The sequence below is a fragment of the Leptonychotes weddellii genome, chromosome 6, assembly GCF_054177405.1.
Source record: "Leptonychotes weddellii isolate Sample4059 chromosome 6, ASM5417740v2, whole genome shotgun sequence".
Classification (NCBI taxonomy): Eukaryota; Metazoa; Chordata; class Mammalia; order Carnivora; family Phocidae; genus Leptonychotes; species Leptonychotes weddellii.
Window position 1 is genome coordinate 39893199 of NC_138374.1, and position 65454 is coordinate 39958652.

General features: G+C 52.0%; 4 protein-coding genes across 6 annotated transcripts; 2 read left to right on the plus strand and 2 right to left on the minus strand.

Annotated features, from left to right (window-relative positions):
- Positions 1–3716: 3716 nt before the first annotated feature.
- RGR (retinal G protein coupled receptor) lies at positions 3717–15331 on the minus strand. 3 transcript variants are annotated; one of them, XM_006742967.3, is made up of 7 exons: positions 15212–15331; positions 12564–12720; positions 11292–11413; positions 8484–8637; positions 6954–7071; positions 4797–4910; positions 3717–4357 (listed from the first exon to the last, which is right to left on the minus strand). In XM_006742967.3, the coding sequence occupies exons 1-7, from the start codon at positions 15288–15290 to the stop codon at positions 4226–4228; spliced, it is 876 nt and encodes a 291-aa protein (XP_006743030.2). In that variant the 5' UTR covers positions 15291–15331; the 3' UTR covers positions 3717–4225. The 3 variants fall into 3 exon arrangements, with proteins under 3 accessions (XP_006743030.2, XP_006743029.2, XP_030894582.2); XM_006742966.3 differs by having other exon boundaries at positions 11292–11425; XM_031038722.2 differs by lacking the exon at positions 4797–4910.
- Positions 15332–18156: 2825 nt separating this feature from the next.
- Positions 18157–26138, plus strand: LRIT1 (leucine rich repeat, Ig-like and transmembrane domains 1). The gene is made up of 4 exons (XM_006742968.3): positions 18157–18278; positions 20467–20933; positions 23595–23900; positions 24983–26138. Exons 1-4 carry the CDS (start codon positions 18157–18159, stop codon positions 25954–25956), a joined length of 1869 nt encoding a protein of 622 aa, XP_006743031.2. The 3' UTR covers positions 25957–26138.
- A 6044-nt stretch (positions 26139–32182) lies between these two features.
- LRIT2 (leucine rich repeat, Ig-like and transmembrane domains 2) lies at positions 32183–36288 on the plus strand. Its single transcript, XM_006742970.2, has 3 exons — positions 32183–32292; positions 32793–33574; positions 35528–36288. The coding sequence occupies exons 1-3, from the start codon at positions 32183–32185 to the stop codon at positions 36286–36288; spliced, it is 1653 nt and encodes a 550-aa protein (XP_006743033.2).
- A 2814-nt stretch (positions 36289–39102) lies between these two features.
- On the minus strand, positions 39103–60547 carry CDHR1 (cadherin related family member 1). Its single transcript, XM_081823984.1, has 17 exons — positions 60465–60547; positions 59751–59846; positions 58615–58760; positions 57552–57602; positions 56696–56785; positions 55424–55510; positions 54129–54245; positions 53001–53144; positions 51166–51244; positions 49662–49762; positions 46896–47099; positions 46240–46392; positions 44551–44715; positions 43989–44056; positions 43266–43494; positions 42149–42406; positions 39103–41506 (listed from the first exon to the last, which is right to left on the minus strand). The coding sequence occupies exons 1-17, from the start codon at positions 60517–60519 to the stop codon at positions 40970–40972; spliced, it is 2580 nt and encodes an 859-aa protein (XP_081680110.1). The 5' UTR covers positions 60520–60547; the 3' UTR covers positions 39103–40969.
- Between the last annotated feature and the right edge of the window lie 4907 nt (positions 60548–65454).

The window sequence follows — 65454 nt, forward strand, 5'->3', positions numbered from 1 at the left end:
TTCTCTATGTGGAAAATTTTCAAAAATCCCCTTACTTTTTAAGCAAAAATATAGACATAGTTTAGGCCATAGTTAATTTATATTTCCTTTTTTTGCTAATCAATCAGGCACACAGTCCCTCCCCTCCCCAGAAAAATTGTTCCAGTGGGGATTTTTTTTGGGGGAGGGGGAGGCCAGGGATTGTCCATTCCTATACCTCAGAGATAACTTGCTATTTTGTTTGTGACTTTAATTCAAGTCCATTTGTCAATAGGCAGAGCCGTCTTTCCCAGCAGGAAGATGGGGAGGGGCGGGGGCTTTATTCTACTGTACTTATATTTCCTTACAAAAATAAACTCTGAAATAAATGGATCTGAGAACGGTAGGTGATTTAGAAGGCAAATTTTGTGCCTTTTAAATTGGGTTTCATGCAGTTCCCGGTTCTGCAGAAGTGAGACTGGGTGGGTACTCTGGGTGCTGGTGAGCAGGAGGCAACAGCAGGGCCCTCCATCTGTTTTAAACAATGAGCTTTCGGGTAACATTGTATTAGTCTGCTAAGGCTGCTGTAACAAAATACCCCTGGCTGGGTGGCTTAAACAACAGACATTTATTGTCTCAGTTCTGGAGGTAGAAGTCCAAGATCAAGGTGCCATCAGGGTTCGTGTCTGGTGAGAGCTCTCCCCCTGGCTTGCAGACATCTGTGTCCTCACATGGCCTTTCCCTGATGCCCAAGGGAGAGAGAGAGAGAGAGAGAGCTCTCTGGTATCTCTTCTTACAAAAAGATTAGTCCTATTAGGTCAGGGCCCCACCCTTATGACCTCATTTCATCTTGATCATTCCTGTAAAGACTCTATGTCCAAATATAGTCACGTTGGGGGTTAGGGCTTCAACATATGAATTTTAGGAGGGGACAAAAACATACAATCCATAACATACATCTTGTTTGAAAAAGAGTTAGACTTTTGATAGAGTCTGAAAACCTCGTGCCCTTGTCGGAGCCCATTCAGATTGAATAGAAAGGATGGGCTCGAGAGTGCGTGGGATTCACCCAGGGCCCCCCAGTGAGAGAATGGCAGGGCTGGAGCCTCAGCACCATACGTGAGGGCATGCACGGGGCTCCCCTCCCCCGTAGGTTACATTTTTAAAATAATGGAGACACACAGGTTACCAAGTCAAGCCACAGCCACTTAAAGGAAAATGCAGAATGGGGCTGACATGCTCTGCACATTGAAAGTCAGTGGGGGGACAATTCTGTTGAAACCCGTGACTAAACCGAGCATACCGTGGAGCTCAGAGGGCATGTTTAATTTACCTAGAATGAGGGAAAAGAGTTTAGTTTTGATTTAGAGACTTGTGGAGACTCTGAAGGAAACTTCTGGGTAATGTCGATAATGCTGATGACTATGTGACTCCACTTGCGTGGACACAGCTGGGACCCTAGTCTCTACTTTTGAACCTTCTTAGGCAGATTAGCACAGTTTTTACTCACAAAAGCCAGAAAGAGGTAAGGAGGCGTGGACCTTTTCTGAGGTGACTGGAAAGGATCTCGGACCCGTCTCACCCCATCTGCCCAGTGTCCGACGGGGACAGAGCATCTTTGCCACCAGGTGGTCCAAGCAGGAGCTCAGGGAGAGCATGATGGCAACAGTGATGGATGGTGTGGGCTGGGGGACCGACTGGCATGTCCCCCCAGGCCCGTTGTGTCTGTGTGGGGGGAGCAGGGCATTGTCCCTACTAGCGGCACTGGGGGCCCCCTCCGCACGTGGAGGAAAGGGGCCTGGGGCAGATTGCTCAACAGGAGCCTGAAGGGGCAGCAGAGTGAGGAGGGAGGGGAGGGACGCTCACCAGAATCAACGGACAGAAGGGGCCAGGAAACAAACACGTCAAGGAGACAGAAGTAACTGCTTTCTTCATACGTTTTCCTGACTGTTCAAGTTCCTGACGTATTCTCCAGTGAGCATGGAGAAGATCAGCAGGCAGTTTGAGGGCTGTGTATGGGCCTGGGTGGGGGCCGGGCAGAGCAGGGGAGTTGCAGAAGGTTCCAGAGCTTTGGGGGCAGTGCTCTAAGTTTTTTCAGGTGTCGACTGTCTTCCAGGCACCGGCTCTGACTCCTCTCCCAGCCCGGTGCCTGTGCTAAGGGCTTGCAGGGAGGTGGGCATCCGAAAAGACCCAGCCACCTCCTTTGTCCCTCTGGCCTGGGAGGTGAGCTGCTCTGTGGAAGTGCAGGGTAGGGTTTTGGCGGCAAGGAAGGCAGAGGAGAGGCTCTGCACACAGTGTCCACAAGGACTCCAGATCCTGAAAGTGCTTTGGGACATGGGCAGAAAAGCTCGAAGGTGGCAAGGCTCCCTAAACTCATTCCATGAGTGAGAGTCGGGGGTGTGGGTATACTTGGGGCTTCTCATGGGGCTTTGGTCATTCCCCATGGGGCGCTGCTCCAGCCCCTGCCATCTCCTGCCAACCCAGTCCAGGCTGGAGATGCTCCGAGCCCAACTTCTCCCCTCTACACAGGCTTGGGGTGCAGGGCTAGAGCTATAGGTGTCCTTGACCATGCCTGGCCAACCTGCATCCCCCCCACCTCTCTGAGTCTGGGGGGTCACCTCTCTTCTCTTCTCACTGTGCTCCCTTGTTCCACCTTATGGGGTTAGTGTCTTTAATGGTGGAGAGAAGGGCAGATCCCCAGTAAAGACAATTTAAGGACTCCTGGACTGTGGGGGCAGGGTCAGTATCTCTGGGCTCTGGACACTGTCACCTTTGTGGCCACCCATTCAGCCTGTATGGGAGCCCAGCTCAGGCCCCAGGACTTCCCCAGTCAGTTCCCACTGCAGGCCTAAGACCAGGAACCCAACTGGTCACTGGAGTGAGGCTCAGTGGCATCTTGTCTCTACAGCACCCAGCTCAGGGCGTGGTCTAGAAAACGTGCTGTGGGAAGGCTGCTTCCTTCTCCCTTCCACTTGGTTTTGCCCAATGACTGAGCCAGCCTCTGTTGAATGCAGACTTCTTGTGAGTCACGTTTATGTGACCTGATTTTCTGCATCTGCAAAGCTGAGAGGCAGGTCCTGGTACACAGGGACCCCAGATGCTGTTCTCATGACCATCCTATCCCCACCCTCTGGGGACCTGTTTCCTCCCTGCTCCGCATCTGGGGCTTGAGCTTTCATCTTTCCTGCATCCGAGGTCCCTGGGGCAGCCAGCTCTCCATCATCAGACCTTCTGCAGAGCCCATCACCTCCCTGCCCACCACCTTCATTTCCCTCTAGGGTGACAGGTCCCCCCAGGTCTGTGCACCTGCCACACCTTGTCCCTGAAATGCTGACTCTGCTGGAGGTGCAGATGTCCATCCAGGGATGGGGACCCCATCACTGTCACAAACCCAGATGCCAGGCTCTGCAGGGAATATACAAGCTACAGCTGATGGAAGGGGAATGGAAGGGGACAAGCGCCGGGCAAAGGACAGAGCTGCTCTGAGTTCTGCAGACTGTTGCCAGGGAGCCTCCTCCAGGCTGGTGGGGCCTCATCTTCAGACATCTGGACTTTTAAATACATTATCTTGATTTTTAATGCTGGTAACTCAGCAGCACGCAGCTAGCTGTCTCTGACCGGCGGGTGCTGGTGGCTGTCAGTGAGCACTTAATGCACCAGGTGATGTTCTGGTCCCTTCTGCACGGTGAAGTCACCATGCCCGTCACCACATCTCACAAGCTGGGAACCAGAGGCACACACAGACTCAGTCGCTTGCACCAGATCTCAGTTTAATAAGTGGCATTGGAACGCTGACAGCCTGGATGGCCCTCCCACAAGAAACCGGGGGCTTTCACGCCTTTCTGTGTAAGACTCAGAGCCCTGACAGCTGTTTTAATGAGGTTCCGTGTGTGTGGTGGGTACACATTATCTTGCTTAAACCTCACAGCAGCCCCGTGGAGACCTTACGTTATGGGTCAGGAAGCTCAGTTCAGAGGGAGTGACTTTGCCAAGGTCTCTCAGCCTCTGTTTGGAGGGCTGTGATGGAAACTCGTATCTGTCTGGCGCCAAAGTCCCAGGTCCTCCCACGCAGCCTGGGTGCTTTCTGAATCCCCCGTGTCTGACTGAGGCCCAGGCCCAACAGGGCCATCCCGAGGCAGGCAGGGAGCGAGTGTCTGGAGCTTGGCTTCTGAGGCTGCTGGGCAGGACTCCGGGGCAGTCTCCTAGCACGGGGCTCAGTCCAGGGTGTCAGAGGTGGACCTGGGTCTGAGCAGCCCCCCGGAGAACCTCACTGGGCTCGGTCCAGCTCGCTTCTCTGTGGTGAGAGGCACTGCCAAATTCCCCTGTGGACCACCTCCCTGCCCAGGGCATAGTTGATGGCATTGATCGTGGGCACTGTTTTGGCAATGAGGGCAGGCACCTGTTGGGACAGAAAAGTTCAGGGAAGAAGCCTCGCAGCCTCGGCTCCTCTCCCTGTCCCACTTGGTGACCCCAGTCCCACCCCCCACCCCCCACCCCGCAGCCACCAGTCGTCTGTCCCGGGCTGGATTCTGCAACTCCCAAGGCCTCCTTGACCAGTTGGCAGATGACGCATGGAAGCACACCCCGTCCTGAGCACCAGTCTTAGCCTTGGTCCCAGACTGTGGCTGTCCCTGTCCTCTCACGTGGGGCCAAGGCAATGTCAAGGTGCAGCCCCGTGTAGCCCTCAAGAGAAGCGAATTCCCCGTGCAACAGAAGTGTTCCAAGGTAAAGAGGAAGAGACTACCAGGAGGCCAGAAAGCAGGAAAAAGAGATGGGGCAAGACGGAGAGACACGGAGATGGAGAGAGTTCTAACTCTGGGTCCCGGAGGCGTCTGTACCATCTGCAGCTTGGGGGAGATGGCGCTCACATCCGTGACGGTGGCAGAGAGATACAGGACAGCATAGGGGCCCCAGCCGAACAGCAGCGTCCTGGCCGGCACAGTGGTGTTCACCTGCCGAGAGATGGTCACGGGAGGGAGGCACTGACTTGCTCTAGCCGGCTGTGGCCCCACGCGCGGGGGGCGACCAGGTGGGCACGCAGCCGGGCGGGGCAGTGTGACCCGGTTGTGGGAAGGCGCTGAGCCTGCGGAGGACCTTGGGGCCAGATGGACCTCTCTGGCGTGTAAGCTGTGTGACCCTAAACCTGTCATTTAACCTTACTTGACTTCAGTTGTCTTGCTTGCAAAAATGGTTTGATAATGCTTCACTTACCTGGAGGCGGGGACCAGGGGGCGGATAATGAGCTCCCTTCCTGGTCCACGCTCGGGTTGCGGAGCTCTGGGCTCCGTGGGTGTGGCTGGGTGATGCGGCTCCCCAGGCTGGGCTGCCCTCACGCCCCAGTCCCAGAACCGGCTCGCCAGCAGCCTGCAGCCGCCGCAGCCCCCCCGGCGAGTCGGCCTGCGCTGGGTTCCAAGCGGCTCTCCAAGGTGCGAGGTACAAGACGCGGGCGGGCCCTGTGGTGCCGCCTCTGGCCACAGGGAGGCGCACGACTTGCGCTCTAATTTCCGGACGGACGGGGCTCTTCAGGCTTCCCCCACACACTCCGACGTTAAAACGCGGACGCTAAAAATCAGTGCCTATTATCTCTTTGCGTCTCCCTTTAACGAAGACGGTGACTTAAGTTGAAAGAGGACACGTTTCTTGATGAAATAAAAATATGTCAGTTGGGAGACATTTATTCTCTTGAATTGCCCCTCAGTCCAAAAAAGAAAAGAAAAAAAAAAATTGGGCTTCGCCCTGACGGAGGAGCTCCGGAGCGGAGCTGAGGCCGGAGGAGAACGGAGCCCTCAGCAGAGACAGTGTCACCTCCCGGAGCCGCTCTGCTCTTGACCGAGGTCCCCGCGCCCACGCGCAGCGACCTCTGCTGATGCTGCGGGGACTGATGGGTTCAAGTCAGGCGGGGGAGGAGGGAAGAGAAAACCGGCGTGGCAGCCCTGTCTCCTGGCCGATTGAACTTCCAATAAATGTGGCGACTTTGAGCACCCAGGTCGTGCTTGGGCGGGCAGCGCGGAGGACAGCCCGGAGGCGGTGAGGGGCAAGGGGAGCATGAGCCCAGAGCCACGATTCTGGTCCTGGCCCAGCCCTCGTCCTCCCGCTGACTCAGAGCAACCTGGATCTCCTGCTAAAATCGATTTGTACAGTCCTTTTCCAATTCACGGGGGAAAAATAATAATAATAATGTGGCAGATTAAGTGTCTCAACAAAGATCGTTTCTTTTATGCTTACTTAAGACCACTTGGGTCATGGAGTCCCAGACCTGGGTTTGATCCAACTCTGCTATTACTACTTTCAGGGCTTGTAGCTGGTTACTTAACAAACCCTTACAGCCTCAATTTTCTAGCCTGTGGCAAAGTGATAACAAAACCTTCCTTAGAGAGTGGTTGGGAAGATGGAATGGCATAATGCACAGAAAAGTAGTATTAGTATCTGATTTTTTTTTTTTTAAACTTGGTGCTTGTTATGGCTCGTCTGCTAGAGATTGTCCAGGTGACAAAAGAAAATTGTGGAAAGGGAATATTAAGGCAGAAATTCAGAAATGGCCAGGAGGGCCTTTTTTGAAGGATTGTTTTTCTTGGATAAATGTGCTGGCGGGTGTGAGTTTATGTTGTGGATAACAGCAGTCTGTACCTGTGATTAAATTAAACATTTTGGAGCAATTTAAAAGAAGCATTTGAAAAGTGTGTCAATTTGTGCCAACCCTTAAATCCTTGGGAAGAATGAAATGTGACAGCATGGATGGGGTCCAGCAGGGTGCCCTGGCTCTCGAGGTTATGGGGTCCCGTAAGTCTGAGCAGTCCTGACCCTTCCTCCCAGGTCTTGGTGATGCCCAGCAATGGCGAGGGTGCATTCCTGCCCTGACATCCCAAGCTCTGTGAATGCTGAATTTTTTCCTGATCACTGAAAACACAGAAAACCCCTAACTACTGTCTCTCACATCATTCATGTTCCCTGAGAGGGACAGAGGGATTTCTTCAGCTCCGGGAGTTGGTCCTCACCTGGAGGTGGCCCATCTTCCTGAGTTTCTGCTCCATGAACCGGTAGGATGTGAGCGTGATGAAGAGAGGCAGGAAGAAGTTGAAAAAGGCCATGGTGAGGAGGAAGCTGGTGAAGTTTCTGCAGGCAGAGCGGGTAGAGGAGTCAGGACCATCTCTTGGGGGAGATAAGCTGCCCTTGAAGGCTTATTAGCCTTTGCTCTAGACAGCCACATGTGAGGAACTGCTCTCATCAGACAAAAACTCTGAGTGTGGTCAACCCTGGGTCCCAGACAGACTCCCTTTAGAGACAGGGAGCCATTAGGTCCTTCTTGAATTTACCTTTAGGAGTTGGAGGGCTGAGATGAGGGAGAGTCCTCCTTCAACTCTCTGTTGGGCAGTTCAAGTGCTCAGTCCTGCTTTCTGTATGTGCCCCAAGCATGGAGAATGGGACACTTCAGTTTGGGAAACATGTTTACCAAATGCAAGATAGGTCAATGGACCAAGAGGAAGGATCATTCAAGGAATGCTTGGCACAGGGATTTGAAAGGGGTCTGCAGATGACAAAGAGACTGGACACTGTGTCACCGAAGAAATCATTGAAAGGACCACAGGAGGGCCTGGGCACCCAGGGAGGGTCATGGGAAAGTGGGAGGGCTAACGAGGAACAGGTGGGAGTCACAGAAAGGCAGACTCCCATTCTGTGAAGGGAAGACCATGTTACCTGGGTGCTGCCCAGTAGGGAGGGGTAGGAGGAAAGCCTGCCAGAGGACTGGACACTGGCTGGGAGGATACCTGTAGGGAGTGCTCTGGAAGGACACTTGTACCAGACTTGGGTTCTCAAGTAGGTTTCACCTGGAAAGCCTGTCTTCAGGGGCAGGTGCACCATGAGTAAAGATGTAAAGCAGATGAATGCAACATGGCTCTAGTAGAAGAGGGGAGCTGGAGCCCAGGTGGCCTCTCCCCAAGGTGTCCCCTAAAGGGTTTCTCTAAGCCCTGGTGTCCCCAGAGCCACATGGATGGGGCAGTACTAGACATATGCTCCATGATGGTGGGGGCCATCATGCATCAATCTTTTTCTAGGGCTTGGCCCAGCGGTTGGCTCACAGCAGATACTCAGGAAATTCAGAGAACTAAACTCTATGCCAAGGAGGTCCCTCCCAATGAAAAGACCTTAATGTTCTTTGGCTGTATTGAACAAAGGACACAACTCCCTTAGAAACTGATCAAGTCAGAGCTGGGACAACTGACTGTGCTGAAGTTGGCAAAGGGGTCACGGGACTCAGCGACTGTTGTAACTGACACAGACCAACAGCTTAGGGGGTAATATTCCTTCTTGGGCACAACTTTATTCCCCAGTTTGCATAACATGCCCATCACTTGGCCGGCTTTCAGAATGGGCTTTCCCTAGTCCCACTGTCAACTTGCAAGTGGGCATCATGACCAAGGAGTTGAGATTGTCTGGCAAATGTTGACATTTCCCCATTTAGGTTTTCAGCTGTGACGCTGTTGTTCCCAAGGAAGGGAGCCTTGGAGTTTCTCCTCCCACCTCACCTGTCCCCCCTGGAGTAGTCCAGGGTGCAGCATGTTCCGAGAGGCTCATAGTCATAGTGGCCCCAGCCCAGGAGGGGCAGTGCTGCCCAGAAGGCAGAAGACAGCCACACACAGATCACCAAGGAGACGGCCGTGTTCCATGCCAACTGGCTGCCTGCGTGGGAGAGAGGGGGAGGAGGGTCCAGAGGAGGCGCTAGCTAGGCAGGGTGCAGAAGAATGGACTTCATCCTCACACAGAATGTTCCTAAATCCTGGCTCTGATGCTATTAGCTTATTGTCTCAGGCAAGTTAAAAGTTTCTCCGAGCCTCCGTTTTCTCCTCCATGAAATGAGAATGATAATCCCTGTCTCAGAGGATGGTTATGAAGAATAAAAGAGATAATGTGTGGTGAAGGCCTCCTAGTAGACACTCTCTACCATCTTCTTTAGAGGACAGAGAAGGAGGGAGGAGCAAAGAAAGAGGTGCTTCCCCAAGTCAACTAGGGAAGAAGCATGGGCAGTGGTTCGGGTGAGGGTCATGAGGGAGGGAAGCAGAAGTCTGGACTTCCCACCATCCTTAGCGTTGCTCAGACACAGCCACTGTCCCTGCTTCCAGGATACCCTCTGAGGATTAGGGGCGCCATCTCAGTGCTGATGGTAGGGGCTTGGTCCCAACAGCATCTTTTCATGTGACCAGTCCCAGTGACCTGACAGCCTTCATGTCCCCTCCTCCCATGCCCCTCTTGGTAGCAGCCTCATCCAGCCCTCCCATCTGGTAGTTCTTCCTGGCCCCAGCTTCAGAAAGCTTTTCCCTTGTGCCTTGTCTGTCTGTGGTTTATTTGTCATGTTCTTTTGTGGACAAGGCCCCAGGGCAGAGGGCAGGACTCCGTGTGGGGTTTGGTCCGCAGAGAAGAGCAGATCTACACCCTCCTTCATCCTGACACCGCATCCACTGACAAAAGCCCCAGATGCAGTTTGCTTGAATGTGACCTCCTGCTATGGACTGAATGTCCACCAGACTCCTCTGTGGAAGCCTTCATCCCCATGGGATGATATTCCAGGGGAGAGCCTTTGAGAGGTAATTAGGTCACAAGGTTGGAGCTCCCATAATTTGATTAGTGCCCTTATGCGAGAAGACACAAGAGAGATGATTTGTCTTCTCTACGTGATGACACAGCAGGAAGGGAGCTGTCCAGAAGCCAGGAAGATGGCTCTGGCCAGAACCCAGCAGGGCTGCCACCCTGATCTTGGACTTCCAGCATCGAGAAACTATGAGAAATCCATCTCTGTTGTTTAAGCATCCAGCGTATGGTATTTTGTTATGGCAGCCCAAGCTGACAAAGACACCCCTCCCCCTAACTGTGGACACAATAATTAGTACCTACCATGACCCATATATTGCTTTTTTGGCTTTGGAAATGGATGACCATGGTGACATGTCCAGGGTCACCCAGTATGGAGTAGATAAGCTCAGGCCCCCTCCATTCCCCTCCCCCATTTTCATATTCTCCACGGTGCCGTCCAGCTCAGGAAAGGCTTTGCTCTAGGGACCCCAGAATAGGGATCAACTGCTCTATATTGAGGAAGGGAAGCGTGTTGCTGTCTGAGGAGGTGTGCATTGTGTATGTGCAGGTGTGTGAGTGTGTATGTGTGTGTGTGTGTGCACACAGTCGTCTGAGGGAGCTTCGGGGTCAGACTGGGATAGGAGTGGTAGGATAGGAGCTCCGAGGTCAGGTGGGGCAGGTGGGGCTAACCTGCCTCTAGAAATGATAATCTTTGTTCTTATCACTTCTATCAACTTTCTGGCCTGGGGAGAGGTGCGCAACTTTGCTGGGGTGGGGGGTGGCGCGCTGTGCGTGTGGGGTCAGGGAAGACCAGCAGATCCCAAACGGGCCATGCCCAGGGCTTCAGGCCATGCTGACCATGGACCCACAGCAGCCTCCATGCCAGGCAGAGTCACCTTTCGGGATGTGGGGCCTTCCTGGGAGGGAGTGACTGCCTCAGGAGACATCCCGGCCACGCCCAATCACCCCCCCCCCCACCTCTACTAGCTGGGTGACCCTGGGAAGCAACTTAACTTCTCTGAGCCTCTGCTTCCCAGTCTGCAAGTTGGAGTTTGTGATAAGGGTTAGAGAAGTCACTGCTCCCCAAAGTATGAGTGGGATTCTAGACGGCCGGTGGGTGAACATGTTTATTTTAATGTGTACTAAAATTATAAGGACATCAGAGATATTATTTAGGAGGATACTAGAGCAGGTGTTTACATTTTTTTAAACGAATCACTTTTAAGAAAAAAGATCAAGTAAATAACAGAGCAGGTGGTACAGTGACATGGCCCATTATGAAGGTGATATTTGACAATACAGCTTGGGAAATCTGGGGCTGGACTGGTCTTCATGAAGCCCTGGCATGGTGGAGGCCCCATGGAAGGGTGAAATGCAGGGATACACGCCCACTACACACACACACACACACAAGCCTCAACGGGGCCTGTCTGCAAGGGCATTTTCTGTACCCATGATCTCATTTGATTTTCAGAATAAAACGGAGGTTGCTTATAAAAATCTGCTCTTAGAGGAGACAGAGGTTCAGAGAGGACTCCTGACTTGCCTGAGGCTGCGTTGACATTGAGGGCAGCCTTTCTGGCATGTGCCCTGGCACCTTTCCTGCCCACTCTCCCTGCCTCCCTCCTTTCCTGAATGCCCACGCCGCATACTCGCGGACATGCTCGCCCACCCACACTCCCCTGGACTGGGAAACGCCGAGCAGACCTTTGACCTGCTCGCCCTCGCCGGGTAGACGTCCCTCCCCGCTGGGAGCACAGACTCACGTGTGCAGTAGTGGTGATAGTGCCCCCAGGCGATGGCCGCGCTGCTGCAGATGCTGCCCAGTGCTGTCAGAAAGCCCTGGAAACCGAGAGCCTGGCAGCCTTCCGAGCCATAGGGCCAGCGCCTGCGGGAGACACTGGGGCCGGTGACCCCTTCCCTCTGTCCCTGCCCTGCTCCCACACCTGCCCCTCCGGAGCTTGGAGGGCACCCTCCTGAATGTTGGCCTGGCTCCCCAGAAGAGGGCTTCATTGTCTGCTTTTCCTATGAGGAAACAGGGGCCCCAGAGGTCAAGTTCCTGGGGTGAACAGGTGGAGCCCGATGCAAACTGCCTGGGCTCCATGTCTTTCTCTGCACTCAGAGGGACCAAAGGGTCTCTCTGTGTGGTCAGAAGCCTCCAGCACAGGAGATGGGACATCCTGGGAAGAAAGCCCAGGCCTTTCTTCTATAGATAGGGAAACTGAGGCTCAGAGAAGAAAAGGCACTGAGCCAAGGTCACACAGCAGATGAAGGCAAGGTCAGAGGGTAGACCGCAGAACTCCCAGCTCTCAGCCCCATGGGCCAAGCAATCGTAAGTAAAAGCTTCCATTGTCCCCTCACTAAACCCAGGAAGGGGCAGGAGGAGATCAGGGCAAGGAATCCTCATGGATTCCGACCCCACAGACTGGTCAGCCCTGAGCAAGCACACTCAGGTGGGCTCCAGCCTCCGTTTGAGTGCCTGGAACCAGAGCAGAAATGTTCAGTTCACTTAAGAAAACAATCCTGTAAACACCGGACACCGTGTTGAAAGATCCTGGTTTGCACCTAAGGAGGTTTTAGACACTTGTCAAAATCCTGTGGGCTTTTGCAAACACATCTGTCGGGCTTCCTGGGCGCCATGCATCTTTTTCAGTTATTTCCACAGAATAACAAGTGAATCCTTCCAGCCACCATACGAGTTAGGTAATAATAATTCAACTTACAGGAGAAGCCAAAAGATAGAAACACGGAAGCCAGGACTCAAATCTAGGCAACCTGGTTGCAGGGCCTGTGCCCTTCATCCCTCCAGTCAACCAGCTCTGTGGGGGTTTTGAGCAACTCCTGTGCCCCCAGAAATCAGCCATGGCTCTTCAGGGATAGTGTGGAATTCGGATTTAACCACGTACTGCCTGCCCACCCTATCCCCTACAGTTTTCTCTAGGTGGGAAGAATGCCTCTGACCTGGCTGCCCAGTGCCCAGAGGTCAGGCCCCAGGCCGGGCCCCTGAGCTCAGGGGTGGGGTGGGGGGAAGCGGGTACCGGAGGAGGCTGGATGTGGCTGCAACGAGGGCATTCAGGCTGATCCCAGTGTCCGCCAGAGCCAGGCTCAGCACCAGCAGGTGGGTGGGGGTCCGCAGCTCCGGGGTCTTGCAGAAAGAGAGGATGGTGAGACTATTGAGGCAGAGGCCAGTGAGAGCTGGAAAGAAGGGGGAGGCCGGTGTCAGGGCTGGAGAGGCTGCCTGGGGTCAGAACCAGGGCCTGGGGTGGACGGAGCCTCAGCAACCTGCCCCCTTCACGCTCAGCTACCTTGTCGGTGCAGCTCGTCAAACATTGCTGAGAAAGGCTGGCTCTCAGATACCACAGGCCCTAAGATGCACATCCTGCCCCCTCCTTACTCAAAGATAAGGAAGAAACCAGTAAGGCGCAGCACAGTTCATATGCTGGAATAATCACAGTCACTGACAGCTGCTGACACTTATCACAGCCTGGGCACTGGGCCGAGCGCTTTCTGAGGGTCCTCCCGTTCCATCTTCACCTGGATGCTGTCCTCCCCATGTGCAGCTGGGAAACAGGCTTAGAGAGACTAGTTAACTTGCCCTAAGCACATAGCTGGTGAGTGGCGGAGGTGGGACTCAGACTCACATCTGTTTAATTGCAAAATGCCACTTTGAGAGCTGTGCAACAACATTAGGGAGAGCCTGGGCGAAGGGGGTTGAGGTACGAGCCGGGGGCTGCCCGGGACAGCACGCGGTGAGGTGAGCTGGAGGGGGCAACCTCAGGCAGCCGACAGACCAGACCTGGGGCTTTCGCTTGGTCCCTCACTTGCTGCTCCTTTTGGTCTCTGAACCCTGGCTTCCCCATCGGAAGGGAGGAATGGGGAAGGATCCTGCCTTCAAAGCTGTGAGTGTAAGTATGGAGATTCGAAAATAGAGCTGCCCTATGACCCAGCATTTGCACTACTGGGTATTTACCCCACAGATACAAATGTAGGGATCCGAAGGGGTACGTGCACCCTGATGTTTACAGCAGCAATGTCCACAATAGCCAAACTGTGGAAAGAGCCAAGATGTCCATCGACAGATGAATGGATAAAGAAGATGTGGTATATATATACAATGGAATATTATGCAGCCATCAAAAGGAATGAGATCTTGTCATTTGCAATGACGTGGATGGAACTGGAGGGTATTATGCTGAGCAAAATATCAGTCAGAGAAAGACATGTATCATATGACCTCACTGATATGAGGAATTCTTAATCTCAGGAAACAAACTGAGGGTTGCTAGAGCGGTGGGGGGTGTGAGGGATGGGGTGGCTGGGTGATGGACATTGGGGAGGGTATGTGCTATGGTGAGCACGCTGTGAATTTTGTAAGACTGATGAATCACAGACCTGTATCTCTGAAACAAATAATACATTATATGTTAAAAAAAAAAAAAGCAGAAGATAGTAGGAAGGGAAAAATGAACGGGGGGAAATCGGAGGGGGAGACGAACCATGAGAGACGATGGACTCCATGAAACAAACTGAGGGTTCTAGAGGGGAGGGGTGTGGGGGGATGGGTTAGCCTGGTGATGGGTATTAAAGAGGGCACGTTCTGCATGGAGCACTGGGTGTTATATGCAAACAATGAATCATGGATCACTACATCAAAAACTAATGATGTAATGTATGGTGATTAACATAACATAATAAAATAAGAAAAATGTAAAATAAAAAAAACTGCGAATGTTTACTAGGAGGACAGGGTGTGGAAGAACATTCTAGAAAAGGGGAGCAGCATGTGCAGGGACCTAAAGTGGTAAAATTTCAAGGCATGTTTGAAGACTGAGAGGGGTGCTGGATTGTAGGGTTCCTAGAAGAGAGGAAGAGGGGCAGGGCCCCCAGACAATGTTGTTGGGGACCTCGGGGACCAGCCTAGTGACTGCCACTCCCTCCCCGCTGTGCATTCTCGTTGGGGGAGGCAATGGGCTGACAATTTCTCTGGATCAGCTGTGAACAAGGGCTGCATTCTTGATTAACCTAGTCCTGAGCTGACCCAGCACCAGGGTCTCCAGTCCCAGCTCTGGCCTCAGGGAGCATCTTAGCGATTCTGGGCTGAGGCAGGCACTTCAGGGAGTCAGGCAGCCCCTGGAATGGAATTGCTTAGGGCTGGGGAATGGAGATGGTGGGAGCAATGTGGAGCCAGAGAGGATGGGGGCAAATGAAATTAAATCCTCAGTGTCTATCGAGGCTAGCACTTCACACCCATGACCCCTTCAAACCTTCACCACCACACACTTGGGGTCCGAGAACCTGGCTGACTTGGTTATAGTCACATGGAGAGCAGGGACAGAGCTGTCTGTCTCCAGAACCTACCAGAGGCCTGAGCTTATATGAGATTCTTAGCAGGATTTCCAGAGGGTGGGTTAAACTTTCTCCCAGCTGGAGGGACAAGAAAAGGCCTGAACCTTGTTCTTGGTCATGTTCTGGGCAGATGTCCCTCACTCCCTGGGCCTTGCCTGGCTTCTCTCTCTCTTGGCTCCCAGCCTGCAGCCTGCATCCCACAGGTGCACCCATCAGAAGCCCCATGGGTGTAGGCACAGAAGAGTAGGGTTTGGGGGCCTCTTCTTGTCAACTCCATAGCTGTGGCCTGGATCAGGGAGCCCACTGGGTCCCCGCTCCACCCAGGCCCTTCCTGGCTCACCTTCTACCAGCAGCACCGTCCCCACAGCCAACACTTCCAGCTCGCTGAAGCCGGTGGGCAGGGACCCCGATTCTGCCATGCTGGGCCCTTCTCCCTGCCAGCCCAGCTCTTCTTTGGCTCTTTAAGCCAGGTCCCACCTTTTAAAGGGTCATTCCACGTGCTGGCACATGCAGGTGATTATGCTAGGCCTTGGGCTCCTTCTTGCTGCCCCCTTCCCTAAACTGTGCTTTTGGCCCAAGTAGAAGGAACGCATTCACCAGTTGGACAGTGCAGCCTTTGTGAAGCTGGAATGGAACGCTTTCTTATTCATTTCAGCCCAGTCGGGCAGGATTAAGGTCCCAGAATCCAAATCGTGTGTGGCTGAGAGCCAAATTAGAAAATAGTTGCATAACCAAGGGAGGGGTGGGGAACAGAAAGAGGGATTTAGGCGGCAGCTGTGCCTGAGAATTGGTTCGGAGCCAGGCCCTTCCATGTGTGTCCTCACAAGCGAAGGGGAAAGGATGATAATCGGCAAGCCAGCCGTTGTCATAGAAAGAATCCCAGCCGGGACCAGAGATGGAGTTTGTGGTTCTGAACCTGCCATTAACCAGCTACGTGCACTGGGGTGGAACCACTGGGGTCTTCTCAGTTTCCTCCTTTGCAAGGTAAACAAACATCTTTTCCCACGGCCTGCGTAAGTCTTGGTTAGAAGAATACGTCATGGATATGGCCTCCAGGGCTGTCGCTCCCAACTCCCACAGGGCATTTACGCTACACAAACATAGAAGTCTCCCAAGGCATGAGCTTGGCACAGAGGGGCTGATGTCTTAGTGGCCCCTCAACCTGCTAAGAGCCTTGCTCCTACAAATGAGAAGTTACGCATTGGCTGACAATGCAATTTACACCTGGAAACACTGATCTAGAGTGATTTCACTCGTTTTCAGATAAAGAAACCAAAGGCCTGGAGCTCTATCAACAATATAAGCTAATGTTTAGGCCCCGCTAGGAGCCAGGCACTGTGCTAACTGATCTGAGGATGATTCCTACAGCAACTCCATGAATTAGAGACCATCATTCTTTGCATTTCATGTGAGGAAGCAGGCTCAAAGCAGTTAGGAATTGACCTGAGGTCACAGAGTGATTTGTGAATGAAGCTGAAACAAAAGCCCGACCTCCTGTCCCTGGACTCCAGGTCAAGCAGCTCCTTCTATTCCACAAATGTTTACTTCCCATGCTTTTCCTGCTGTTTGTCCCCACTTAATCAAGCCTAACCACCCTGCAAGGCTGAGCTGACGGCCCACATCCTCCTGGAAACCTTTCTTGATAACCCAGTTACCCCTTTTTCCTAATTTCTTTTTTTTTTTTTAAAGATTTTATTTATTTATTTGAGAGAGAGAGTGAGAGAGAGAAAGAGCACAAGAGGGGGAGCGGGAGAGGGAGAAGCAGACTCCCTGCCGAGCAGGGAGCCCGATGCGGGACTCGATCCCGGGACTCCAGGATCATGACCTGAGCCGAAGGCAGTCGCTTAACCAAGTGAGCCACCCAGGCGCCCCCTTTTTCCTAATTTCTATCTTGCATTACCATGTGTCATTACCATATGTCAGGTTTTTTTCATGCCTACAAGATCGCAGAAGACTTCAAGGGACAAGGGAAAGCAGGACAGGGCCAGGAATCAAGGGTAGAGCTCTGTTAGGCTAGAGAGAGATGGGAAGACATCCCCAACAGAAGGCGGAAAAGGCAGGTGTGGGAATAATAAAGGCTGCCCTTTTTGGTTTGGGGAGGAGGAGGGACAGGTGGGAAACATTGGGAAAATCATATTGGCTGGATTGGAAGAGAGGAAGAGAGGGAAACCAACATTTCCTGGAAGCCAAGATTGTCAAAACAGGCCTGGCACAGAGCTAGGCATTTTATGTGTGCGCTGGGGCCCTAGGTATCTGCTTGGTCACACTTCACTGGTCTAGGCCTGCCTAAGCCTATAGGTTCGAGGGCCTGGGGAATCTTCTGGAAAAGCTGAAGGAACCGGGAAGGGCATGCCTGTCCAGAGAGCAGAACCTTGAGGTCAAACGTGAAGAATGAATGAGTGAAGGATGATGTCTATGATGGTACAGGGTGGGAGGCAGGCAACAATCAGCAAAAACTGAAAGTGCTTTTTCTAAGAACTCGTGAGATCCTGCTCTGGGACTTTTCTCAGAGTATGATAACCAGAGGAGAGGCATGCTTTCTGCCGTCACACAGAGACACCTCACGCCTTTGGCATTGATGATGATGCCCACGAGGGCTTGGCTTGGACAGTGTGTTCTGAGACCGGATGTCCAGGGGACATTCAGGGAGGCAGCTGCTTGCTTGGCAGAGTGGGAAAGTTCATGAGTCCATGGAACACACCTCTGTGGTGTCCCCCAGATCTCTGAATTTGAACCCTGGGATTTGAACCCTGACCCTTGAGCTTGGCTGTTTCTAATGTCTTTATCACCTTCATCTCATTTCTTTCTCCCAATAAAACTCACAGGAGAGAATTTCCAGTGGCCCTTATCATAGGCCAGGTCTGTCTTCATCTTGTGAGCCCAGGCACCTGGCACGGTCTGTGTAGCCCACAGCCTCTCTGACATGGGGCGACTTTGCAGGTGGACAGCCAAGCTGGCCAGTCCATGAGCCACTTGCCCCTGGGTGGCTGCCCACCTGCCCCACCTTGCCACTCCCTGGCCTCCCTGGGCCGGGGGCCATTGCCACCAGAGAGGATCCCCCACCCTCCAGGACTGGGTGATTCCAGGAGCAATAAGCCGCTGAGTGCTGTGCCCAGGGCTCCCCTCCCTAATCCCCAGCCTGTCCCTGTTTATCCGATGGCCTCGGGAGGGGTTGTGTGTGTGGGGGGCTGATGAGCCAGTGGGCAGCTGTTGGGCTTCCTGGGCTGGGACGACAGAGCAGTCCAGGGACAGGCCCCTGTCCGGGTTACAGAGGAGCCAGGAGCCATGAGGGCGGCAGTGGGCATGCTCTGGCTCCTGGCCCTCTGGGGGCACCCCCAAGCCCAGGGCTCCTGCCCCTCTCAATGCAGCTGCAGCCTCCACATCCTGGGTGATGGCAGCAAGGCCAGGTACGGCACCAGATGTGTGGGATCGGTAGGCCCCCCCCCCCGTCTCTGTAGCAGCTAGGCTGGGTTGGGAGGGCTGGATGCCGGGCCCCCAGAATATGGCTGGGTGAGACCTCCATCTTCTGGGCCCTTGAGACCCGGTGCCCTAGGGGGCTGGTCTGCTCTGCATTGTCCTGCAGCCAGCAGGGCGTGGGAAGTACCAAGTCCCTTTACACATGGGGGCGGGGGTGGGGCACAAGAGTGCCCACTCCAAGAAATCCGTCCTGAGTTATCTTCCATGATCCTGGTGGCGAGGAACCCTCTGAAGGGCAGGGGAGGTCTCCCCCTTCCCTCTTTCTTTTCCTCTCCTTCCTTTCTTCCTCCCATTCCACCATCCTCCCTATATCTCCCCAGCCCCTTTTCTCCCAGGCCTCTTCCATTCTCTTGCCTCAGCTCCTGGGGGTACACAATCCCGTCCCAGGTATTTCTTACCACCCCACCCATAATGCGACCACCTGCCTCCTCATGCTTTCCCCACTTTGGGGCTCCTCTGGCCCAGCCCCCAGGAGCCTTGGCCTCAACCCATTTCTATGGGCTCTCTGAAAGCCCAGGAGTGCCCATTCCATGCAAGCAAGCACCCCTCCATCCTCAGCCTTTTCTTTCACTTCTCCAAGCCCCACCTGAGCCCCGAGGGCATCTCCATCCTCTCCTCCTCCCCTTCCGTGGGATGTTCCAAAGCCACTGTGATTTGTGGACCCTCACTCTTCCACCATGGCTCACTCTCCCTTTTCTCTCTGGCAGTCTTTACACCATCTTTTTCCTGACATCTTCAACTTATCCACTAATGACCACTGCATTTCCTGACTTGCTCAGGGATTTTAGCTCCCGACTCAGGGCCTTTCCTACCATCTTTTCAACATTTTGGCATTGCATTCTCCCTTTCTCCCCTCGTCTTCTGATCAGGGCAGCAAGTTATCAGTGTGACTCTTACAATGATCCTGGCAATGGGTGTTGTGTTGACTGGGTGCGAGGGGATGGAGAGAATGGAGAGGCACCCCCAAGAAAGGATACCCCATGTGGTCTGAAAAACAAGAAGAACTCCATTCTTGACCTAAGTCTCTGATGCTCTAACTCATATGGATCAGCAGACGTAAGGATCCTCTCCCCAAGGAAAGCCAGGGCTGAGCCCTGAGCGGGCCAGGAGATAGCCCATGGTGACGGACAGTGTGACCAGGATGATGAAGAGCCTCTCCTGCCCCTACCTCCAACAGAAAGCACAGGGCTCGAAGTCACACAGCATCAGTGACAGACCTGGTTTTAAAACCCAGTGCTTAATGGAACAAGGTTTAGGAAGTTACTGTCTGGGCTGAGGGATCATTGCAAGGAGCTTGCAGTGCTGGAATACCAAAATTTGTGATAATGGTCAATAAATAGCATTGCACTCCTACCAGTGACAGATAGGCAGAGCGGGTACACAACATGACCTCATTTAACCCCCAAAACCACCCTGTGAGGTGGAGTCTATTACTGGAAACTGAGGAAATAGAAGTTATGTAATATACTCAAGGACACATAGCCAGCAAACAGAGAGCCCAGGTGTGAATCCAACTGCGGGGCGCAAAGTCCTAGCTCTTAAACGCTTTAATCATCTCTGGTCCCTGAGTCAGGGGAGTCCTGAGGTACCCAGTGTTTGGCTTCCATTTCTGACGCCCGCTGAGATAAATATATATATATTTATATTTATATTTATATATTTTTAATGAAGATAAGCCAAAGCAGTCACCAAAACTGAGGTTTAATTTAACAAAGGAACACTTTTAACACCTATGTGCCGTGCTGCAATGCACAAAATGATCTCAGGATTTACGAACACTATTCATTCTTAGTGCACAGCAGGCGGTGTGCGCTGTAATGGGAGATAACAGTTTAAGCTTGAGTCCTTCAGGCCAGTGAAGAGACCAAAGGGCCCTCTGGGAGCCCCGTGCAAAGGTCTGAAAGCAAGAACCGTCCCCCACCCGCCCGCGAAGGGAAATCAGGAGGCTGCTTGTTCCTGGCCCATGTCCAGAGCCCACCGCAGCTCGGAGCCTGGGTTCCGGGGTTCGGTGTTCCGTGCAGACCAGGAGGCCTCGTGAAGGGAAGTCCGGGAGGGAGCGGGGGCGGATCTCGGACCCGACAGGACCGTGGCTCCAATGTCCCCCATTTCTGTGACCAGGACGGTGGTGTGCAGCGACCCGGACATGACCCTGCCCCCCGCGTCCGTCCCTCCGGACACCTCCAGACTGCGCCTGGAGCGGACGGCCATTCGCAGGGTGCCCGGGGAGGCCTTCAGGCCGCTCGGCCGCCTGGAACAGCTGTGGCTGCCCTACAACGCGCTCAGCGAGCTCAGCGCCCTGATGCTGCGGGGCCTGCGCCGCCTGCGCGAGCTGCGCCTGCCCGGGAACCGCCTGGCCGCCTTCCCCTGGGCGGCGCTCAAGGACGCCCCCCAGCTGCGGCTGCTGGACCTGCAGGCCAACCGGCTCTCCGCCGTGCCGCCCGAGGCCGCGCGCTTCCTGGGGAACCTCACCTTCCTCGACCTCTCCAACAACCAGCTGATGAGGCTCCCGCAGGAGCTGCTGGCCACCTGGGCTCACCTGCAGACCGGGCCCTTCCTTCCCGGCCACCGCACCAGGCTGGTGCTAGGTAAGGGGCGGCATCCTTCACTTGGAGCCACCTTGGGGAGCTTCGGGGCGGGGAGGGGGGCGGGGAGTCTTAGGCAAATTATTAAGCCTCTCTGAGTCTCTGTTCCTTACCTGAAAAATAGAAATCACGCCTGCCTTGGGGGTTCGAGTGAAGATTGGGTGAGAGGCACACACTGGCCGCTTTGGAGCTCAAGCTGCTGCCAGTTCAAATCCCGGCGCTGCCTCTTACTAGCTGTGTGTCCCTGGGGAAATTGCTTAGCTTCTCTGTGCCTTGGTTCCCTTCTGTAAAGAGAGAATGATAATAATATCTATCTCAAAAGGTTGGAGTTGTGGGTAAAAAGACAGCCCTTAGCTCACGGTAGGTACATGTGGCAGGCACTGTCTAGGGGTTAGTAAGTAGTGGTTTGGGCCTAAGGCTCATGTCAGATAGACTGGTTCTCTTTCCTCTGTCCTATGAGGGGATGGTGGCAGAGGGTGGGTGGTAGGGAGTGGATGGGTAGTAGTAGAAGAGAGACCTCCTAGCAGGATGTGCCTGGAGCCTTGGCTCATAGGGGGTTCAGTACCAGGGGCTGGAGCAATCTTAGAATGGTTTGGGGCAGCTCCTGCCCTAAGGCCCAGGAGAATCTCAGGAGGAGGGAATATTTAGAGGTCTTAATGCCTGGAAGCAGGGCAGGTAACAGCAAGCCCCATTTCAGCTCCATCCACCCTGCAGACTTTCTCATCTGATAAAGGATAGTGTATAGGATACTATTTACATGGAAAAAATTGGTTATTTGAAAATAAAATTTAACTAAATGCCCTTTAAAATATATATATATGCTTTACAGAAAAAGCTAAAGACTCTTTTGCTCCTTCTTCTGATTCTAATTCCTACTCCCCCTTCTAACAGGTAGCTACTGTTATGTTTATTTGCATGTTCCCTGTCTTTTAGAATGCATTTACATGCATATATATATGCACATAGAAATTCTGACTGTGTTTTGCATAAAATTTCATATTGTATAGAGCATATTGTGTATATTAACCAGCACTAACTTTTTCACTCAAAAATATGTCTTGGAGATCTAAGTTACTGCAAATGGATCAATTTCATTTTTTGTAAACTGCATAATTTTCCATAGTAGAGTTATACTACAGTTAATTTAGCCATTCTCCCTTCAATGGACCTTTAGATTGTTTCCATTATTTTACTAACACTTATGATGACACAGAGAACATTCTTGAAAATGCATCCTTGTGCACGCAGACAAATGTTTCTCTAGGATAGGAACTGAAAAGGGGAATCCTAGGTAATGGAGTGTGCACATTAGACATTTTGATATCAGTCTGATAGTCTCCAAGTGGCTGGGCCAGTTCTCACACCCCATCAGTAGTCCATGAGACCACCCATGCAGGTGTTCTCACTCTGAAAGTATATTGCCTATCAATGTGGGGTCTTAGTTCTAGGTGCTGGGGATAGAGCAGAAAAGAAGATAGATGAAAATCTCTTCCCTCATGAGGCTAATAATGAAAAGGGTTGGAACGTTTAATTTTTGCCAGTTTAAGGGGTAAACCTTTCCCTGTCATTTCACTTTGCTGTTTGCATTAATTCTTTGGGGACTCTGTTACAACAGGTGAAAGCCAGCTAGCTCACCGCCACAACGGGGCAGTGATGATTCTTGGGGTGCAGATGTATCATTAAATGCATTTAATCAGTGACACAGGGTAGCAGCTACCAGAGGGATGGGTTGAGGATGGGTGGGGAAAGGAGCTGGCATCCTCCCAGCTAGTGTTCAGAAGGACCTGAGAGTCATGGATGTACAAGCAGATGAATCTAACCCCCCAACCCCAACCCTTGACATTTCCCCTTCCAACTGTATCAAATATATGTATGTAAATAAATCATAAGCCATTGATTCTCAGACATACTATTGAATTTAATAACAGTCTTTGGAGGATAAAAAGACACCACATTAAATGCATTCATTTCATATTTCAGAAATGGAAACATATAAAAAGGAATTGTGTCGTAGAAGTGAGGACACATGATAGCCCTCTATCTGTAGAAGGTTCTTGGGCAGGGTGGGTACAGTGACCTACTTTCATCTCTATAAAGAAGTTCAATTTTAAAGTAAAGAGGGCTGGATATGACATAGGATTTGATTTCCTGGCCTCCTCACTCCTCCCCTTTTGAGCTTGTGCCAAAGGGACCATGGCCCAGAACAGTCACCCTCATTGCTGGGGTGATGCTGAAAGTGTCACATAAGCTGGGAGGACAGAGGTCAAGGGTCAGGGGTCATGAAACAGTTTGAGAAATGAATTTTGGCATATGGCAGGTATTGCTGAAACTCACTGCCTGACCAGTAGCCTGAAAGGATCAGTCCAAGAATGGCAGCAGGAATTGCCGATTTTGTCAGCATGCTGCATGGCTGACCCAAATGCTTAGTGTGATTTATCTTTATTGATGCTTATAGCAGCTCTGAAAGGGAAGTACAGCTATCATTCAAGATTAAGAATCAGCCTAAAGTTCCACAACTAGCGAGGCAAGGAGCTCGAACTGAAGGCCAGTTCTGCTGACTCTGAGCTCAGGACATGCCTTGTCCTCCCTGAGGGGGAAGAGGAGCTGGCCATGGGGAGCTGAATATCGAGTGCTCACCGCTTGCCTCCCTTTTCTCCCCTGCAGGGCTGCAGGACAACCCCTGGGCCTGCGACTGCCGCCTCTATGACCTGGCCCTTTTCCTGGAAGGCTGGGCCCCACATCTGGCCTTCATAGAGGCCAGGCTAAAGTGCGCCAGCCCACGCAGCCTGGCCGGAGTGGACTTCAGCCAGCTGGAACTGAGGAAGTGCCAGAGTCCCGAGCTCCGCCCAGGGGTGACCAGCGTCAGGTCTCCGCTGGGCAGTGCGGTGTTGCTACGTTGTGGGGCCACCGGCATCCCTGGGCCAGAGATGAGCTGGAGGAGAGCCAACGGCCACCCACTCAACGGCACAGGTGTGTGAGCCACAGGGACTGTGCAGGTTGAGTCGGGGGAGGTTGGGGGACAGTGGCTCTCAACCTGTCCTACATGTTCCAGGAGCCACTCTATCCGGGCCCACCCTGGGAGGAACAAGATGCTGCCATTTTGGTGGAAGATACTCTTAGTATATTTAGTATTTAGAGTAAGTGTCCAAGTTGTAATTGTTAAGCCAGTATCACGAGGAGTAATTAACCATATGAGTTACCATCTCTTGACCTCCTCATGTGTTAAGTATATTACGCACACAGTTGAGTATATTAGGCACACGGTGTCACTGAACTTTAAAGAACAACCTGATTATCCTTCTTGTTTTGTAAGTAAACAGACTTTGAGAGGCTAAATGCTTGGCTTACAGTGCAGAGCCTGTGGTCTTTTTGCTGTGTAGACAGAGATGGTTCATCTCTGGCCCAGGTTGGTGGGATTTGCAGGAGTCACGGCCCACCTATGGGCAGAAAGGGGGTTGAGGAGCAATCATTTCTTAGCGCCTGACCAGAAAACCTCATGTCTCTCGTTACTTTCTTCGGCGTCTCCTTCAATTAGGTTGGCAAGTGTTGCTCTAAGACTGAGTTTGAAATCAATTCACAAACAAAACTGGATCAGGATCTCCATTATGTAAAACAGAGTTGAAAATGCTGGGATTGAGGTGGCAGTGGGTCTGGACAGGGTGGTCATGAACTTCCATCTGGGCCTCTGCCTCATGTTCACCTGATGCACCTAAACCCCCACCCCACCCCCCAAGCGCTGTCTGCTGCCCCGAGGAGTCCGTTCTGTAGGACTCCAGGGTCCTGAAGAATATTGCTTGACCACCTCAGATTTAGAAGGCAGATCATCTTTAGACTTGGCCTGGACCTAGGTCTCCCCACTTTGAGCCCCGGTGATCTTGATCCCCTTGGCTAGTCTAAGAACAGTTGAATGACTCTCAGTGTTTTCTTGGGATGACAAGGTCTGCTGCGTACACAAGAGTATGCACAGTCCAAGGGCTGTGAACTTGGCCCTGGCAGGAAGCTAGGGGCCGATGAGCCCATTCATTTTCCCACTTACGCCTCTTTCCCTGCAGTGCACCAGGAAGTCTCCAGCGATGGCACGAGCTGGACGCTGCTGGGCCTGCCTGCTCTGTCCCCCCCTGACTCTGGAGACTACATCTGCCAGGCCAAGAACTTCCTGGGAGTCTCTGAGACTGTCATCTCCCTGGCCATCACTGAACCTCAGGCTTCCACGGAACGGAGTGGGAGCCCAGGGGCACTGTGGACAAGTACCGGCGAGGGGGCAGAAGCTGCTGCGTACAACAAGATGGTGGCCAGGCATGTCCCTGACATCCCCAGACCTGCTGTCCTGGCCACCAGGTCCCCTGTGCCCAACATGAAGGGGGAGCTGACCCTCCAGCACTTACAGATGGGGATCCCAGGAGGGCGCTCAAGTGGGCAGGCAGGACGCCAGGAGGCCCGAATGGTGAGGTCTCTCAAGGTGGTGGGAGACACTTACGAGAGCGTGACCTTGGTGTGGAAGACCCCCCAGGCAGGCAACACGACCACCTTCAGTGTCCTCTATGCGGTCTTTGGGCAGCGCAGCATGCGGCGGGTGGTTGTGCCGCCTGGGAAGACCAGCGTCACCATCCGTGGGCTGGTGCCCAAGACCAAGTACGTGGCATGTGTCTGTGTGCGGGACCTGGTGCCCCAGAAGGAGCAGTGTGTCATCTTCTCCACGGACGAGGTGGTAGACGCCGAGGCCACCCAGCGGCTCATCAACGTGGTGGTGATCAGTGTGGCTGTCGTCATCGCCCTGCCCCTCACCCTGCTCGTGTGCTGCGGAGCTTTGCAGCGGCGGTGCACCAAGTGCCCCGCGGGGGGCTCTGCCGAGGCCGCGGGTGCCTACGTCAACCTGGAGAGGCTGGGCCACAGTGAGGACGGCTCCGAGGAGCTGTCCCAGCACAGCCTCAGTGAGGCCGACAGGCTCCTCTCGGCCTGGTCCAGCACGGACTCTCAGGTCCTGGGCGCCAGGGGGGGCCGGCGGATCAATGAGTACTTCTGCTGAGGGGGCGCTCCCTCCAGATGCCCGCACACCTGCTGCCCCGGACACCTCTCCCTCTGCTCCTCCCACCTGCTTACCCGGACACCCGAGTCCACACTCACCCACTCTTGCCGGCTCGGGTACCTGATTCCTCATACATTTACACGCAGCGACGACTGCTAACTTACTAAGCACTTACGGTGTGCCAGGAAGTGTTCCAAGTGCTTTATGTACATTAGCTTAATCCATCCTCATCGCAGCCCTTCGCAGCAGGCCCTACGTGTTCTCCCCATTTTCCTGGAGAAGAAACGGGGGGATTAACCAACTTGCCTGTATCTATCAGTTTTTTCTGTGTAACAGATAACAGCCAGATCTCAGTGGTATACAGCAACAAGCCCTTATTTTCACACAATGACAGGTCTGCGGGTTGACCGGGGTGGCTCTGCTCCATGAGTTCTATTTGAGGCCCAGGATGGAGGGTCAGTGGTTACTTGGGACAGACTTCTTTCTTGGAGGGGTCGGATGATACCAGAGGAATGAGCAAAAATAAGCGACGTCTCTTAAGTTCTCGGCTTTAGAACTGGCACATGGTCATTGCCGCCCCTATCTTATCTGCCAAAGCAAGTCCCATGGCCAAAGCCAACTTTCACAGAGCAGACAAGGACAGCTCCCCCAGGGAGGTGATGGCGGGGCAGGAAATAGTGTGCCGAGCAGTGGTCTGATCCTACTACATTGTCCACAGCAGCTCTGGAATCTGGACCGGGAATTGGTTCCAGAGTTGACAGTCCTTACCACTCCCCTCTCTGGCATCTGGATTCCATTTATGCTAGCTTGTAGACACTCACACACGCAACCTCTTTATGTTTTAGCCACATCTGTACAGTCATATACACGCAGAAACACACGCTGTGCTCTCACTGTATACGCTTAGGGATTCTAACATTTTTTTCTCTGATTGCCATTCTGCCTACATAATCATTTGATTTTCAATAAATTCTAGAGGTTTGGATGATGCCGAAGAGACTCCTGCTCATTTACTCTCAGAATGTCAGGCTGGAGGAATCTGAGTCTGAGAGATCCTTCATGGTGGGTGGCACAGGACATTCAATGCTGTGGGGCATAAAGCTCACCTCTGTCCCCATGTAGCAGCCTTTGTTATTTGACTGAAACTTACCTGGGTTCCTGAGGGTGTCTCAGGGCCTTCCCAGTTATTTGAGAAGCCATTTTAAAGTGGGATTCCTGTTCAGTTTGCTTAAAACTGGGAAAGCGCTGAGATATTGTCTCTGCGCACAAGTGAAGGTGAATGTTCCCAGCAAAAGGGTCAGTGTTGTGTCTTGTCTGCAGGACTGGGCTCTAACAAGGGGAGCATCCAGGGTGTTTGGTACCAAGGCCTTTAGATAACAACTGCAGAAATTTGGGGACAGCAAGTGATCCAAGGCAACTATTTTGCTGGTATCAACTAAGAGGCCCCATATTGTGTTTATCCTTTGCCAGATATGAAACAGTGTGATGGAGTGATTTTTTTTCTTGAAGATTTTATTTATTTATGAGAGAGAGAGAAGAGGGAGAGAGAGAGAGAAAGCGAGCAGGGGGAGGAGCAGAGGGAAAGGGACAAGCAGACTCTGTTCTGAGTGCAGAGCCCGACTTGGGGCTCAATCCCAGGACCCTGAGATCATGACCTGAACCGAAACCAAGAGTCAGACGCTCAACTGACTGAGCCACCCAGGTGCCCCAATGCAGTGATTTCTAAAGCTACTGTACTCCCTCTCATATTTACAAAAGACCTTGCAACATATGACCTTACAACATATTTTCCTGTTTTCCCTCATTTGATCTTTATAACAACCCATCATGGAGGCTGAGCCACTTGATTTTACAGATGAAAAAACTGAAGCCCGATGAGTTGAATAATTTATAGAAAGTACTGATTGATTTTTCTTGGAGGGTCTAAGTCTATGATAACTTTCTGCCAGGCTGAGGTTCTTTATTCAGTGTTGTCTCTGCAGTGTAATCTACAGCAGGTTCACTATGGAAATGGATTTTTCCAAGTCATTGAAAACCATAAGAACTATAAGTCCACCAGTCCAGATGAGCATGGAATTTCCATATATGGATATTTTCTGCCCTTCACCTGGAGGGTACATCTGACTATAACTTATGGGCCATAGCCATTGGTAAGAGAAATTATTTGGTTGGAAGATGACAAAACCACTGTCTACATCATGGGTCAACAAACATATATTTTGTAGAGAAAATCAGTAAATAGTTTAGGCTCTGTGACTACTACTCAACTCTTCTGATGGAATGTGAAAGCAGCTGCAGACAATATGTAATTTAATGGGCATGGCTGTATTCCAATAAAATGTGATCTACAAAAACAGGTGGCAGGCCGGGTTTGGCTCCCAGACTGTAGTTTTCCAACCCATGATGCAGATTTATCAAGGTATTTCTGCTGTTGAGACCCAAGACTCAAGTCTGATTGTTTGATATTTGAGACTGACAGGCACTCCCTAAATTAGAACAAATACAAGTGCAATAGGTGAAATCAACCACCTATTGAAATGGTGAAAATAGTTCCTCTAAGTGATTGGCTGAGCCACTCAAGATTGAGAAATTATTGGCCCAAAGGCAACTAACATCCAGTTTTATTAAACCTTGTTTGAGGAAAATTCAGGAACTTGAAAGTAAGAATTTGTTAGTATTTATCCAATATCACTTGAATGTGTGTGTGTGAGAGAGAGAGAAAGAGAGAGAGAGGAAGAGAGAGAATTCAAACTTTTCAATGATTCATTAAGACCTACTTTGGTGGTTTGGATAGAATGACCCCCAAGATGGTCAGCCTCCTAATAACCATCTGTCAGTCTTCCTTTGTGTGTTCTGTTTTCCTTGGTTTGCTCTTGTAGAGAAGAACCATCCTGGTTTATGCTCATGAATACTCATGTAGCTGGAAAAAAATCAATTCCCATTGTAAAAAAATAAAATGATGTCTGGTTTATATATTGGTCTTTTGGTATATGAGTCTGGTTAGTATAAGTTGGTCCCTGAAAACCTGCTTAGAGTCCAGGGAAAATAATTTCTGGTCTCCCAGTGATGAAGTCCAGTCTACACCATGGTGATCTTACAGCATGCTGTCCTTGGAAGCCTTGTTTGGAGATTGATTGCAATTGTGGCATCTCCATCATGTCTTTTTCTGACTGCAACATGGTTATATTCCTTTTGACCTAGGCAGGGGGTATGTCTGATGTCACTTATCTCAAATTACACATGTACGTTGCAGGGTACAAAAGGCAAGTAACAGAAATTGCATCCTGGAAAGTGGACTTAGGCTACTGAAATTAGGCTATCATTCAAGGGACTCAGTGAACAGTGTGTTTAGAGATCTTAGAGCTGGAAATTTTTGCTTTAACTATCATGTAATCCAGTAGAGACAAAAATAAACTCAAAAGTACTTGAACATGGTATTTAATTGCAAAGGCATTGTAGTCAGGATAGGTTAGGCTTATGCTATACTAACAATTACCACATTTTGGTGGCTTAGCATAGAAAGATTTAACCCTGTTTTTACAGGGTCTCTTGAGTCTGTGGGAAATGTGGTTGGAGGGAGGGCTCTGCTCCATTTATTCACTCAGGGACCCAGGTTGGTGAAGACTCCACCACCTGGAATGTCAACAAGTGCTGTAACAAGGGGAAAGAGAAACTAGAGAATCATGTAGGGGCTTTTAAAACATTATTTCCTCTAACATTTCATTAGCCAGAATATCAGTCACATAGCCTGCCTATTTCAAGAGAGCTTGGGAATGTAGTCATCTGTGTGTCTATCACAGGCATGTCACAGAGCATGGGTAGCCAGGAAGACATCTCATATGTGGTTGACAGCAGAGGGAGGAGCGAGGGAAGAACACCAGCTTGAGAAAGAGGAAAGATAGTGTGTCTGCTTCCTGATATGTCACCTAGTTCTCTAAGCCATCCCAAAGCTCTATTAATGTTGGGGTAGCATTTTCCAAATGAATAGATAGAAAACCATCTTATTAAGGTTCTATTAAGACTAGCCAGGGAACCACCACCAAGAAGCTATTTATATCTAATTATTTCATAAACAGAGTGACCCCTTCTCCCACGACTATCTCTACCAATAACTCTAAGAGCCAAGTTCCTGAAAACATCCTGCAGGGAGATGAGGGTGTCATATTCTCAAACTTCTTCCCCTTGTTGTTAAATCTCTTGAGTTTAGGGACACCACTTAACCACTAGTTATTCAAAGTAAATGACATAACCCAGATTTAATTGTCCCAGTCTCTTGCCTTAATTGGCAATGCAGCTACACCCCTGTGCCCATATGCCAAATAAGGAAACCAGAAGATGAAGGGGCCAGAAGAGGAGAAGGAGCAGTGCAGAAGTGGCCTGCATAATTCCATAGATGACATGCCAGTGGATGTTCTTCTCAAGCTTTCAGCAAACCGATGGAAGGTTAGGTTCAGCTGGATTCACTGGAAGAAGATAACACATGATGAACAGAGAAGAAATTGTGGGAATGGAGATCACTTTAGGTCCTTATATTTTGAGGTGAGAAAAATTTACTAGTGGGTTGTGATGCAATGAATTGAATCACATTTTTTCCCAAAAAGCTAGCTTGACAAAATCTTGGCCAACCTAGATTTGGCAGGAATCACATTTTTTTCCCCATAAAGCTAGCTTGACAGAATCTTGGTGCAAGTCTCTGGAGTAAGATCAGAGTTGCCCCCCATCAGGCCAAACTAACTAGGCCCTTGGGTCCTCTTCACCCTCAGTTTTTGTATATGGGTTGCTTTGGGAAGGGCATGATCTCATGCAAGCAATCTTTGCAGCTGAGCATCAACCCATTCCTTGAAGGGGGGCTAGGCTGCACATCATGTCTAGCACAAGCTTTGTGCTCATTGCACTCTCTTTGTTTTGATTTTTACCTTGAGAAGAATTCCAGAGATCTAGCCAGATTGTAGAGCTAGACAAGAAACTTGAACAAATATATCTGGCTTGGATGGAAAGCCTGGAGTGTAATCAGCTTAGCTGGTGACCCGTTTCCCCATCACTGGCGAACTACTAAGCGGATTTTCTTCCTTGAGGCCTTTTGTAGGATATAATGTATATCATGAGTCTTAGGGGAGCTCATGGAATGTCAATATTCACCAAGAAGTACCCCAAGTAATAGGGAAGTAGACTTTGCTGCTCTTCAAGAGTCTGTTGGTGTAGGAAGGGAATTAACCTAACTACTGTATGTTAGGTACTTTATTTTATATAGCCTCAAAGTTTCCTACAAACACTATAAAGTATTTATTAATTTCCTCACTTTGCAGAGGAGAAACTGAGACTCGTGGAGGTTAAGTGACCTTCCAAAGATCTCAAGACAAGGAAGCATAAGCTAGAAAGAACATCCCATGGCACAGGATCTATAAAGTTTTGCCCACCAGTGAAGTCCTTGCACCTAGAAAGTGTGTGAAGATGGTCAATAAATATTTGTTGAATGATTAAGAAGTGACAGAGCAAGTATCCAAAATCACATACATCTCACCTTAAAACACAAGTCTCTAATTTTTATCATGTGAAATACACAGCATTCAGGGAAAGTTGTGAGATCCAGGATAAGAAACACACTTTTGCTTCATCAGAAAATGTAATCTTGTGGTTTAACTTCTGCACCGTGATGCTTCTCTGACTCTGCTCATCCATGTGGCAGAGGCAGCTGTCTTAATGCAGTATAGGAATGAATCCATCACATGAGGTGTGGGGAGAAAGCCAGTGACGGGAGTGGTCACATCTTTGTCACCCACCAACTGTATTCACTTCTAGAGAGTGGTTGAAAATTTGAACTTTCAGAAGCCAATTGTGATGGATGAAGTATTAGATGAATTCTGGCCAAATAACCTGAACCACAGTGCTCAGGATAGTATTACCTGCTGGTTTTTCAGATCATTTTGTAAGAAAATGAGGGAAGGCAGTATCAATGCTAAATAGGACAACTGGCTTAGAGTTTGCTTTCCAGACTTAAGAACCAGACAAAGGGTGAATTTTGTGATCTTAGTTAAGAGACATAGCTCCCTTTTCATGAGTCTTATTGAGCTTGTGATTTGGGCCATAACAGACCTCAGAGCATCCAGGGGCTTTGCCACTGTTGTGCTGACCTACATCACTATGGATTACCAATAATAGGATTTGCCACTCGGAAGCTTGGACTATACTTATTCAAAACTTGCAAGGTAGTTTCTAACAGAGGAATATGGCTTCAGTTTCTCATTATTTCCTGCTAGTTCTGTTCTTTCTGGATTCACATGAAGCTCAGCCATCCTGTCTGCCAGGATGTATCTGCTCAGAAGACAGTTTCGGCAGGTGCGCTGTGCTACCAAGATGCCAGGAGGTCGTAGGGGATGGGCTTTCTTTGGGGATGATGTGGAGCGGGAACAGGCCTAGATTTGGCAGGAAGTCAGCAAAATCTCTAGTTGGTGCTGAACTTTGGAGAACTGTGCACTTTTACCAAAATGGGTCTCTTTTATTTCAAGTGAATAACATCTATTTTTTCTTTTAATTCATACATCTAATGCCAGAATAAACCTGATCTCATTTCCCTGTTGTTCACCTTTTTTAAAGATATATTTATTTATTTTAGAAAGAGAGAGAGTGAGAGAGCGCTCATGAGTGGGGGGAGGGGCAGAGGGAAAGAGAGAGATGAAGCAGACTCCCCGCTGAGTGGGAGTTCAGTTCGGGGCTTGATCTCAGGACCCTGAGATCATGACTTGCGCGTAACCAAGAGTCAGTCGCTTAGCTGACTGAGCCACCCAGGCACCCCCCCCCCCAATATTCACCTTAAAGCTTTTGTGGTTTTTGTACAGGGCTATGCAGTGCATATCTATCTCTTTGGGAAAGATCCCCAGGAATCATCCTGAAGAGTTAAAGCTGTTGAGAATTGAAAATTCACCCTTATTTGAACTGCCCCGAGGGTCCTTCATCAACATGAGCACGTTGGAATACCTTTGGCTTAATTTTAACAATGTCACTGTGATACACCTAAGAGCCCTGGAGCACCTGTCTGAACTGAAAGAGCTGAGACTGGAGGGGAACAAACTCCGTTCAGTACCATGGACAGCATTCCAAGCCACTCCTGTCCTGAGGGTCTTGGATCTCAAACACAACAGGATCGATGCGCTCCCTGAGCTAGCTCTTCAGTTCTTGGTCAACCTGACCTACCTTGACCTATCCTCCAATAGGCTTACAGTTGTATCCAAGAGTGTCTTCTTGAACTGGCTGGCCTACCAGAAACACCTGCAGCCTGGCTGTGGAGCCAAGATTTTCTCCAGCATGGTGCTGGCACTACACAACAACCCCTGGCTATGTGACTGTCGCCTGAGGGGACTTGTCCAATTTGTAAAGTCCATCAGCATCCCGGTCATCCTGGTGAATTCCTACCTGATGTGCCAACGCCCTCTCTCCAAGGTGGGGCAGCTTTTTCATGAAACTGAGCTCGGTGCTTGCATGAAGCCACAGATCTCAACCCCCACTGCCAGCGTCACCATCCAGATGGGACAGAATGTGACCCTGAGATGCCTGGCACGAGCCAGTCCTTCACCAACCATTGCATGGACTTATCCCCTGAGCATGTGGAGGGAATTCGATGGTAAGCCACAGGCGCCCTCTCAATGTATCTGGGGGAATAGTAAGATCTTACAGCAACAGCAACCTTATCCTCAGTAGGAAGTTTCTGAACTGGGCCAATCGTGAAGTCAGGGTGAGGGTTAGATTGGGATGGGCCTGAATTATACCGACCACAACAGGTAAGTTTCCAAGATAGTGTTCCACTACTGGCATGATTTTAAATGGTTGCTTGCAGATCTCTATGGAATATATATGCATATGCAAATATATATATTGGAGTTGACTTGACATATTGTATAAATATTATAAAATTATATATGAACAAATATGTTCTTTGAGAGTCTCCTGGATGCAAAACACTATTCTGTGTGTTTTTAAATCATAGAATTTCTGACTAGGACTGATTCTAGAGATTATCTATTATTTATTTCCTAAAATTGCTGGAGCAGACTCATCTTGTTTGAAATAAGATTTCCAGGCCTCTGCCCTGTAGATTCAGATTCCCTGTGTCCAGGGGAGGGCCTGAGAATAATGTATATTAACAAGTGTTCCCTCTTCTCCCCTCCTCCTTTCCCGAGTAATTATTACTAGTGGGCAAGATTGGGAATTCCTAGATATTGACTGAATTTTACACTTCCCACCACTGTGTTGTTCAGACCTTATTGGCTTGAAGTTGTAATACTGGGACCCTGAGTGAGGAAGTGACCTCCATGGGCCCCACCACAGGGATTCAAACCTGCCTCTCATATCCTGAAACTCTATGCTGTTTTCATACCTCAGCTGGAATCACCTTTAATGCTACCCTGCAGGGTTGGGACACATCACAAGGCCAGGGATAGCCTCCCTTGAGATATCTTTAAAGTTGTCTAGAAGTCAACTAGAAATACCTGAATAAAATATAGTAAAATACAGTGAGTTACTCATATATTTGTTTAGCATAGTGACAAGCCGCTGGAAGGTGAAAAAATACCTAAGAAACTGAACTGTTGACTGTTTCCTATCATTTTGATCACATCTTATTGGGTTGAGATTAAATACCAGTGAAGGAGAAACGTAGGATTTATTGTTGTAGCATCTTGAAGAACAGTGAGATGCATGCAGATGTCTTTTTTAATGCTCTGTAGTCAGTTTCTTTGGTACCATGTTATATGTGCTCTTTCAGTAATAACAACAGCTCACACTGAGCACTCACTATCAAACTTAGGGAATGAGTACTATTATCATCCCATTTTATTAATGAGGAAATTGAGGCCAAGAGAATCTAAGCAACTGGTCCAAAACCATATACTTAGTAAGGGATAGAATCCAGGCATTTGGCTCCAGGCTCTGAGCCTCTCTATATCTGGGAGGTAAAAAGGCAGTTCTTTTAAATATTTTTTTAAGATTTATTTATTTATTTTAGAAAGAAAGCACAAGTGGGGGGAGGGACAGAGGGAGAGGGAGAGAGAGGGAGAGAAGCAGACTCCCTGCTGAGCGTGGAACCCAACGCGGGGCTGGACCTCACGACCCTGAGATCATGGCTTGAGTCAAAACCAAGAGTTGGATGCTTAACAAATGGAGCCACCCAGGCACCCCCAAAAGGCAATTCTTGAGGCTCACAATAGCACACAGTTGCAAGAGATCTCCTCAAAACCATGCTGTTAGCACAGCAAGGCTTCCGGTGGTTTGGTGGGAGCAGCTAGTGAATTTGGAAGTAGAGTCTTCATAGGCAGAAGAATGAGGTTCCAGGTTAGTCACTGTCTCTGAACATCTCTCTTTATGGGCAAGCTGATTAATCACTCCAATCCTCAACCTCTTATGTGTAAAACTGGGGTACTTACCTTACAGGGTTGCTGAGAGGCAACTCCTGGGCACCAAACATATGCTTAATAAATGGTCACTTCCAGCTTAAAAAAGATAACTGGCATTGCTGAACACTGTCCAGCTTGCTATCAGAGACGTGTCTGTCAGACCTGTTTTGCTCTCTCTCCCCCAGTGTTGACTTCATCTACTGCAGAAGATACTGCTCTGTCGGAACTCGTCATACCTGCTGCCCACCTGGTAGACAGAGGCAATTACACCTGTGTGGCCTCAAACTCCATTGGCAGGAGCACCCTTGTCATCTCCCTCCACGTCCAGCCCACCCAGGCCCTGACGGCAACCCATTCTCCCTCTTCCCCTTCAGATGGCAATGCCTATGTTGACCTGCGGGTCGTCAGGCAGACAGTGCATGGGATTTTGCTAGAGTGGTTTGCAGTGGCGGATGCCCCTGAGGAGAAATGGTTCACCCTCTACCTTGCATCGGATGAAACGCTCAGGAAGGAGGTGGTGCACATCGGCCCCGGAATCAACACATACACTGTGGAGGACCTCCTGCCGGGCACGAAATACGAGGCATGCCTCAGCCTGGAGGACCAGCCCGCACGCAGGGGCCGGTGTGTGGTCTTTGTGACGGGCAGAGACCACAGCGAGCTGGAGGGACGGGAGCGCCTGCTGCATGTCGCAGTGGTCCTGTGTGTTGTGTTGCTTGCGGTGCCCGTGGGCACCTACGTCTGTGCAGCCCAGGCCCCTTGCAGCTTCAGGGCGTGGGGGCTGCACTGCTGTCCTCAGCGCAGGAAGGCCCCCAGGTGTCCCCGGGCGGCACCGCAGCCCTGGGACCGCTACTGCAGAGAGCACATAGCTGTATGCGAGGATGGCCTGGGCCACAGAGAGGCTGAAGGGGATGAGGAGCAAGACAGAGAGGAAGACTGGGGCTGAACAGCTCAGGCTGGGCATGGCAGGGGCGGGGGGCAGTGTGGGCCTTTGGTCCCTAACTCAACTTGGCTTGACCCATTTATTCAACACTCTTTATTGAGCACTTACTCTGTTCTGGGCACTGAACTTGACACAATAATCAGGAAGACACAATCCTTCCTGGAAGGGATGCCAGTGGAGCTTTGGCCCGTCTGATTGTCTTATTATACATGGTGGCTGGCAATCAATAAATGTTACTCTTTCCCTATATATAGCCCTGTAACAATTACATAGAACATGCCACATGTGCTATCCTGTTGGAGAAAGGTAGAATTCTACGCTTTCTACAGGTGAGGGAGCTGAAAACCACAAGGTACAGTGACTTGTGCAGTGTCACCCATCTAGCTGCTGGTGGAGGCACCGCTCGAGAGAGGCTCTCATTCCATTGTTTCCTCTAAATGTCTGCTCTGCAGTGTTCTTGTGTCTCCTTCAGAAAGTATTCTTCTTCCTCTTACTGGAAACCCCCAATGAGATCACCTAAGTTTGAGGCTCCAAAGAGCTGCCTGGTGGGGCAATGAGAGCCTGGTGGGTGATGTGACCCTTTATTTGTGGGTGTCTGTGTCCCCATGAGCAGTCCTTGGTGCTCCTCAGAGCCTGGTGCCATCAGCACTGAGGAACAGGAGATTGGCTACATCCCAGGGCTTGTGGTCCAATGATTGTTAGAAAGTAGAGTTGCAACGGCCATACCCAGAAGGAATAGAATCTATATAAAATCATATGACCCTATAATCATTATTATTATCATCTACAAAGGGAGGCTACAGAATCCTGATTCCCACCTAGTCTCATGTGATTCTGAGCTTCAGGCTTATTTTTCCAGCCCTGTGTCCCTAGCGTCTCAGCACCGAGCACAAGTGTTTATTACATGAATGAGGCTATAATCCCCACTCCCTTCCCCTATTAAATGTTTCAAGCTCTCTTATTAAACCCCTGAGAGGTGATTGTCTCCTCTTATCTGGGTGCACATGGAGTGGAGGTTTCCTCGTGAACCCCAGAGAACCTCATTGTCCCTCCAGGCAGCTCTGCTGCTGGTGATCCTTCTCAGGATTTAAACTCACATCTGTCTTTTTGCAGCTTCTCCACGGGCCTGTGGCAGCCTCAGTCCTCACATGGCAACCTCCCCATTCTCCCTGTCCTTCCCCCTGTGGCCAGGGCCCTTGAGGACTGTCAGAGAGGCATCACTGCCTGCCAACAGATGCCAACATCCATACTAGGTGGGCTGACCCTGGCTTCTCTCGAAGCTTCCTGTCCTCAGAGTAGCAGCATTGCACAAGGCCTCAGAGAAGTGGGAGGCTCCGGCTGTGCACCAGCTTTTGTCACATTTTGCCAGCTGGACTCTGAGGGACAGCTGCTCTGTCCCGAGTCCCACAGGTTCTCTTAGGGATAGTCTCCTCGGTTCCTGACTCCTTTGGGATGCAGATGCTCCGCACAGGGTCCCCAGCTGCACAGATCCAGAGCTGTGGCATCTGCCCTGCCCTCCTCCACCTCTCCTCTCTTCGTACAAAGGAGAGGCTCCAGGGCCTATCAGTGGGTGGAAACATCCTGGAGGTCAGCACGAGCAGGAGTCCTCGCCTCCAGGATATGGTGCTCCAGCATGCGGACATCCTCAAAGGTGCTCTCATACCTCTAAGAATAGCAACTGTCTCCTCAGCTTATATCAGCAGATACAAAGCTGCTGCTGGATGCTTTACATAGATTAGCTCCCGTCACCTTCACGGCACTGATTTTTTATACCACGTATTGATGTGGGAAGTGAGGCCCAGGGAGGCTTAGTCTCTTGCCCAAAGTCATACACGTAAGCAGCAGAACCAGGATTCAGACCCAGGGCTGTCAGACTGGAAAGTACCATGTTATTTCATATAGTTAGAAAGTCTGACCTCAACCATAGGAAAAAACACACACTGTCCTGCAGGTTTCCTGGAGACACGTTGATTATCCATTCCTTTTTTAGGGCCCAGAAGTGGGAGAGTCCTCCTAACCTGAAACCCCTGCCTCCCAGCTCTTTAGCTGGAGGCTTAAAATTGTGCCAGCTTAGAGGCCAGGCCTGTCCCAGCATGGCTGGGCAGCGATCCCTCGGTCCCCACCATTCCCTCATGCAGTAGAACTTGGCCAAGCCTCACTCCCACTGGATGGGGGTCACTTCCAGTACCTCCACATTTGCTGGAACCCTAGGTTTGGCCATACCTTCCTATTCTTTCTCAGTATGGCTCTTGCCAGCAGCTAGGTACTTTCCCCATACTTCCCAGTGCAGGAGGTTGCCCCAAAGGCCCTGTTTTCCAAGACTGCCTCTACCTTGGTTCAAGTTCTGGATTTGTCCCAGAGCCCACGCCCCACCCAGGGCCTGGATGCTGCCCTGAGCTTCTAGCCCAGAGGCTCTCATGACCACCGTCCCAGAGACTGCACTTCTGCCCAGGCTTTCGTGTCCATGCCAGGTCTCCCAATCCCTGCCTCTGCTGGGTTGGGCTGGGGGATAATTGGTTCTAGCTCCAGAGTCCATTCCTTCCCAAGCAACCCGGCTGGGGCTTGTCCTGCTCAGGAGAAAAGCCCAGTCCAGGCCCCTGGTGAGTCAGGATCGGATAGACAAGCCCCACAAATATTACCATTAGAGGTATACGCGTGGCCATTTGCACAAAATTTTGCAGCCTCCCACGGAGTCAGATCTAGGGGTTAGGGGATGAATCCACCCACCGAAGGAGCCAGGAGGCAGGCCGAGCATGGCTGTCAGGGAGACTGGTCCCTATGAGTCAGCTAATGCACATGGAAGCAGGGGGCAGGAGGTCAGCTTGGCCCTTGCTTAACAGATTTTATTGACCATTTACAAAAGAGGTTGATCACATGCAAACTGGAAGGATGCCGTATTCCCCATGCAGGGCAAACATGGTCCATCACAGTCCTCTCCTGAAATATACGCTGCAAAATGCCTCTTTGATCAGGCTGGGCTCCCAGCTTGTTAGATTTCATCTCTTAATACACTCTGGGGTGGGGACTGCAGAAACCCCAGCAAGGAGCTTACACACCGGCACATCTGAGTAACACCTCAAAACACAGACTCAGAAATCAAGAAAACTGCATGTGCATCTAATCGATTTAAATAAAATCACTGATGATATTCTAGAGCGATTATTAGTGAGGGGAGCAAGATGCAAAGAACCCTCTCCCTGCACACATCTAGATTCCTTATAAAGCAGTTTTCCTGAAAGTCGGGCAGAACTTCTTTGCATTAAACATAGAGGCCTGTGTGTCTTTTTCCTGGGGCAGGTTGTCACAAGCTGACGAGGTGTGGTTGGTCAGGGGCAAACGTCGAGAAGCCAGGAGCCCTCAGACCAGGTCTCTGCTACCAACCTGCTGTGTGGCCTCTACCAATCACTCCTCCTTTGGAAACCCATCTGTCACCCTGGCAAAACGGAGGCTTGGGCTGGATGTGCTGCCCGGCTTTGGTCCTCTCTGACGGTGGCTGGCCAGGGCTGCGTGGGGCATGTGGTGGGGGAGAACAGGACGGGAGGAGCCTCAGTCAAGGGCAGTGACATCGTCCAGCCCTGACTGCCACGGATCAGGGGTGGCACTCAGACGCAGCACAGGCCCTCCTGGGGGTGCTTGGCAGAATAGCCTGAGAGGCTCCTAATACTTTCTGGAAGAGTTGCACCCCAGAGGATTGACCTGCAGAAAAATACTCTGCGTTTGTGCTGCTTTGCACTTGGCTAAAGCCCTTGTTACCACATATTTATTTCAGTCTCCACCTTGGACCTGTGAGTGAGGCAGTGAAGACTGACTTACTTCATTTTACAGATGAGGAAGTGAGTGATCAGGGAATTTAAACGGCTTTCCCAAGGTTATACCATGTGAGCAGGATAAAAACAGATCTCTCCAAAATTCAGCCCTGCACTGTCTCTTCAAGGACTCCTGGAAGGGCAGCACCTTAGGGTGGGGCTTGTGGCTCTTCAGGATGTCTCTAGGACTCCTGCATGGCTCCAGCTTGGACATTTTTGGGCCCGCCTGGGACAGCCCTGGCTGGGGCCATTTCATACCTCTGTGCCCCTGGTCCCGTGCGGATATAGCAGGGACCCATGGTCTCTGCCCAGACACCATTCTCCATCTTTCCAATGGCTTTGAGGAACAGCCCCACAGTTGGCGTGAGTTTTCAGGGCATCACTGCCCGGTCCTGATGCATTTGTTCTCCTATAGCCTGCAAGGGTCACTGACCACAACCTTAGCCAGGGCTGAACTTCCTTTTCCTGTTCCTGCTCTTAGTGGGAGGCTTCAGGATCCAGGTTCTGGTTGGCCTTGCCACATGCAGCCAGGGCCCTGATCCTCCACTGAGGATGCTGAGGCCGCAGGAGGACCTGAGGGACTCGGCGAGGTCTGAGGTTCGTGAGTAGAAGACACCCAGAGCTGGCTCTTTGTTGATTCCCAGCCTCTGGGGAATGGGGGGGCACATAACTGTGCCAATAATCTGGGTGATGAGGAAGTATTTGCAGTTGCAGCCCATAAACAGAGAAATCCCTCATCCAAGGCATGTCCAGAGCCGTGGATATGGGGCTTACATCATGGTACAAAACAGAGGTGACCCTAAGGAGCAGGTGGTGGGGAGCATGGTCCAAGTAGTAGGAAAGTTGGGCTGGGGAAATGAGGGTCCACAGGACACATGCTAAAAGTAAGCCTTATTACCTACACCCTTCTTCTCAAACTTCTGTCTGAGCTCAGAGACCAGAGCTGATTGGATGGGGCTTCCTACCTTGGGTTTTGGTGACTGTTGGGGTTGCTTAGGGGTGAGTGAGCCAGAGACTGTAGGCACAGTCCAGGGGGCCATGCCCATCTTGGGTGCCATTGTGGGTGGTGGAGGGGGAGCTGGGGCTTTGGGGGGCAGTGTACTTCCTAGGCTGTTGTTGTTGCAGTTCTCATTGGAAGGATCCTCTCTGAGCACAAACTTGGCGGCAGCCTTGGTCCTTCTGAACTTGAGCCATTCGATGCGGACGGCATGGGGCGCAGGGTTGGGCCGCTTGCGGAGTACTCGCCGCACAGGCAGGACCTTGTTGGACTTCTTATTACGCCAGAAGGTGGCGGTGGAGATGAGGACGGTTATGGCCACAATGATGGCCATGATGCCAGCCAGAACACCCACAGCCTTCATGGGGTTGTCTTTGGTCTGCATCAGGAAGGCGGCCATGGGGCTTCGGGACAGCATCTGGAAGAGAGAGCCACCCCTTTGCATTCTGCAGCTCCTGCCCAGTCCTTGGAGGAGCTCCCTGAAGCCTGATGGTTTAAAAACCATCTTTCTGGGGTCAGGCATCCCTGGAGAATCCGACTAGCACTATGGGCTTCAGTCCAGAAAAAACGCACACAGAGAAAACGTGATGCACGCAGCTCTCCAGAAAAATGCACACTGAGAGAGGATAATGCAAGTAACCTCTTTCAGATTAAGAACTCCTGCATTAGCTGGACTCTTTTCTTGGGAGATTAGGGTATTGCTTACCTTTGGTTAGGGAAGGCCTCGTCTGCCCAAATGTATCAGAAACCCCCTAAGTCATGATTTTCTGCCAGACACTGAGCTGAGAACTACACATCATGATTTTACTTCTGCCTTTTAACACCCATGTGAAGGAACCTTCACTATTCCCAATTTATAGGAAAGGAAGTGTCAAAAGGTATTGAAACAAGGATTTCTGCTTGATTCTAAAGCCTGTGTGTCTGATGGCAAAGGCAGGCTTTGCTAGCATTGAGTGTCTTTTGGAGGGAGACTGGAGATCGTCTTTCTTCCTCTGATCACACTGCAGCAAGGCCTGAGCTGACCCTCCGACCCTCTTCCCAACACAGACTTGGTACCCACCTCAGTGTCTGTGATGTCAATCTTGAGTAAGGCCGTGGTGCTGAAGGATGGGGAGCCACGGTCCTTGGCCTGCACCTCTAGGGACCACGTGAAGTCCCCACTAGGTGTAATGTTGTACAGGGCATCGAGGGAGCGGATGGAGTTCTTGAGCCGGATCTCCCCCGTGTGCGCATCGATGTCAAACACGTTGGCAGGCTCTGCGTGGGTGATGGAATAGTCCACCAGGTTGTTGGGCTCCTCTGCGTCCTGGTCTGTGGCCTGTGTGTGGGGAGGGTCAGACAGAGCTGGGCTTTGAGGATGACACTTGTATACCCTGGCTAAACCAATAAGTCCTATGTGGCTTGCTGGGTTGATGGGAAAATGGTCCTAGCCCTACTTGGAGTGAACCGGGGTTGGGAGAAGTATTGAATGAGCCAGGGTCTGTGCCAGCCCCCTACGTGTGTTATACCATTCCATCCTCAGAACAAGTCTGGGCAGTAGGTATTGCTAAAAAAAACAAAAGCTAAGTGACTTGCCTAAGGATGGATACAGAGAAGGAGGGGAGCTGGGATTCAAAGTCCAGTCTGTTGGGTTTCAGGGTTCATGCTTCTTCCACGTTGGGAAGACAGGGTCTCATAGCACTGCTTTGAAAGCCGGCCAACCGGCTGTGTGAACAAAGACAAACCACTTAAACTACCCGAGCCTCGTTTCTTTTGTGAAGTGGCAATAATATCTTCTCTCTTAGAGGTTATTTCTGGGTTGAGGTGAGGATGGGGCTATATAACGTACCTTAAAAACCCCTGCTCATTGTGAGAAGCCAATAAATTTTATTTTGAAATAAATTCTTACGCCACAGTGCCTCTTGCAGCAGCTAGAACAAGGCTTTCAGGGAAGCTTCATTGCTTTCTTTTTTTTTTTTTTAAAGATTTTATTTATTTATTTGAGACAGAGAGAATGAGAGAGAGAGAGCACATGAGAGGGGGGAGGGTCAGAGGCAGAAGGAGGCTCCCTGCCGAGCAGGGAGCCCGATGTGGGACTCGATCCCGGGACTCCAGGATCATGACCTGAGCGGAAGGCAGTTGCCCAACCAACTGAGCCACCCAGGCGCCCCTGAAGCTTCATTGCTTTCAAAGCTCACCTCAATTTTCACTGGGGTCCCCAGCACCATTGTCTTCTCCTGGATACTCTTTCCAAACTGAGGGTAGTGGTCATTGACATCCAGGAGAGTGACGAACACCTCAGCCAGGCTGTATTTGCCCTCCATGTCCTCTGCCTTCACGTAGAAGTTGTACCTGGCCGTGGCCTCAGCGTCCAGGCTGGCCCAGGGCTGAGTGTAGATGATCCCGGTGGATGGGTGGATCAGGAAGCTGCCAGGCATAGGGAGCTCAGGCTTGGGAGTGCACAAGCACAGGAGTGTGCATGGAGGTACGAGTGTGCATGCACACACACACACACACACACACCCCTGCAGGAGTGACCTACCTCCAAAGCGTTATGCAGCTTCTCCAAAGTAGCCCACCTGACCCTCTCTCCGGCCCTGCAGTCTGACTGCGGGAGGCAGGCCCACCCATCTACTCATCCACGTATTAACCCTGAACTTAGCTGGACTCAGACTCACCCTCTCCACCCAGGGCCTGCCCTTCCCTAGCTCCAGGCCATGACGGTGACCCTTCTTCTCTCAGATCCCAGAACCTTTGCCTCGGGCTCTCTGCTTCCCTTTCCCTCCTTGGGCTTGTGCTCATTTTTCCAACCAAGGTTCTATCCTTTCCAGGTCCCTCCTGCCTTCCGCCCAGATTCCCTCTGCCCCCTGCCTCCCAAATCCCTTGTCCGAGGCCCTGTCCAGGATTCTGGATCTACTTACGGGTCTGCCCCGGACCCATAGATGGAGTATTTGACTTCGCCCCACGGACCTGTGTCTGGATCTACAGCCTGGAAGAGAGAAAGGTCCTAGAGGTCCCTGCCCTTTGTCGGGGCATGTTGGCAGCTCATGTGCCTGAGGGCTGCTTTCCATGGCAATATAAGGGGCTTTGGGGTTACCCAACTGGGGAGAAACTTATCTAAAGGACTGCTCTAGAGCCCTAGTTTTCTATCCAGGAGGTCTCAACTGTTGGAGGAACCAAAAGGTTTAGATCTGGAAGGCATGTATCCCTCCTTTGTAAATGAGGAAGGAAAAGATGGGTCCTGTGCCCTGACTTTAGGGTTTATGCCTATGTCCTCCTTAGAGTCCTGAGAGGTATTGTTACCCCATTGTACAGAAGAAGAAACTGAGCCTCAGAGAGGTTAGGTAGCTTGTCTAAGGACACAGTTAATGAGTTTGGGCTTTGCGATTCAAATTGGAACCCAGGTTTGTCTGATTTCATCAGACCCCCTTCAGTGGGGGCTCCTAACCCCAGACCCAGTCCCCATGCTAGTTCCCAACACACTGTGACAGCCACCACGTTGGAGCCCCCTGGCGCATTCTCAGGGATCCTGGCAATGTAGTAGTGGGAGGTAAACTTGGGGACATTGTCGTTGGTGTCCAGGAGCTGGATCACAACATCTGCTGTGGAGCTGAACTTCTCTGGAGTGTTCACTTCAATGGCCAGTAGCTGGGGAAGGAAAGAAAATAAGGACTTGTCTGGGTGGGGGTCACCAAGCAGAAAGCCTTCCCACTTCTGTCTCAGCAGGGTCCAGCACCAGCCTGCCTTGCTCCGCCTTACTCTCAGTCTCCAGCCTGCGATGCCTTCCACCACCTGCAGGGGGCACCTCTAAGGCCCACTGTCTTGAAAGGCCTGCTTTCTTGCAGTTCTTAGAGTTGTATTTGGGCCAATTTCTTTTGTCCCATTGATTTGCATATTCCTTTTTAGTTTCAATTTCAAAAGTTATTTTGTTATATAATATAATTTAATACTTGTTAGGGAAGTTCCTGCCTCATATTCTTTCTTTCTGTTTTCCTGACTATTCTTACAGGTTTATTTCTCCAGATACAAAAACCAGTGTAATTACGTTAAATTCCCTCCACCTCACCAAAGGAAATTCCAGGTAAGACTTAGTTGAAATGATATTGGATTCTTTATTCACTTGATAAGAATTTGCATTTTTTAAACAAGATGTGCCTTTGCATTTCTTGCTTTCTTTTTATCTCTTTGTTAAATTCTTGTGCTTTTTGTTATTTAGATGCTGCATATTTCTTATTATCCTCATTCCTAGGAATGTTATCTTTTAGTTGTTATTATAAAAGAGGATCTTTTATTCCATTATTCTCTTTGCTATTTTTCATATGTAAGAACACTCTCAAATTTTGTGTATTAAGTTTGTAATCAATCATGTTAGCAACTTTGCTGTGTTTGTTTTTCCAACATTTCTTAGATTTGTCTAAGCAAACAATAACACCATCTACAAATAATGATAATTTTGTCTCTTCCTTTCTAATGTTCATACCTCTTATTTCCTTTCTTTATCCAAGGAATAACGTTACTCCAGGAATAGTGCTAAATAATGTGATAGCAGGCATCCACAATTTGTTCCTGACTTCATAGGAAGCTTTTAGAATTGCACTTTTAAGCATGATGTTCGCTGTAGTGGTATGTATGTATAATTATAAATAATTATAACCGTTTAAATAATATCAATGAGGTATGTTTTTCCTTTTTATTAATATATAGTATTTGTTTATATATAATAGTCATTATTTACATATGTTCATAATTTTAAACAATCACAGATACAAAGGAGTATTTTTTTCATCTTCTGCTAAAGTTTTTACCAGAATTGATGACAGATGTCAAATGCATGTGAGAAATATGTTTATCTTGATAATCAAATAGTATTTCTGTCTCAATCTATTAACATGGCATCTTGAATGCTTTGCTTTCCTGGGACAGTCATAATTTAGGACCGGGACTCAGTGAGGCTATGTGAGCAGTGAGAGCAGGCTCTTGTACCCTCCCCTCTTCCCACCTCCCACTCATGCTCCCCAGTCAGCAGGAGGGGCAGAGGAACTGAGAGGAAAAAAGGAGGGCCAGGAGGGGCAGGAGGTGACAGGGACCCCTCAGTAATGAATCCAGGAGCTGCTATGAGCTCCTAGGACCCCCCCTCCCCCCCTATCCAGGGCGGTGCAGAGCATCACCTACCTTAAAGGTTAGCACTTTGAACTTTTCAAAGTCAATGGCAGCTGAGTTCTCCACAATGATGGTGACTTGGGCTTCATTCATGACTGTCAGTGGGACCACTCGGAAGATGCCCCCAGGTCCCACCAGCCGCAGGTTGAATTTGGCATTGGCTCCCTGGGCGACAGAGTTTGGAGGGAGGCAACGGGGAAGATGAATGAGAATAGAAACTCATTAGATAGTCATGCTAAGCGAGGAGACTTCCTATGCCCTTAACCCTGGCTGGTGAGTATTAGTCTTTCTTTCTGTCGGCCAGGCCATCGAGGATCAGAAAGATTTAGCAGGCTATGGAGACTAAGCCAGGTAATAAACACTTACAGCCTAGCCCTCTGCTGGGCAGAGGAGGTGATGGGAAGTGGTCACAATACCTCTCTGGAGGATCAAATACAGAGGGGCTTTTGTTTGGCTGGCTTTACTTTTTAATTGATTGTGAATGTCGTCAGGCTAAGCAGAGAGTCTTTGGTTAGCTACCCCATCTCTCCCCATCTCTCTCTCTTGGTTACACTCTCCTGTTTCATTCATTTTGTGACCCGCCAGGCCCCTGGCACATAAGCAGTGAAGGCTGATGAGCTCTCAGTTCAGGCCCCTTGGAAGACAGGGTGGAGGGCAGGACCACACACCTGGTCTGAGTCATTGACGGTGATCTTAAGGCCCCGCAGGATCTCTCCCTGAGGTGGGTGCTCATACATGGACAGCTCAAATCTGTTCTGGGGTCCACTCTCTCCATAGAATGTAGGCGGATGGTTGTTGAGGTCCACGATCCTGATGGTGACTGGGACCATGGCCTGGGCAGCTGGGATCCCTGCAGAGCTGACCTCAGTCACCTGGGGTGGGGACAGGTGGCTATTGCTGTGTGGCTGGAGACTCCAAGATGGCCCCACAGATCCCTGCCTCCAGGTATTCATCCTCTTGTATAATTTCCTCTCTTTAAGTGCGGCCTGCCCTAGCAACTTACTTCTGATAGCACATGGCAAAGGTGATGAGATATACTTAGTGATTAGACCACGTAGACTGTAACTTCTGTTTTCTAGCAGACTCTTCCCCTTGCTGGCTCTGATGAGACGAGTAGCTGTGTTGGAGAGGCTCATGTCTCAAGGAGCTAATGGTGACCTCTAGCCAACAGCACACTAGGAACTAAATCCTGCCCATAATCATGTGAGCCTGGAAGCTGATCCTTCCCCAGTCGAGTCTTCAGATGAGAACCCAGTCCCAGCCGACAATTTGATGGCAGCTACATGAGAGACCTTGAATCTGAGGACCCAGCTAAGCTGAGGCTGGAATCCTAGCCCACGGCCACTGTGAGATATAAATGTGTGCTGTCTTAAGTCACTAAGTTTATGGGAATGTTACAACAGCCACAGGCAACAATACAGTGCTAGTACTGACCCATTTCACAGATGAGGCACAGACGGGTGAAGAAGTCACCTGGGGTCACACAGCTAGTGAGTGGCAGAGCTGGAGCAGGAAGAACTCGGGTGTGTCTGATTCCTTAATCAGTGCTCTCTCCATCTCCCCACACTGGCCCCTCTTTGCAGCCAGACAGATATGGGCTCAAATTCCAGCTCTGCCACATTCTGTCCGGTGTCCATTTAGCCGTGGGAAGGCTGCAGGGAAGGGGGGCTGCAAAGCCGGGGCCGAGAATCCACAGGCTCTGTGTGAACCACTCCCTGTGACAGATACCATCAAGGACCTCCTTCCCCTTGTTCCATAAGCACGCTCTGGCCTTACCTATTCTAAAACTCCCACTCCCCAGACACCACTCCGTCACAGCCTAGCTGCTCTCCTGAAGCCCTTCTCAGAAGCCTACACCTCCATTTTTCCTAGTTCCTACTCAGTTCTCAGCGCATCCCCAACTGAGATACTTCACACTAATTTCCATGCTGCATGCAGCACTGTCACCTCCTTTGCCTTCCTGAGTGTCCTCTGCTAATGTGACTTTGCTCTGTGCAAGCTCCTCTCTACCTCTCTGATCTCTCCTGGGTCTCCTTCACCTGCTCCCACCCCCCCCTCCTCACTCAGCCTCCATGTGCCCAAGCTATGTCTTCAGCCAGTGTTCCTGTGTCCCCACAGCCATCCTCGGGGTGATCCCATTACCCAAGCCCACCCTTCCACAGCCACCTGTATGCTGACACTGTCTCCCCAGGCTCCAAACCTGTATACCCAAACTGTCCGGGCCTGTCCTACCTAGCCTGCCTCCTCTCCTGTGCTCCTGATGTCATGGTACCGCCCCAGACGCCCCATCCCTGTCCCTTCCCTCACCCCGCACAGCCACAGTGTGTGGAGTCGGCCTCCTTCATATTTTGCAATTTGTCTGTTTCTACTGTTCCACCTCCCCTCATCCCCAAGGGCCTTCTCGATTTATCACCTTGACTAATGGCTCTGCCTCCCTGCTTCTTGTCCAGTTCTCTCCAAACTCAAGTTGGGACCAGTGTTCTCAAACCCTAGGCTGGGACTGGTGCACAGAATCACTTGGGAGCTCAGAAGGTGCAGAGTCCTGGGTTTCTCCCAGACACACTAACTTCCTGTCGCCAGGACCGGGTCCTGGAAATCTTTGTTTGCCAAACTCTTTAAATCTGAGAACCCCTCCCCCCTCCCTCTAGGTCTAAAGCAGACAGAATGAGCTTTTTAACAAGACTCTAATCATGCTCAGAATCCTTCAATGGCTCTTTACTGCTCTTGGACAGGACCAGCCACATAATTTGCAGACCCAGTGAAAAATGAAAATATTTTTTAACAAAAATTTTTGTTAAAAATTGTTTTAAAATCTTGTTAAAAAATTATCAAGAATTTCAAGACAGCAAGAGCAGAGCATTACGCCCAGCATGGGACCCTTCTAATGGTGATGCCTGTGTAATTACATAGACCACATGTCCACAAAACTGGCCCTGTTCCAGGAAAAAAACTATATCTCATATTCAGGGCCTTCACTCCTCTGGCCCCAGCCTGGATCCAACCATTTCTCTGTCTACATGCTGCCTGTGGACCCTTTGCTCTAGCCCCATGACTCCTTGCTGCTTCCCTAGTACATCATGTGCTCTCCCCTCCAGCCTTGGCTCATGGGGCTTTCCTAGCCCACACTGCCTCCAGTCCGTCCTCACCCCCACTAGTGACGCCCTTCACCACCGATCACCACCTGTTGGGTCCTACCCGTGTTCAAGACCTTGCTGCTTCAGTCCTACCTCCTTGTGAATTCACGTCTCCCCTTGCCAGGGGCTTTGTGTGCGTCTGCTGCAGGATTCACACAGGCCATGTGATGTAGGTGCTCTTTGGAGCAACATCTAGCTCCCTCCCTGGGTAGAAGGTGGGTGGTGGGAGTGGGCTGGGTCTCATCAACTTTGGAATCTCCCAGGGCCGGAGGGTAGGAGGGAAGGCCAAGCTAGAGGTACCTGTACGTGCAGCTCATACACCTCTCTCCTGAGCTGGGCAGGGCTCTGCATGACAGAGATGACTCCAGAAGTCTCATTAATTTCGAAGTCTCCGTTACTCCCTGGCAAGGGGGAAAGATGCACCCTGCAGTTGCACACACGGCCATGGGAGGCGCAGGGGAGCCAGGCCAGGCAGGCAGCCTCGTGCTCCTCAGGCATTCCCTCACTGAAGTGTCTATAGAATGTAATTCTATCATCTGGATCCTGCCAATGAGGAAACTGAGTTTCAGAGGGGCTAAGTTATTTGTCTAAGATTACACAGTGCGTGTACAGCCGGGACTTAAACTCACTTCTGAGTCTGGCTTTCAGGTTTCACAGAACTGGCTTCTCTTATGTGCCCTGTGTGTGCATGTGTGTGTGCACACGTGTGTGTGTGATGGCCAAGAGAGAGGGACAAACAGCCACACAGGTAGGAAGATAAGGAGGGGGAGAGAGAGGAGAGAAAGGGAGGGAGGGAAGAGGCAGAGGCTGCAGGAGGAGGAGCAGAAGAGGGAGAGGAGAGAAGAGATGGGGATGGTGGGTGCTGGGTAATTGTGGGAAGGCTGCAGAGGTGGAGGGGTGGGAACGAGGAGCAGTCAAGGGGGGTCTGTGCACCTGGGGAAAGGAGCCTGCTTGTGATGGTGCCACATTCATGCATGCGTGAGCTGCTGGAGAGAGAGAATGCACAAGGCATATCCTAGGGACAGGGCCGGAGAGGCGATGGGGTCTGAGTGAGAGCACACAGACATGCGCATGACTGTGATCAGACACCCACGCTGTGGGGACTGGCTACTGGGGGCCACAGAACCCACCCGGGGCCACCGTGACTGCTCAGTTGCTGCTCAGTTGTGCAAAGAACAGAGTCTGGGAGCCAGAAGACTTAGGTTCAAATCCAGTGGGAATGTGGGATGGCCCTTTAGCTTCTCTGAGTCTCAGTTCTCTCATCTGTATATAGGGCCAATAGTACGAAATGCCGTATCATCGTTGCATTTAATTCTTTTAATTCAACCATATGCTCTAGGCCAGAAATATAAAAGAATGAGAGGGGTGTCTACGTGGCTCAGTCAGTTAAGCGTCCGACTCCTGGTTTCTGCTCAGGTCATGATCTCAGGGTCACAGGATCGAGCCCCATGTCGGGCTCTGTGCTGGGTGTGGAGCCTGCTTAGGATTCTCTCTCTCCCTCTCCCTCTGCCCTTACCCACCCCTAAAAGAAAGAATGAGGGAAAAAAACCCAGCAACTTCAAAAAGTTACTCCCTGTTGCTAGACATAGTGACAAGCAGGAGCCAGAGCACATGCCCAAGAAGACTTGTCACCTCCTGGAGGGGCCCAACACCACCCGCCCCCCCCACAACACGTCTTGTACTTCTGGCTTTACAAATGAGGAAACTGGGACCCAGAGAGGTCTGGGCAGGTCACTCTGGTCACCCAGCAAGGAGGAGCTTTAGCCCAGTGATGGGCCTGTCCCCAAAGTCGCCCCAGACTCACCATTCAAGAGGCTGTAGAGAATCTGGTTGGGTTTGCCTCGATCTCCGTCCACGGCAACCACCATCAGTACGTCCGAGCCCTTGGGGGGACAGAAGCAGCTGCCTGAGACCAGTGCGTGATGCTGGGGCTCTCCCTTCCCCAGATACTTGCCCCCATCAGAGGGGAGGTGCCATGCCACCCAAGAAAACGGCCAAGCCTCTGTGTGGCCCCACACCTGCTCTACAGGGAGACCAGAGCACCCACTGGCTCCCAGAGCTGGAGAGACAGCCTGAGCCCTGCTTCTCCCCACCATTTCGGTTCACACATGGCCGCCCAGGGACATTCAGGCCCCCACAAGTGGGCCTCCGCCTCACACCCCTCCTTTCCCACACACCACACTCAGCTCTGGCCTCTACTATCCAGCTCTCAAGGCTCACCCTTGCTGCCTCATCCACCTTTTGCCTTCAGGGGTACAGGGAGGGAGTCAGAGACAGGTGAGAGAGGGGCTGGGCACAGAGGGGCCCAATGCAAAGTCCAGGAATGAGGACGCTCTCCTGGGGCCTCCAGCTGGGGTGCTGTTCGAAGGGTTTGGGCAGGGATTGCACAACTAACAAGCCTGCTCCACCTCAGCCTGCCGCGCCCTCCTAAGCCCCCTACTCCGGCGCTTCTCCTCGGCCTACCCACACTCGCGGCTGCTTCCTGTCTGTCCAAGTGCTGCCTGCTCTCCTTCAGCAACGCTTTCCACCCTTAGCTCCTGGCAGGACAGCTGGCCTCCCCCGGCCCTGCCTTCAGCCCCCACCAGAAGAGCCCGCCATTTCTCCCTCACTCTGCTCATCTCTACCTCGCAGCTACCAGCTTCTGGAGAAGCGGTATCGTAGCTTGCGCCCAGCATGTAAGCGGTCCTCAGTAAGTGCTTTCGTTATCTCATCAAGTCTAGAATCATCAGACCCAGGGAAAGGAAAATTGATAATGCAGTTCAGTTCCACAGAGTCCTTGAGCCGTGGCTGCGTGAAGTCTGGTTCCAGCCTGGTCTCGGCCTCCAGGGAGCTCACGGTCTGCCCGAGGTGAGGGGGCATGTAAATACATGGGTGTACCCTGAGGAGGGGTGTGCCTAGCATGGGAGCAGAGAAGAGGAGCTCCCATCTCAACCAAAGATGTCAAGGAAAACAGTGCCTGGGCTGGCCTGACAAGGGCATGGAGCGTCTGGCCCATGGGCCGGTCTCAGGCAGAGGCTAAGGACACAGTGGGGACATGGGCTGGGTGCTGGGAGGCTGGTAAGGACTCGGGGGTGGAGGGGAGGCCGGGCCTTAGATGCCAGGCCTGGGGATAGGACCTTCCCTGAGAGGCCTGAAGACAAGCATAGTCACCACAACACCAGGGGCAAAGACTGCACTGAGGGGGAGGAAGCTGAGGCCATCCTTGGAACTGGGCCTGCGGGACAACTACTGGTCTGAGCAACCCCAGGCTACGGGCTTGGAGCTGGGGAGGCATAAAGGAATCGCACCCTCCTCGTCCACACAAGGTGTAGAAAGAGCCCCACCCAAACCAAGGCAATGGACCACCTTCCAGCCTCTCTTCCCAGCCCTTTTGAGGGCTGAACACTGGCAGCTGGATGAGAGTAAGTCTGAATGAGTGAAGAAATGCCTGTCACAGTCTTGGCGCCCAGCAGGTGTTCCACACACCAGCACCTGCTTCTTCCCCCTTACACTCCCACTGGCAAAAAGACAAGCTCATGCGCTGAGCCTGAGCCAGTCCCAGAGCCAGCCATGTGACGAGGGTGACCCAGGGCCAAGCCACAGGGGATCCCGGGGCCATGGTGTCTGGAGGGGACACTGGGCTAGGGGCCAGCCACCCACCGGAAGGGTGTCCTCATACACATAGCCGTAGTAGGGTGTGCCCACGAAGACAGGGGCCATGTCCTGCACGTCCTCCACATTGACCGTGACCGTGGTGGTGGTGGAGAACACCACGTCAGCCCCTCGCAGCTTCCCTCCGCCATCCTGGGGAAGAATCAGAGAGTGAAGGGGGGTCGGGCTCTGGGGGGCCCCCCCGTTCAATCTGGCTTCTGCCACTTCCTGGCCTCGAGACCAGCTGCCCTATCTGATTTCTGTTTGGCCCTGTGTCACCTGGAGATCATTTCCGCCTCATAGGGGTTATTTAAATGAGAGGATGCGTGGACTCAGAAGTGTTCCTTTGGAAAAGAAGAATGAATTCTCTCTCCAGAGGAGGAGGGGTCAGAATATTCTCCCACCTGCCAGGAGCCAAGCCTCAAACACCTCCTGGGAACCTACTAAGAGCACGACTTGGGCCCAGCCCTCGCGGCGTATCGGGGAGGGGCTACGGGCTCCAGGGGGCTGGTCTGTGGCCAATATGTGACCAGCGAGGGCCTTTCTTTTCCTGGAAAAGAAAATGTTGGTCCCCGAGGGACAGCTGGGCTTTCCCGCCCTCAGGCGACAGAGCAGCCACCTTGGCTGAGCACCTGCTGACTTGCAGATCCCACACCACGCACTTTAGAAGTCTGAGGAACTCAGCTAAGCCTCATGGGTGGGCAGATAAGGAAGCCGAGGATCACAGAGAGGAACAGGTGAGGTGAGCAAGCCCAGGCAGAGACAGGGAGGTGCCTGGAGGCCAGGCTGTGGGGGATGTGAGGGAGCATGGGTCTCCAGGTCATGGCCACCTGGTCCTCCGGAGGGGAACCTGGCCTGTCAGTCCTCATGGGGCGTACACCCTCTTCCAGGAGGGAATATGCCCTCTCCAGCCCACGCACTCCAGCCTCGCTGGAGACTACGTCCATGTCCGGGCAGGGTCCACATCAACAGAGGTTCTGATCAGCCGCACCCCCACCCCCACCACCATCATATCTTCAGCCCTCCAAAGCGCCCCCACTCCCTTATAGAACCGAACTCTGTTCCAACCCCAGGGCAGCTTCCCTTGACAAAGGCTGAAGAAAGACCAGATGCTCCGCCTTCCTCCCTCTCTGTTACCTTGGCAACCACGGTGACAAAATGCACCCGGGCCTTCTCGTAGTCCAGCGTGGCCCCAGCCCGGAGGCGCAGCACGCCACTGTGGCGGTCCAGGGCGAATTTGGTGGTGTGCACATTCTGTAAGAGTGAGGGGCAGGCTGGTCCTCGGAGGGGGACCCAGGCCGGCCCAGGAATGGCCGTTTTGCTTACTGACAGGGGGTCTTCACTGTCCTTTGTCACAGGAACTCTGGCCTTGTGGTCCCCTCCCGTCCCTCAGCGTGCTCCCGGCAGGGCCCCGGCCTTCTTGCTGCCCAGCTTCCAGCTCAGCTCTGGCCTGGACTTTCTAGCAGGTAGACTTGGCAGCAGAGAGCTCTAACCTACAGGCAGTGGGGGCTCAGAAGCCACAGTGGTGGAGACAGCCTTCAGGATCTTCCCACCCCAGCAAGTAGGGGACTACGGGCCATTCGCAGGCAGCTTGGGGGATGGTGGAAGGTGGGTGAGGACAGGAGGTGATCCTCAAGCTGGAAAAGGGGTTACTGTGTGTCACGAGTTGTTGTGGAGTTTTACGTGTATTTAATCCCCACAAGAACCCGTGAGGATGGGCTTGGGCCGTTCCCGTTCGGCACGTGAGGAAGGAGAGCTGGGAGAGCTAGATGAGGGGTTGAAGGCCCCTGAGGAGGTGGCGGGATCTTTCCAGTACAGGTGGAGCCCGGGGATTCCTCCAGGACCCCTGTTGTCAGCCACCGGGTGGTACTGCCTTGACAATTGTGAGAGCCCGGGACTAACCTCTGAGGGCCGAGGAGCAGCCACGGGGGTGCAGCTGTGAGAGGCGTGGCTGGTTCCTGAGGAGCCCAGGGAGGAGGACGAGGTGCGGGAAGGGGGTCTCTGCCTTTGATGGGGTTGGGGGGATGGAGAGGGGTGGGGCGGGGCTGTCACTGCTCTGTTCCTCCTGGCAGATCCCCCTCTGTCCTTTTCCTCGCCACAATTCTAGGCCCAGGCAAGTTTTTCTACCCTGTGGGTGCAATGCGCCCGGCCCTCTCCTGGGGAAGGGATTTCAGTGGGGAGAGATGAGGGTCCTGGACACCCAGGGAGAAGGTGGCAGGGAACCAAGAGGGAGCCAGGGTGGGCCGGTCAGGGGAAGACGGCTTCCACCCACGCTCCTCTCATGTCCCCACCAGCCCAGCCCAGCCCGGTGGACCTGAAGTGATGTCTTTGACAATCTTTGGGAATAGTGGAGGCTGACTCAGGGCCTTGGTGATGGAGGTGGTGGCCCTCCAGGTGTCCCCTCTAGCCCAGGCCTCTGGTAAGGACCTTACCTGCAAGAAGTAGGTGACAGCCCCTCCAGAGCCTGTGTCCTTGTCCAACGCATGCACCTTAATGATGCTGCTCCCAGCAGGTATGTCCTGAGAGGTCACAGCGATAGTGGGGGGGGGGTCAGTCCTGGGACAGTGACACAATGCTCAGGGGACTGGGGGTAAGGGAGCCATAGAAAGGTGGAGCCAGGGAGTGAAGGGCTAAAAAGAGGTGAAAAGGTGATGATTAACAAGGGAGCACCCCACTGGGGGAGAGGCAGCCGTGGAGGAGATGTGCCAAAGTCACAGTGGGTGCAGGGAAGAAGGAAAGGGGAAAGAAGGGAGCAAACAGACATCCTCCAAAACTAAGACTCCAAATAGACAAAGGGTTTAAATATGAAATGGAGAAATGGTTAATAGACACATTCCACATAACCAGGGATCACGTACATACCATTCAGAGCCAAAATGGAGTATCTTTCTCCTACTGAATTAGCAAACATTAAAAAATTCGAGAATCCCCAATGTTGGTGAGGGATGGGGAGACAAAGCCCCTCCCACATCCTAGGGGAGAGAGCCAGCAAGGGCTACTCAGGCAGCTCATGCTCTCAGCCTCGTCATTTCACGTCTTAGACCAGATCTTAAGGAAATCATTCTAATTAGCTATATGGAGGTTTTATGTTAATGTTCAGAATTTTACGTTTCTTATGACAGCAAAAATGTAAAGCATCTTAAATATCCAAACGTAAAGGACTAGTTCAGTCAATGATGGAATATGCACTAAATGGAAGCTATTAAAATGACAGTTAGCTAAATTTTACAATTACTGAGGAAATGCTTATGTTGTAAATTAAGTGAAAAACAGCATACAGAAAGTGTATGTTTAGTATCATCACAGTTATGTAAATAAAACAAAATAAATCCAGTAATCCCAACATAACGTGAAAGAACAGCACCAAAATTTGACAATGTTGTCTCAAGCTGGAGGGATTGAGGGTGATTTTTGAAACACATTTTTTTCTACTCTTCTATATATTTCACATTTCCACAATAAACATACATTATGGTTTTAACGGAAAATGGTAAATGGACACTCCTGTGGATAAAAATGGATGTGTGAGGGGATGGCAACAGAGGTGAGGGGAGGCCATGGAGGGGAGGGCTCTCCGGAGGGCAGTGAGGAGGTGCTCTTCACGCTGGGGCCGGTCTCCTGGGGCAGGTCACAGGGCAGCCCAGAGGGTCGGGAGTGCATCAGGGTGGGAATGCATGGGCTCCACCTAGGGGCCTCTTGCTTACCTCAGGAACCTGGACAACGTAGGGCTCCTGGATGAAACTGGGGGCCTCATCATTAGCATCCGTCACCAGGATCGTGACTTTTTCTGCCACCTGAGAAGGGGCAAAGGGGACAGGAGTTGAGGCTGTCTCCAGAGGCCCCGAGAAGAGGCATCTAGCCTAGCCAGTGGTTGGGACAGCAGGGAGGCTTCACAGAGGAGTGAGATTTAAGCTCTGCAGGAGTTTGTCAGGAGAGAGGGAAAGAGGTGGAAAGGTATGCCAGGAAGAAGGAACAGCACATGCAAAGGCAAAGAGGAGTGATATGTATGGCGAGTTCAGAGGACATAAGCAGATTTGGGGCTAGATGGTTGGGAGAGTGAATATGGGAGAGAAGGTGGGCGAGGCAGATAGTGCCGAATGGGGAGGCCCTGAGTGCCAGACTAGGGCTTAGACTGCATCCTGAGGGCAGTGGGGCCTGCTGTGAGTGCTTTCACAGCCGGCTCTGGCCAGGTCTAACGTTTCACGGTGATGGCTCTGGCTGAACTTCAGAGATGGATTGGGGTCAGGTAGCCTGGAAGCTGGGGAACCTCTGAGATCACCCTGGCAAGCAATGATGAGGGCCGGGTGGAAGTGGTGTCTGTGGGGAAGGAGGTGAAGGGGCAGCTAGGTCTGGGTGACTGGGAGGAGCTGGTCGGAGGAGGCAGATGGGAAAGCATCCCCACTGGCCTCTCCTGGTGCAGCCCTGTCCTGGGGGCACATTGGAGCAGATCTTGCTGGGCCTCGGCTTGGATTTGCCAGAGAGCCCCTAGGAGGGAGAAGGAACTGTGGGCAAGCCCAGGGAGCGAGTACTGCCAGGGGGCTGGCTCAGGGGCGCACTTACCAGATTCACACCGTCTGAAATGCTGATGATGGCCTCGATCTCATCCTCCCTCTGTAAAACATAAGGATTGAGTGAGTGCCTGGGAGTCTGATGTACCTGGGGACCCTGAGGCTGGTGGGGGGGGGGGGGCTCTCCCTGCCCCGACGGAGCCCACCAGAGCAGACCTGGGCATTTCAAGGGAGCCCTGGTGCAAGGCAGGGTGACCAAAAGCTGCCTCTGGCCGTGCCTGAGACCTTGTCTCAGCCCATCAGAGGGTCTCAGCTCATCAGAGGTTCTCATAAACCCCCAGTAGTATTAAGGCACAGAGAGAGAATGTTCCGCTGCTAGAATGAGGACAGATGCTAACCTAGTGTGCTGGCTGTCCCAGGGAGCTGGGGTTTCCTTTTTTTCTTCCTTCCCCTCATCTCTCCCACACCTCTCTGTATTCCACGGTCCAGATCTGCAGTATCTCAAGCACTCCCTAGCCCATGGTGGGACCTCAGTGAGGAAGGGTATTGAGGTCAGCAGGCCCCCAGGAGTGCTGGGGAGGGATACACGATGACACTTTCACCTCAGGGTCCCTACAGCAGCCTCTGAGACCCACTTTTCCTTTCTCTACCCTGGCCTGCAGCGGGTGGAGTCGGTCATCGGACCAGAGCTGGAGGTAAGCCCATGGTGGAGGTCCAGTAAAGTGGTCCGCGAGGCCCACCAGCCTGGTGTGGGGTCTCAAAAGAGAAATGTAGCTCAGGCCCTGGCACCCATAGGTTCAGAAAGGTGCAGAGGGATGGAGGAGTGGAGGTTTACCAAACTCAGGTCCACTCTCTAAACCACTCTTTCCCAGGCTGGTTCAGTTAGTAGAACATGCGACTCGTTATCCTGGGGTCATGAGTTTGAGCCCCATGTTGGATGTAGAGCTTACATTAAAAAAAAAAAAAAAAGAAAAAAAGACTCTTTCTAGCCCTGATCTGCTGTCAGTGTTCTGTGGCTTACAGGACCTCTCCAGGGATGACCTCTAGGGAAACTTCCAGCCCTCAGAGGTTTGTCTGCACACCTGGAAGACAGCACTACTCACACCTCTCCATACCTCTCTGTCCAGCTCTTCAACCAAGGTGATGTTTCCGAAATTGGGGTCAACAGAGAAGACACTTCTAGCGCTGGGGTCAAAGCTGATGTGGTAGGAGACAGGGTCTCCCTCGGGGTCTGTCCCATTTAGAGTATATACATGAGAACCTGGAAGGAGACACAGAAGGGGACACTAGACTCTGGGACCCAACCTTTCCTAAAAGTGGCATCTGTTCAGGACCAAGCTGTTGGTCCTGTTCAGCTGTTTATAAGGTGGGTATTCAATCCAGTGCTAAAAGTCCCGCCCTGAAGTGAGCATTGGCTGCAGGCCTCAGCCCTGTGGGCTGCTTCCCACCCTCTATCATTACTCTTCATAACTGTCAGTGAGATGTTAGTATCAGCCACTGTATGATTGTAATCCATAATACAGATTACAGGGGAGCTTCAGGTCTGCTGTGCCTAACTCCAGGGCCTCTGTCTGGTATTGATTCCTGTCCCAGGAGCCAAGACTGGGGTTCCTTGGGTATGGGGGATGGGAGAAAAGGGAGGCAGCATTAAGACAAGAGGGGTGACCCATGGTGCAGCATCGTGCCCCCGTGTCTGGATTAGTTCTTCAGGGACTTCTGAGTAGGTGCATCTTTTACACTGCTATCCTTCTGCTCAGGGTTCCCAAACAAGACAGGGAGAGAGAGAGGGAAGCAGGGAGAATCTCCTCTTTCCCCTTCACCCTTTCTCATGCATATCCCAGCAAGCTGGATGTTCTTAGGCCTGTTTAAAGCCTCCCAGCTCCGAAGCTCCAGGAGGTAAGTATATTTGCTCAAGGTCACAACAGTGAGTAAGGGGTGGTGCTGTGGCCAAGCCTAGGGGTTATTATCACGCTGCCAAGTGCTGCCTGCTGTCTGGGTGTGGCCCTGTCTCTGGGGCCGCAGCCGGGTCTCCAGGACTGGCCCGGCTTAGGTCTCCATGATAGCCGTGACCTCCTTTCCTGCAACTGCCCTGGGGAATCCAGAGCGCAAACAGGGCGCCCTGGGAGGGCTCACAGCCTGGCACTGGGTGTCTCCATAGGCTCAGAGGAGTCACGGGTTCAGTCCTTGTGTCCAGGGGAACGTGGGCCACCCTCCGGGAAACCAATAGGGGGCTGGGGCCAGGGCTACTCACCTACAGGGGTGTCCTCTGGGAGGCTGAACAGGGCCATGTTTCCGTTGGTGCTGCCCACCCCGTTGTCAAAGAAGTGCGGGGCGAAATTGGCCTGGGCTAGGAAGAGAACAGGCAGAAGCACAGACACAGGGTGGGACAGCTTCACACCTGCATGGTCACACGTCTGGTCCTAGTCTGACCAGGCTGGCCATCCCCTCCCCAACCCCAGCACACCGACAGACTGGGCTGGGAGCTGCAGAGAGGGTCTCTCCACCACCACCTCCTCCGGCTCAGGCTTGGCTGGGACTTGTCAGGGGCTCGCACCATCTGGGGCACTTAGAACCCAGGCAGTGGCCAATCTCAACCCACCAATGGACAGACTGGGAACCCCGTGCCCAGAGAGGGGCCGTGCCCTGGCCAAGGTCACACTGGGAGCTGGGACACCCTCCTCTGCCCCAGCAGCCTTCAGAGCAGCCGCCAAACCTCCCACCCTGCTTCTGAAGAAGCCGAGGGCAGCGGGGGTCCTGGCGCCAAATCGGGGGTCTCCAGGGTACCTGCCAAACCCGGCAGCTGGAAGGATCACCCCATCCCGCCCCGTCCGGTCCCCCCCCACCCCCCGCCCGAGTCCCACCGTGGAAGTGAGCGGCCCAGAGCTCTCCCTCGGGCGCCCACCCGGGCAGTGCCGGCACCCGCGCCTCGCCCCGACCCGGCGCTCGGGGGCCCGCGGCCACTCACCCAGGCAGAGGCGCAGCAGCCCCAGGGCCACGGCGGCCCCTGGGCCGCGCCTCATGTCTCCGCGGGCGGAGAGGGTCGCTCGCCGCAGCCGGGCCGGGCGCAGGAGCGCGGACCATGCCCCGGGCCGCGCGGAGGGCAGAGACGACCGACGGCGGCGGCGGCGGGAGGGGCGCGGGGCGGGGGCGCTGGGTGGCGCGAGGGCGCTAAGCGGATGACACCGCACGGATCCGCGCCTCTGGAGCGCTCCCGCCGGCCGCCAGATGAGACCAATTAGTGCGCGCGGAGGTGAGGGGACCGGCTCCCAGCCGCGGGCGGCGCCGGGAGGGGTGGCGGCGAACTCCTCTCCCTACCACGCCCCCCTCTGCCCAGGCCTGGAGCGCAGGCGCCGAGGGGTCCCCAGCTCCGCAGCCCGGAGGAGCACTGGGGAGGGGGCCAGGTGTCTTCCCGAGATGGCCCTGAGCAGGGCACTGGAAAATTGGGGCTTCTCGGGGTCTCCAAGTTCTGGTGGGCCTGGGCTCCGCTGGGGGTTTCCCTTTTTATGATCTTCCACTGTGACTTTGAGGGAGTTTGGCAGGGAACAGCCCAGCCTGAGACTAGAGGGGTCCCTCCCTAGAGGAGGAATGTGCAAAAGGGGGTGGATCGACTGGGGGGGGTTCCAGGGATAGTGCCTCTGAAGGCTTGGGGTGGGAGTGAGACAAAGAGGAGGGTTGTTGTAGGGTGAGGAGCAGATGGGGAGGGGTTTTCAGGCCCACCTCACTGGGATCCCAACTCTTTCCTGTCCTGACCCTCAGACCAAGCCAGCTGTCCCAGTGGGTGGGATAGTTAGCTAGTGTGATCACTAGTGGGGGTCCACATATGTGGTAGGCAGCGGGGGTGGAGGGGGGTGGCAGGTAGCAGGTTGGCCTCACTCCCTATGTCACTCCCAGTGTCCAGTGGGTGCCAATGGAGAAGTAGCAGACCCACTCAAGCCTTGTAAGGAAGGATGAATGGCCTGAAGGCAGAATCAAGCCCCTCCCTGGGACAGACTTGCCAACAGAGCTGGCCAGCACACATATGGACTGCCCCCCCAGAGGGGTGAGCTCCCTATCCCCAAAGGATATTTAGTCAAAGCAAGGCGCTGCTATGGGGGCCCTGGATGCTAAAAAGTAGGAGAAGCAGGTAAGCTCAGAAACCTTCTTGGTTGTTGGTAGATTTCCCTGGACTGGACCCTCATTCTCTTGCTCTGATATTGGAGTTTGGTTGGATGGAGAAGCAGCCTGGTCGCTTCTACTCACAGGGGGCACAAAGAGGTCACTTCAGGCCCAAACTTGATCACGTCCCAGGATGGTCTTGGAAGGGTGTGTCCACAGACAGAGGAGACCTTTTGTGTGCCTCCTGGAGAGGCCTCCCTGGCTGGGGTCTCGATATTCCTCCCCAGGGGCCTTCATCAGAGCAGAACATCACCCATCCCCCTGGGCCAGCCCTCCTTGATCTACTGTTAGCAAGAGTTAGAGATTCAGGACAAGGAGATGAATCAGTAGTCCCAGAGTGCTGGGCAATTTTCAGGCCCATTTAACCAGAACCCTTCTTCTTGAATCCTCATGGGTTTGGCCCTTTGGCTGGAAAATGCACTTTATTTTTTTAAAAAAAGATTTATTTATTTATTTGAGAGAGAGCACGCATGTGTGAGCAAGCTGGGGAGAGGCGGACTGAGAGGAGCAGACTCCCCGCTGAGCATGGAGCCAACTACTACCTGGGGCTCCATCTCAGGACCCTGAGATCAGGACCCTGAAATCACAGCCTGAGCCAAAACCAAGAGTCACATGTTTAACTAACCGAGCCACCCAGGCGACCCTGGAAAATGCACATTAAATTGCACAGACATTTCTGTATCTTTCTGTCACAGAACGCTGGGACAAGGCCAAAGCAAGCTTCCACAGGTCTCCATAGAGATGAGGAGACTGGGGCTTTCTGTCGATCACCCAGTGTGCTGGAGGCAACCGTGTCCTGGGGCAAGCAGGCTGCCAGTGGGCTGAGCTTTCCCTGTGTCCTGTCTGCCTACTTCCTTATCACTTGACTTCTCTGGCCTCAGTTCACTCAGTCAACAGACTTGCACTGGAGAGGGATACTGAAGGAGTACCCCCACATGCCGTGTGTGTGTGTGTGTGTGTGTGTGTGTTGTCACCCCTATTATCTCGTGTAACCAGTATGATCTCTTCTGATGCGATTGTCTCTGCTTTAGAAAGGAAGAAGTAAAGCCCAGAGAGGGTAAGTCACTTGTCCAGCTTCATACAGCCAGTGAGGGACAGAACCTAGAGTCACACCCAGTTTGGGCTGGCTCCATAAAAAGTTGAAACTTTTGGTGGCAGAGGGAGATGACCATGAAGCTACTGAAGCTTCAGGGCCTGGGCCCCTGGCTCACACGTCTCTTCCGTAGCCTTAATTTTGTATTTGCAGTTTATATATATATATTTTTTTCCTTAAAGGGGCCACCCACCTTCAATTGTACAGGCTCAGATCCGCTAGAATGACTAGCTGTCCTGGTTTGCCTGGGACTGAGGGGGTTTCCAGGGATGTGGGACATTCAATGCTAAAACTAGGAAGGTCTGGGGTAAACTGGGACAAGCGGGTCACCGTAGATCTATCCCTGTCCACAAAGCATTTGAGAACCTGGGAGAACAGCAGTTCTTCATGGAGATTCTCACCATGGTCTTGACCTTTAGCACGGAGGAATGAGAGGCTCTGTGGAGGGCTCAGTGTATCATAAGCTGGGATGGGCTCACCTGCTGTGAGACACAGGGCTTGGCCCTCACCTGCAGACCCTGGGCAGCCTCAGACACATGTCACCTTGTCCTCCACATGTCTATCACCCCTGCAGGGTGACGAGCTCCCTCTTCTAAGGCCTCCTATAGCCATGGCACCTGCAGTGAAACACTAAATCAGTTTCACCTCTTGGTCAGGTCTGACAGTGTTTCCTCAGGTAGATTGACAACAGCTGGTCCAGCTGTCAGTACATGGGAATTCAAGTGTCAGCCGCCAGCCTGGCATGTGAGTGTGTTCTTCCTCCAGCTCACCAACCCCACACCAACCCAGCCTCTTAGAACCTCTTTGCCCCTGTCTGATCTACCTGAATGTGCTAACCCACGGTGCCTTGCTTTCTCATTCACACACTTAGACAGCTGCACACACACACACACAAGTTCTGGTCCCATTTGCACACTCATGCATGTAGACCATCTATGTGTGAATCCATTCCCATCTCCTTGTGTAAACATGTATGCCCAGCACATGCACACCTGCACCAAGAGAAGTAGGGCAAGGAGCTCTCCAGGCCCCTAGTGCTGAGGATGTGGGGAACAGCAGGTGCCTGCTATTCAGACTCATCTTCCTAAGGACCCTGACCCGGGAGGAGGAAAGGACAGGTCTCCAGGACTCTGATTCTGCCCTAGCTGTCTGAGATAAGACCATCTTGCAGACTGACCTCTGCCCCAGGACTGGGCATCCTGAACTGTTCTGTCCAGTTGCTGAGTTCCAGAACAACTGTTCGTGAGAGGGCAGCCCTTGTCTAGGGTGGGATTTGGTACGGAGCATGAAGGCATAGGGTCAGGGGATCCCAGTAGGGCTGGATGTACACTCTCTGGACGTGACTGTGAGGCCCATTTATCCCAGCCCAGGTAAGGTCTGGACGACTGTCCTCTGTGGTTGTGGGCCGCAGGGTGTACCCACCTGGCTGGAAGTTGGGAATCCCTTGCCACAGCAGTGGGCTCTGGGGTTAGTAGCTGAGGGCCCTGGGAGCCCGGGACACCATCTACTCTGAAATGTGGCCTTCCCTGTCCCCTTGCTCTGTCCAGGCCAGGTGTAAGGTGGCTGTCTCCATTTCCTCTGACATGTAGATGGGATTCCTCCCCTATCTGTCTAAGGCACTGCCTGTCCCCCTAACCGAGGTACTAGGCAGGAGTCTGGGGCTGACACCTGTTTTCCAGTACCCACCTAGTTGGTACTAGTACCCACTTGTTCAGACTCCTGGGTTGTGATGCTGGCTCTTGGTCAGTGACACTCACTCACACAGGTGGGCAGAAGCTCCATCCCGATGTTGCCTGTCTTCACCCCACAGTACTCTCCTTTGCCATCCAGCCTGCCTCCTGGCTGAGTCTAGGTAGGGGACACAGCAAAGAATGTCTTCTCCTCCAGAAGGGTTTTTTCCTCTGTCATCTTCTGTCCCCAAGTGAAGTTGGTCCCTGATTGGGTCTTTAAATTGGTCCCATCGACTGGGTCTTTAACAGACTTTAGTGCTGTAATCTGTCTGCTTTGGTATCTCCTGCCGAGTGAACAATTTAGGGCAGAGACCATGTCATGCATAGGTTTCTTCAGTATCTACACAGGGCTTGTCACATAGTAGGTCCTCAGTGGGTAGTTGTTGACCAGCTGAAGGTGTAACTGAATAAATGAATGCATGAAGAGGTCCCTGATGACATCATGAGTCTTGGTTCCTGGTCCTAGTCAGCAACTAATCCTCTGCATGCCTTTGACATGCTTCCTCCCCACTCCATCCTTCCTTAAGTTGAGAGACTGGAGTAACCAAGGGCCATCCACTGAAATGCCTGCTGAGCCAGGCAGGAGGCTAGTGTGTGTGAAGAGGCTGAGTGACAGGCAGCAGGGAGTGGTGGAGACTGCCGCACATGGATACATGTTCATATCCACAGTGTCTCTAAACACTGAATACAACAAGCAAAATGGCTGCCTTTTGATGTGGGAAAGAACCTATTTTTCTGTTCTGCTCTCTTGTAACTTGACACCTCCCATCTTCTGGTTCACACTTTGCAAATCCTGAGGGGCAGTGCCGTTTGACAGACTAAACAACCAAGAAGCCAAAGATCTTTTCCAGAGATGGAGCTGTTGATAACAAGTCTGCCAGATGCCTCTGGACCTGTCCACATGGTACGAAGTTGCTAGTAAACAGGCAAGGTCCAGCCACTGCTTGGGGCAGCAGACTAGAACGCTGGACACATTC

What these genes read in the sequence shown, in the direction of transcription:
- RGR (XM_006742966.3), bottom strand. Translation starts at nt 15,290, where the DNA reads ATGGCAGAATCGGGGTCCCTGCCCACCGGCTTCAGCGAGCTGGAAGTG. An exon ending in GCCACATCCAGCCTCCTCCG is followed by an intron (nt 11,426 to 12,563) that starts GTACCCGCTTCC and finishes CACCGGCCCCAG; the next exon opens with TGTCTCCCGCAGGCGCTGGC. An exon ending in GACTACTCCAGGGGGGACAG is followed by an intron (nt 7,072 to 8,483) that starts GTGAGGTGGGAG and finishes CTCTGCCTGCAG; the next exon opens with AAACTTCACCAGCTTCCTCC.
- LRIT1 (XM_006742968.3), top strand. Translation starts at nt 18,157, where the DNA reads ATGAGGGCGGCAGTGGGCATGCTCTGGCTCCTGGCCCTCTGGGGGCAC. An exon ending in GGTGATGGCAGCAAGGCCAG is followed by an intron (nt 18,279 to 20,466) that starts GTACGGCACCAG and finishes TTCTGTGACCAG; the next exon opens with GACGGTGGTGTGCAGCGACC. An exon ending in CCGCACCAGGCTGGTGCTAG is followed by an intron (nt 20,934 to 23,594) that starts GTAAGGGGCGGC and finishes TCTCCCCTGCAG; the next exon opens with GGCTGCAGGACAACCCCTGG.
- LRIT2 (XM_006742970.2), top strand. Translation starts at nt 32,183, where the DNA reads ATGGCTTCAGTTTCTCATTATTTCCTGCTAGTTCTGTTCTTTCTGGAT. An exon ending in TCAGAAGACAGTTTCGGCAG is followed by an intron (nt 32,293 to 32,792) that starts GTGCGCTGTGCT and finishes GTTTTTGTACAG; the next exon opens with GGCTATGCAGTGCATATCTA. An exon ending in CATGTGGAGGGAATTCGATG is followed by an intron (nt 33,575 to 35,527) that starts GTAAGCCACAGG and finishes TCTCTCCCCCAG; the next exon opens with TGTTGACTTCATCTACTGCA.
- CDHR1 (XM_081823984.1), bottom strand. Translation starts at nt 60,519, where the DNA reads ATGAGGCGCGGCCCAGGGGCCGCCGTGGCCCTGGGGCTGCTGCGCCTC. An exon ending in GCTGCTGCGCCTCTGCCTGG is followed by an intron (nt 59,847 to 60,464) that starts GTGAGTGGCCGC and finishes TTCTCTTCCTAG; the next exon opens with CCCAGGCCAATTTCGCCCCG. An exon ending in CCCAGAGGACACCCCTGTAG is followed by an intron (nt 58,761 to 59,750) that starts GTGAGTAGCCCT and finishes GTCTCCTTCCAG; the next exon opens with GTTCTCATGTATATACTCTA.